Source organism: Ictalurus punctatus, chromosome 25 (assembly GCF_001660625.3).
Source record: "Ictalurus punctatus breed USDA103 chromosome 25, Coco_2.0, whole genome shotgun sequence".
Lineage (NCBI taxonomy): Eukaryota > Metazoa > Chordata > Actinopteri > Siluriformes > Ictaluridae > Ictalurus > Ictalurus punctatus.
Window position 1 is genome coordinate 10,853,653 of NC_030440.2, and position 66,145 is coordinate 10,919,797.

Here is a 66,145-nt window from a genome sequence, read left to right on the forward strand (position 1 = left end):
TCTGACACAGGCCACCCTTTCTGCATTATCAGTCATGGTTTAAGTCTTCCAACTGCATTCACAATCTTACTCTCTTTCTCTCACACACACCTGTGCAGTTGGCAAGCATTTGGCATCTTGTTGATAACATTAGATGTCGTCTAGTCTATACCCTAGACAACTACACATTCATATTCATAGAAGAGTAGAACTGTCCTAACTCCCTCCCTCTGTGTGCGTTTGAAAGAGCAATTAGATGGACATGGATGCTGAATTTTAGAGGTCAAAGTAGAGAGCTGGACGATATGATGACAAGTCTGCATCAGTGACAAAAAGAGATATGTCTGTGCTTAACAAAGCACTCAGTCACGTACACGCTCACTGTTTGACCCCACCCAAGCTAAGATTTGCAAAGAAATGAGGCTGGATATGAGGTAACAGGTGGGAACTAGGGGGTGGAGGACAGTCGGGATAAAAGGTCTAAGAGGTATGTTATGGAAAGAAGGGATCATGATAGTATGCCTAATCAGATACCTGTTAAAGAGAAGCTCAGGGCCTAAAATGGCACATGGCGCTAAGCTCTTAAAACCGACGGACAGATTTAGCAGCTTGCAAACAAACAGGGCCTCACAATGACAACCCAGCTCTCATACTTTCTTTCCAAGCAGGAAGGAGAGAGGATCAAAGGACAGAAAGAGGTGGACATACAGTACATGGTTGAGCTCTGTGTTCAAATGACATGCGTTTTCCCCTCAACCACTAGTATGTATTTTACATTTAAACGTGTCTTTGCGTTCACACAAGCAAGAAACAAGCTCTCACGTTGCTCCCAGTGTGCATAGTGACCACAAGTGTTCATTTCTGATCTGAGATGGTACTAGCCACGTGTCTTAACTAGTCTGATGTATAACTTCTATGCATAATAACTATATTACTCGTGTTTAATAAGTACTTTAATGTTGTAGGAAAACCCAGGAAAGTAGGTTTTCCTTCCATTTCTGCGTACCAAACACCAGTGAGTGAGACATAAATTCAGTTTGGAATTGAAGTGGAGAGAAAAAAGACATTAGAGACATTGGGGACATTGGGGTCACTGGGGACATTGGAGACATTGGGGACACTGGGGTCATTGGGGTCATTGGGCACATTGGGGACATCTGAGACATTGGGGACATTGGGGACATGGTACAGATGAGTACACCCATGGATGTTGAATGTGAATATGAAAAATGTACATCTATTTTACAATTGGTCTATAAGTTAACAGAATTCCAAAATGTTAACAAAATGAAACTCATCCATCCATCGATTCATTCCTGTATAATGCAGCAGTCTAACACAGGGCAAAATGCACACACACACACACACACACTAATACATTCATTCATACCTGGATAATTTATGCTGCATGAAACATACCTCAGAAGTGGGAAGTAGGAACTTGTAATTATTTTTGACCTCATGTGCTTTCGAGTTACAAAGACCACATGGATGCCTCCATGTTTGGCTTTTCTCTCTCTCTCTCTCTCTCTCTCTGTTGCTCTCTTTTAGTAACAAGCTAGTCAGCTAATTATGAGGAATTATGTATATTTTCCTCCTCAAAACAGCAAACTGGACAGATTTAAGAAGCAAATATGTCTGGATGCTGATCTAAAGCAATTAATTGTATATACAGAATATGTCATTTAAAGATGAGGTGCTACTCTATTTTTACTGTTCAGGCTGTTCTTGTTCATGTCGATTTGCTCAGGATTGAGGAAACTGTCCAGAGTTCCTGAGTTGAGCGGGGAATTTTTCTTTGGTTTTTCCTAGTCGGAGATCGGAAACAACTTGTTACAACCTTGGTCCCAGTATGAGAAACTCCGCACAGACCGTAACCTGAGCTGAGGATCAAACTGGGAGCTGTGAGGCAGCAACTCTACCCACTGCTGTGCCACCGGGAACATTCATGAAGATTGAGTTTCTTTTTTCTTGTTTATTTTCTTATTTATTAACATAGCTTAAGGCTGAGTCTTGCTAAAGCCACAGCATGCTGACTTAGTTTCGCAATTCCCTCATTTTACACACACGCACACGCAAACGCACACACACACACACACACACACACACACACTATTGCCATCAGGGTCACCTATGCAGGTATGTTCATGCTGCACTGGTTTCACTGTGTATAAGGCCTAGGGGTATAGTGCATACAAACTTACTGGCTTAGTGTGTCCTGACTGATCCAGTCAATCAAACAATCAACTGAATGATCAACCCACCCCCTGGGTATACTCTAGCCCCCCCCTTCACTAGCAGGTTAGTTTAACAGATTATCTAGTGCACTACTCCTTTTTTGTCCCTTTCTGGATGAATCATTCATATCAGCCCTCATTCCCTCCCTCATCTCATTGACCTGACAGAGGGACAGTCTGCCTGCCCTGTGATTCACTCCATCCCATCTCATTAAATCACTCTCTTAGCAAGAAGTGTGGAGGAGAGAGTGAATGTATATGAGCATTATTAACGTGTCATTAACTCAGTCCAGTCTTTCTCAGGCCTAGTTCACACGAACACTGCTAAATTTGACAATGCATCTTTTCTTATTCATTTTTGCCTTTCCTGCCAGACTAAAAACCAAAGCATTTTTGACCACCGGGAATGCGCTGATGTGTGATTGCAACATGATGTCTACAACTCCAAGGTGGTGGATGCTGGGTTTTTTTTTGTGCTTGTGTGTTAGGTAATTTAATTTCATGTTTGACTGCTTTGTATCGTATACAAGCGATGCTGGGGCGTTCATGTCAAAACAAATGAAAATCTTGGAAATGATGTAAAGGTCATTGGGCAGAAATCCAGTGTGCATGCCCATCATGTCATTTTCATTATCATTTTCACATTTCATTCTGGAATGATAAGCTTTTTGGAAATGAAAAAAATTAAACAAACAAACAAAAATCAATATTAGTGGGGACTAGGTTTCATTCTCTGTCTCACTCTGCCTGAGTTTTTCCCTATTCAGCCAGGCTGGGACATGTTCAAGCCCCTTACCGCTCTGTGATCATGTTTATATGCACACAGTGTCCGGGTTTAGGTCTATTATTACTAGTTATAAGCCCCAAAATACTCTTTAAAACTATTTGGAATGGGTAATGAACCCCAAGCAAAATACACTCTTTGTCACTTTTTCCCTTTCTTTATCATTAAAGATGCCATACTCCATCTGGTAAATATGTGGTCAGTATCCTTATCACCATCTCACTTATTAATCCTCCTGTTATGTGTCATCAGGGGTTACGGTAATCACTGTCGTCCTCGTCCAACACACCCCCATCACACCTGCATGCTGGGCTTGCTCAGGTCCCCGTTGCCATGGCTACTCCCAGCGTTGCGGATGGGCACGTTCTCATCATCCCCGCTGTCCACCTCCTCGCTCTTCCTCTTGCTGTAGCGTTCATAGAGCACCATGAGCACACCCATCACCCAAGCTGAAACGGTGCCTGCTGAGAAGATGACGAAGCCAATGGCAATGAAGAACAGGTAGTCCCAGTAGCCTAGGCCCTGGTGGCATTCAGAGCGCAGCTGCATGCCCACCTCAGCCAGGCGACGGCCGCGCATCTCCGCCGGACTCTGGCACACCGTTTGACCTTCATCTACAGGAGAGGTCATAAATAAAGGATCAATATTTTGAGCTTGCAAAAAGATACAAGTACTAAAATGTGCACTTAAATAAATTAAATAGGTGCAAATGTAAAACATGTGCGAATGACCTTGTGACAATATATTAAATACATTGAAATAATTTTTTGAAAATGAAATTGTAGAACTTTGCACAAATGATTTTTAATGATTTTCAATTTAAAACATAATTTTACAACATTTTTATAAAAAATAATAATATAACACTTTTATAACATTCGCTAAGTGCTTTTCAGTTGAGGTGTGAACACTTTTTTTTTTACAAGGTACCCGAAATTGCTTGACCTTCCCAGGAAGAATGATGGGAAAGCGGGTCTGAAGGCAGGGATCTCCGTCTTGGTGTGACTAATTTCTTAAAATCTGCTTTTTAGACTGAAATCTCTTAAGTGCTTTCCACTTAACAGATAAGAGACAAGAGAGACAACCTGCACAACTGTGTTTTTCTTCATCCTGCCAGACATTGCTTATATTGCTACTAAACAGATTACTGCATGTATTTGCCTCTTAATGCATTTCTGACTTCTTTTTCTCCTTTTTTCTTTCCTACACCCACCCACACATGCACACATGCACACACACACAAACACAAACGCATATACACACACTAAAGCCCTGTGCCCCTGCCCCAGAGGACTATACAGGTCAGTAACCATCATCCCTATCTCAGAGCCAGAGTGCAGCCCAGCAGTAGCCTGTCAACTCTACATTGCGCTTTGACAGAGAGATCCAGCGTGCACACACACACACACACACACACACACACACACACACACACACACACACACACACACATTAATATGCACTTTCTTTTTTTCTATTTTTCACATAGACATTAATGGATGATCTGCTCTGGTGATGACAGGGCCATCTCCTTGATGCATTACTATAATAAATTGTGCTAATCAAATGATGCTCACTTTGCAATAAAGCATAAAGAAATGAGAAAAAAAGAGAGAGGGACATTGCCAGTGTGACAGAGAGATATGGCTGATGAATAATCTATGGGTCACACTGTCTGGCCAGCCTTGAGGCTGAGGTAAGACTGTTATGTTATATGGGAATCATGTCTGAGGCTTTCTGCACCCTGCCACTGCAGCAGAATGAAACACAGTTTCTAAATACTGTTCTGATATTGAATTTTAATGTAATCTAAAAATAGATTAGACAACGCCTCAGCACTGAGGGCTAGTCAAGCCCCGGTGAATGCTCAGGTTGCATTACACAGTAAAGTGGATGTATACTTTGAGTATATTTATTACACTTAAAATGTTTTATATAGCAGAGTAAAATGTGTGAAGATGTCATTTTAATTTGGCTCCAGTTTAATGTGGGATTCACGATGAAGTGCATGATAGTGTGTTAGTTAAGAGCAAATGCCAGGGTCTTTATTTACAGTACACTCTGAAAGTATTGGAAGAGCAAGGCCAGTTCTGGTTTTTTGTGCTATACACTGAAGACATTCGGGTTTGAGATCAGACATTGAATATGAGACGATAGATCAAAATTTCAGCTTTCATTTCCTGTCATTTACATCTAGATGTGTTAAACAACTTAGAGCATGGAACCTTTGGAGGCAGACCACTCAACTTTTAGGTGAGCAAAAGTATAGGAACAGATAGTCTTAAAGTACATGTAACTAAATTACACTCAATGCATATCCAGCGCTTATAATAACTGTTTATTCATTGTTTGTTCATTATTTCTCCACACTTCAGGCCTTTCCATCACTTTGGTAGAGGTTAATCTTGGTTCCAGGACTTTTGTGGCTCTTCTCTGTATTTCTTTGCAAATTCCAGTCTGGCTTTCTTATGATGAGTGGTTTTCATCTGGTGGTTTTGGCCTATATAATTTTGCTCTCAAAGTCTTCTTCAAACTGTGGATTGTGAGACCTTCACCCCTGCCCTGTGGAGGTTTTTGGTGATGTCACTGACTGTTGTTTTTGTTTTTTTCTTCACAGCTCTCACAATGTTTCTGTCATCAACTGTTGTTGTTTTCCTTGGCTGACCTGTTCCATGTCTGGTTTTCAGGACATTCCAAATTATTGTATTGGTTATGCCCAATGTTTGTGCAATGCCTCTGATAGATTTTCCCTCTTTTCTCAGCTTCATAATGGCTTACTTTTCTCCCATAGACAGCTCTCTGGTCTTCATGTTGGTTTATCCTTTTTAACAACAAACGCTGTCTTCACAGGCAAAGCCCAGGGCTCAAACCAAGAGTGCTATTAATTTTCAAACAATTTTTGTTTAAATAATTTAACAGGACACACCTGGGTAACAAGAAACACCTGTCAGTCACATTCCAATATTTTTTATGACTTGAACAATGAGTGGGATCAAACAAAAGTTGCCATGTTCTAAGTTGTTTAACACACAAATAAATATCAGGAAATGAAAGCTGAAATGCTGAGCTATTTTATTCATATTCAACTTTTGATCTCAAACTCAAATGTCTTCAGTGTATAGTAAAAACAAAAGAATTTTCCTTGCCATTCCAATAATTTTGGAGGAGACTGTATATATCTGTTTATTGATTGATTTTACACTCCTTTAGTTTATTAAGATCTAAAATCACCCTCCACTTTATTAGAAACACCTGTACATCTGCACATTTATGCAGTTATCTAATCAGCCAATCATGTGGCGGCAGCACAATGCATAAAATCATACCGATCAAGAGCTTCAGTTCACATCAAACATCAGAATGAAAAACAAATGTGGTCTCTGTGACTTTAACTGTGGCATGGTGTTGGTACCACATAGGTTGGGTTTGAGTATTTCAGAAACTGCTGATCTCCTTGGAATTTCATACACAACAGTCTCTAGAGTTTACACAGAATGATGTGAAAAACAAAAAACAATGAGCAAGCGACAGTTCTGTGGGTGGAAACGCCTCGCTGATAAGAAAGGTCAGAGGAAAATGACCAGATTGGTTCGAGCTGCCAGGAAGGATATAATAACTCAAATAATCACTCTTTACAACAGTGGTGAGCAGAAACTCATCGGCACGTGCACAAATCATTGAACCTAGAGGTGGATGAGCTACAACAGCAGAAGACCAAATTGAACTCTACTCCTGTCAGCCAAGAACAGGACAGCTGTAGCTCAGGTGGTAGAGCGGGTTGTCGGTTTGATTCCCGGCCCACTTGACATCACATGCTGAAGTGACCTAGGGCAAGACACTGAACACTGAATACCTTGCGTGAGTGTGTGTGTGAATGAGAACCAGCATAAAGCATTTAGGAACCGCTAAGGTTAATATAGCGCTATAGAAGTGCAGACCATTTACCATGCAGACCAAGAATAAGAATCTGACGCTATCATGGGCATCTGCACTCACCCAAACTGGACAGTTGAAGATTAGATTAGAAGAAGAATGCCAGTTATTAATATAGACCACTCATTCCTAGAGACCACAACATGTTTTATTACAGCCAGCTTTAAGAGCAGGCTGGCTTTTAGGGGCTTGGTAGAGTATTAAATATTACATTAATATGCCAAAGGTTCAAGCCCAAGGCTTATGTGAACTCCCTTCCCAAACTATAAAAGGGGAGAAATTCATTTCCCCTCTTTCAGACTGCTCCACTTGTTCTGTGCCAGCATCAGTGCAATGATTTGAATGCACATTTTGCAATGGCGGGGTTTCAGATTATAAGTCTGCATGCATAGATGAAGTTTAGGGCTGAATCGTCTATGTGGAGTAACAGCACTGGCAGTGAGGATGGCTCTCAGTAGCAGGAGGTTCAACATCACTGAGCTCAGAAATACAGGAGGAAGCAGACACAAAGAGATTAGGAGATCACTGAAGGTGACCCTCAACAGCTAGGCTCTGAGAAAGAACACACACACACACACACACACACACACACACACACACACACACACACACACACACACACACACACACACACACAAATTTACCTGGGGTTGGTATTACCAGAATTATAATTAAAGTCCAAATGCAGTGTTACATATTGTAAAATTGTCACTCAGGTATTTGCATAATCTGAATAGTGCACCCAAAAAATTTACTTAAGCAGGCATGTAACCCATTTGTAAATATGTGTAACTTCCCTAGCATAAATATTGAAGTATGTCTTGGACTTAAGTCTGAATATGACCCATAATGTGCATTATACTTTCCTACTCATACTTTAGTAGTTAAGTAGTACGCATAGTATGCCATTTGGAACACAGATATGAACATCCCACAGTTTAAATAAACAATCGATTTTATGCTTTTAAGAAAATAATTATTCATGAAACCTCTCTAATGTTAAAGCTCAGCATTTAATGTTAAAGCTCTAACATCCACCAGCTCCGTGATGTCATCATGGAGGAGTGGAAGAGGACTCCAGTGGCAACCTGTGAAGCTCTGGTGAACTCCATGACCAAGAGGGTTAAGGCAGTGCTGGAAAATAATGGTGATCACACAAAATATTGACACTTTGGGCCCAATTTGGACATTTTCACTTAGGGGTGTACTCACTTTTGTTGCCAGCGGTTTAGACATTAATGGCTGTGTGTTGAGTTATTTTGAGAGGACAGCAAATTTACACTGTTACACAAGCTGTACACTCACTACTTTACATTATAGCAAAGTGTCATTTCTTCAGTGTTGTCACATGAAAAGATATAATCAAATATTTACAGAAATGTGAGGGGTGTACTCACTTTTGTGAGATACTGTATATGCAATGAAATGAGAAATATACTGAAAGATTTGTCAAACAATTTAACCAAAAGGAGTTCAAATTGAACTGAGGAGTTGAAGGTTAAGGTCCTAACCTGCCAATAAGCTGCCCAGTGCCTTACCCACCAAATGACTATTGCCCATACATATTCTTAGGAATGTTTAGTTTTGAAACTAAATACTTAATCAATTACTTAATTCATTCATTCACTCAATAACCACCTTATCCCGATATGTTTATGGGAGGTGGGAGGAAACTAGAGAATCTGGAGGAAACCCATGCACACAGAGGGTGAACATAGTGTCTTTAAAATAAACAAATAAATAAATAAATAAAAACGACTCTTACAAGGCTTTTCTCCCACATTTTACTACATTAACATCATCAAACCTGATCTCAAAACTAAGGTACAATGTAAAGTGCTTTTCAGTGCACTACACACAAATACAGGATTCAACAAGCTTCAAGTGTTTCATCTGCATCTCTCTCTCTCTCTCTCTCTCTCTCTCTCTCTCTCTCGCTCTCACACACACACACACACACACACCACTCAACAACCCACACACCATCTACTTCCCGAGGACACAGTATAACCAAAAGAAACATGGCCACTATAATGTGATGTTGCATATCACATTATTACAAAGCAGCCTACATCACATGCGCCAATAAAGTAACTCAGACAATACTCGAAATTAAATTTATGCTCGAGCTCCCACCAAGCAGTCTGACTACCACAGCTGCAATTATTTGCCAATACAATGTCATCTGAGGAGGTATCTTGTAAGAAATCTATGTAACAGAAAGTGCTGATGAAAGACATGTTTTTAACCATTGTGTGTCATTATGGACATTTCTGTCTTTTTCATTTCAATGCACACAGCATAAATTTTGTAAAAAGGTGTGTATTTTAATTGGAATTTTAATATTTCACCCTCATTTGCTTTCATAAATTTATTTTAAACTAGATACACAAAATAGTTCTACTCAGGACCATAAGGACAAAAATGTCTCCCTTGACACCCATTCAAACTGCAATATTTAATTCATGTGACATTTAAGCATAACATCATGCATTCGGTGTTAATAAGCTTATATTTTGTTGAAAAGGTTTCAAAACATTGAATTAATTTTTTTTTAAATTCTGAAATGTGTATTATTTTCCTCAGGTTTAGCCTCTGGGGAAAATCCACACTTTTCCTTTTTTCTGATTCTGCTGTATCATAGAGCACTGCAGACCAACTGAATAAATGACACAGCTATAATTGTGTGGGTGTGTTTGTATGGATATCAGAGTTGTGGTTTGCATGTGTGTACTGAAATGTATGTGTGTGTGTGTGTGTGTGTGTGTGTGTGTGTGTGTGTGTGTGTGAGAACACTATGTCACAATTTCAAGGTGGAGACGGATGCAAGTGCAGATTTACTTTAAATAAAGTTCAAAAGAAAACAAGATCTATGGAACTTGCTGCAAGGTACAAGGATAAAGAAAACAAAAACAAGCAAGAGCATAACATGGCAAAGAAAGACAAACGTAAGCCAAAGAGTAAACTGCAAACTGTGGCTATGTACACATGAGTGCTCGTTAACAAGAACATGATTCAGGTGCAGGTGGTCATGTGACTGTGATGCAGTGAGCTGCAGTGTCTGCTGGGAACTGTAGTTCAGAGTTCCTTCTCCGATATACATGGACATTGAAAGAAAGAAATGATATTGTACTGGAAATCACAAAATCCCACTCCATGTATACGAGTCAAAGAAGGTTACTGAGCTTTGAAGATTTTTGCATTAATGTAATGAAACCAGCGTTTAAAGGGTTAAAATTCTGAAAATAAATGAATGTTTGATAATTATGATCAGAACTGATGCTGGTGAAAAACTGAAGTCAGTGAAAATGGAAAAACTATTAATATATAAAAAAATCTTGGGACATGGCCATTTTTGTCCTCTATGGACCTATGTGTAATATTTTTAATTGACGCACAAGGGATTAAACTGACAGTGGAAATTAATCATGCACAAAACTTTGTGGAGGAGTCAGCACCATGTCAGCTTCATTTGGACAGATGTTTCAGGTACAAAACCAAAAACAGACAGGGGGGTCAAAACGTAACTTTCCAACTATTATGGTTAGGGATTCAAAATCTGTGTGGACCCTGGATGGAGATTCTTTTATACACTGTCCATGTTCTGATGCAAACAGATGAACCTAGATAGAAGGTGAACCGAGTTTAGCATGATGTCCTGCTTGGATTTTTTAACTACTGAAATTAAGAATTCACAGTGTGGGGTTGCTTCAGGCTACGCTGGCATTAACTTCAACATTAATGCCAACACTCCTGTGGGGTATGCCACCTTAAAATGTCCAGTCAGCTTACCTCAGCTTACCTGTGCACTGCCCCAGCCAGCAGAGTCGCGAAAACTATATGAGAGAACTATCACCATGTGAGAAACCCCCTGCTCGTATATTTTCCCTTATGCACACATGAAATTCTTATTTTGGCTCATATTTTCAGGTAAACAGCATATTTTTGCAACAACAACCTTCACAGTGTTGCAATGTTGAATTGAAGCCTTTTATTTAAAGCTACAGAGTGTAGGATTGAAAAAATAAGACGGTACAATAAGATATTCCTGCGGTGATGAGTCGTCCTAACAATCATATAATAATAAGTCCCGTTGGGTTTGTGATGAGGTGTTTGGGTGTTCCTCTCCTTTCTTCCTCGTGTCATCTCAAGTGGTTTTTCCTTTCCATTGTCACTTGTTCATTAGGGAGCTGAATATATCTGTACATTAGAATTCCTTTAAAGCTGCTTTGTGGTAATACCTATACTACTAATACTATTTGTGCTACACAAATAAAAGTAATGTCATTTGGGACACAATGTTGAAATTACTGCGCGTACTGGAGGAAGAACGCAGCACATTATGAGTAGCTTGCAGTTGCATTTGTTGCATTTGTTTTTACCTGAGAGAAATGATCATTACAATTTAACATACCAAATCAATTGCAATTTTGTTTTCTTAATGCTTCAGTACTTTCCAGCATATTCTTTATTGTATTGATAAAATAGAATTCAGTCTGCCTCACAGTTGCCTAAGTTTTCTTAAGAAGTAGTTCAGTCTGTACTTAGAGTAGGTCAATGTCTACTGCTATATTAATAGCATGAACTTTTAAAGTACAGTGTAACAACAGCACCAGGGTTGGATTTAGGGGGGTTGCTAGGTTGGGTTACACGCCCTGAAATTCTCCCTAACACTCACCTCAGGACTTTTTTTCACCCCATTATCAAGTACGTTAATTATTCACGTGTCAAGCTCAAGGCCTACGATCCAAATACGTTATTCGTTAATGAATAAATGCACTCAAAAAATTATTTTAAAAACCCAACTTTAATTAGTATAATAATCATCATCACGATTCCCACTGTGGCCTTGTGTGTGCAGAGTTTGCATGTTCTCCCCGTGCTGCGGGGGTTTCCTCCGCGTACTCCGGTTTCCTCCCCCAGTCCAAAGACATACATGGTAGGCTGATTGGCATGTCCAAAGTGTCCGTAGTGTATGAATGGGTGTGTGAGTGTGTATGTGTTTGTGCCCTGCGATGGATTGGCACCCTGTCATAGGCACCCTGGATAGGCTCCAGGTTTCCCCGTGACCCTGAAAAGGATAAAGCAGTATAGAAGGTGGATGGATGGATGGATAATCATCATCATCTAATAGTGAATATACAGTGAATAGAATTCTTTTAGTTCTTCTTTTCAGAGCCTAAGTTACTGATGTTAATTGATAGAACTTTAATAAGTTTTTTACATTTATTTTAAATCAACAAACAGCCTTAGATTATGGTACTTTGGAGTCTCACAAAAATGCTGATGTTGCTCAGGCAGAATTTGAGTTTGACACACATGGATGAAAATAAATAAATTAATTAATACATACATATGTACGTACATTTTCCATAGCGCTTATCCACAACAGGATCACGGGGAGTACCAGCGACCCCAGGGCACAATTCAGGGAAACCTGGACAGGGTACCAACCCATCGCAGGGAAAAATTGCACACACATTCACACACTATGCACAATTTGGAAATGCCATATACAACCTACAATGCATGTCTTTGGACTAGGGGAGGAAACCTCTGAAGTACAGGAAGAACATGCAAACTCTCACAGGGCAGATGTGGGAATCAACCCCCCGAACCCCAGAGTGTGGATAGCTGTGGATAGCTGTGCAGAAACAAAAAGTCAAATCAAATTTAAATAAAACAAAGGCAGAGAGTCTGCACTTCTCCATTATAATACAAATATATTTCATTGGAAAGCATGATTGTAAAAGATGCCCAGTGGATATTCTGACTGCAACCCCAATCAACATAGGATAAATCCGGACCTGAACACCACGATTATTAACATTTCTAACACGCACCGTGCTTGTCGTCAGTAAAATTATAGCTAATCCAGCTGGAATAGGGTTGGGGGCTGCAATACTCACTGCTGGCATGAATCGTACTCTGTAGCCTGATTAGAATGATGAGGAGTTGTAAATGGTTCATATTCTTCATGTTCTAAACAGAGCCGTGCATATCTCCCTATCATAAACCCATGCACACACAGACAGACAGTCACAACAAGCGATAAACAAAGCAAGTGTAGTCTACTTCATCCATCCTCCTTCATCCAGAGAACACAGTCCACAGATGGCTCACTGTCTAAGAAAGGCTCAATTCTGACAGATTTCTCTCTTTTTTCTATTTTTCCTATTTTCTTTCCTACACCACAACACCTGCTCCTAGAATAATCTAACATCTGACATCAAATCCTAATTATCCCGCAAACCATGTGCTGCTGTAGTTTTTCAATGACCTTATTTGAATCTTCTGTTACTACTATATCTCGGCAGTTTCATATTACAAAGAAGCTTGTCACAATATGGGTTTTGTAGCACTGACAGGTTTATACAATCCCACCTGGGCAGTTTAGTGGATTTCCACATGACTCAGGAGTAAAAGCCGTGTCTAATAGTGCTGTTGGGCAACATTGACCCTTGCTTCCATTTAAACACACTTCTCAAACTAAAACATTACGACAGGGAATATAACGGAACACAAAAAGCACTGCGATCTCCTTGCTTTTTTTTTCGATTACTTGGAACAATAAATTCTCTTTACAAATTAAACTACTCCTTTGTGCTTTGAAGCTGTTAAAAACAACTGTGCAAGCAGAAAATGTTAAATTACTCTTGGGGTAAATAGGGTAACCAACCCTGTAAACGAGTCTTTCCCAATTCAGCTTAAGTTCTGTAAACTCCGGGGTGAATAAGTGCCAGATGATTTAGGAAGCTGTTGTGTTTTCAGAATAGTATACATACACACACACACACACACACACACACACACACACACACACACACATACAGAGTGAAGTAGCCTAGGGGCTTGTATCAGTACTGCTGAGTTGGCAGTAGAGTGACTGCTCCATCACACTGTTAATGAACACAAATGCAGCTTTGCAGCAACCAACCTAAAGAATTTACGTTTAGGTCTTGCCTGGTCTTGTTTTTCATTTCTCTGGTTTTAATCTAAGGATCCTAAAGTTAAAAATGTCCCGTGCTATCTATGTCTGCTTGTGTTTTCACCCATTCCATGAACAGCTGCTCAGGGAAGCCTAAATAAGCAGAATATGAATGTGAAATGCATACATTCTTTACAACAACTCCTTCTAAATGTTAGACATCAGTGTGCATGAAGCCTGGAACCTATCCCACGGAACTCGGGGCACAAGCCAGGGGACACACTATACGGGGTGCTAACCCATCGCAGGGCACAGGTCTGACGTGTACATGGTGGGAAGAAGAAAGGAGGAACGATGGCCATATGATGACGGGATGCTCATAAGATCCCTTTGTGACTTCGTCTCGTCCTGCATGTGCATTCATGCCATACAGTAAGGAAGAGTGAAATAAAACTCCTAGTACAGCCTCCTGCCAATTTTCTGCTGCATTATTTGTCATAAACAGCCCCATCTATCCATCCATCTTATTCCTATAAACCCAAATCTCTCTCTCTCTGTCTCTCTGTGTGTGAAGCAATGTGTCTCATTTCCTTGCATTGTCTCTAATTTTAGTTGTTAACCCTCAGGGCTGAGACGAAACAGCAGGGCTACCAGCCTCCCTCTGAAGACTCTAATTATGTAATTTCTTATGTTCATTTTTAAGAAGATAAAAAGGTAAGAGTTGGGAGATTTCAGCTCTACTTCATCTCTGCATAACAATGAGAATGAAATGGGAGACAGACAGCAGCGCAGTGGAGAGAATTACTGCACAGGGCTTTTACGCTGAGCTCAGCTTGGTATGGTGAACTCTTCTATGCAGTGTCTCCCTTTCTGCAATCCATTTCAGTGGTTTACTGTACTCTCTGTACTTTCTGGCAGATCTACTGGAGGGGATGCATGTAGCAGCTGCCACCTCCTCCATGGTGCTTACCACCCTAACTACCAGCCCACTTCCATAACCCCTAAAATATGTGGCATATTTTATTAAAAACAAAATGACTATACTGCCAAAAATCCTCAAACGGAGATAAGAACTGTAAGAAAAATCCATTATTCATGTGCAGATTTAGCTTTCTGTCTAGTTAATGCTTTAGTTAGAATGTTTAAGACGGATGACTAATAATACTGAAGCAAAAAGGTACGAACTAAAAGCATGCTTCAACTCTTTCACATTCTTCTACCAGAGAGTGAACACAGACTCAATTATTGTCTGTCCTCCAAGCATGAATAATTCCATTTCAGTGCTGCAAGAGCTACAGTGAAGCTGCATTGATCCAATTGAAAAAAGTAACCTGCGACAACCCAAAATACAGTCCAGAGATCATTTTATTTATTAAAGGAGAAAAGTTATCCAAACCTAACCTACCCTATGTGAAAATGTAACTGCCCCCTCAGTGATTCAATCACCCATTAGGGTCTTAGACTAGACACTCCCAGGCTTGATTACTGCCAGCCCTGTTGGATCTAAACACCACTTAAATAGAACGTTTCCAGCAATGTAAAGTAAGCTAAAAGGTCTCAACATGCAGCACACTATGATGCAACCAAAGGGAAATCTGTAAGAGATGAGAAAGAACATAAAGAAAACTTAGAACAGTGGTGAATCTTCCCAGAAATGGCTGGTCTACCAAAATTCCTCCAAGAGCATGTTGTCTTCATAGTCACCAAAAAAAGTCATAAAAGAACCCAGACAAACAGGAACTGCAAACCTCGCTGGTCTAAGATAATCTCAGCGTTCATGATTCCACCATCCATCAGAAAGAGACTGGGTATAAAAATAGAATGCACGGGAGATTTGCAAGGTGATCGAGGCCGCTGCTAAAAGTTATAAAGGCTCGTCTTGCCCCCACCAGAAACACCTTGATGACACCTAAACCTCTTGGGATAATGTTCCGTGGACTGATGAGTCAAAAGTGGAATTTCAGGGCCTTAAATGACCTGTTAAATGACCTGTGTTTTGTGCTTCCCCGTATTCTCCTTGCTCTAAATGACATTTTGTATGAAGACTGGAAACCATTTAGTGTGACAAATGTGCAAAAGTAGAGAAAATCAGGATGGGGAAAACACTTTTTCATGGCACTGTATCTAATCAGCCAATCACGTGGCAGCAGGGGGGGGGGGGGGGGGGGGGCATCCAGTGAGTAGCAGATCTGCAGGCAGAAATGCCTCGTTGGTGTGTGAAGCCAGCGGAGAATGGCTAGTCTGGTTTAAGCTAAGAGGAAGTCTACAGTAATTCAAATAACCACTCTTTACAACCATGAGCATAAAAGCATCTCAGAATGTAAAACACATCAAACCTTAAAGTGGATGGGCTTCAACAGCAGAAAATGTTTCAATCCTGTCAGCCAAGAACCGGACTCTGATGCTACAGTGGGCACAAACAAAACTGACTGGACAGGTGAAGATTGGAAAAATGTTACCTGGTCTTTAAACCAGATGTCCTTAAACCAGCCCGTCCGACACCAACAACCATACCACATATAAACTAGCTGAGATCACATTTTCCCCTGTTCTGATGTTTGATGTGAACATCTTGACCTGTAGCTACATGATTTTATGCACTGCGCTGTTGCCACATGATTGGCTTATTGGATAACTAAATGAATGTACAGGTAATCCTAATAAACTGGCCAGTAAATGTAAATTCTTGATTAAAGTTTTTGTATACTGCTTTTTAGCAATGTGACTGGACTGCCGGACTGTGCCAGTGTATGTTATTGTATGCTATGTCATTAGCTGTGTCCTAATGTGTTGTACATACAAATATTTGAATATTTGAATAGCAGCCCATTCTTCTATTCAAATGGCCTGTGAGAAAGTGACCTTGCTCGGACCGCTTCTTTCCTCTTGTGTCCAGTGCCTACTAAATAATGAAATGCCACCAACAAAGCTCCAAAGAGAACGTTCGATCCCAAGGTTAGGGAATAAAACCAGAGGTCAACATGCAACTAAACATGCAACTAAAGAAACATCAAAAAGCAACCCAAAATGTGTCACCAAGTTAAAGAACTTTTTATTATATTGGAGGCAAAATCATGCTACATCTTAATGTTCTGGTCTGGTGACAAGTAAAAGTTATTACTACACAGATTACGGTTCCTCTGTGTCTGGTGACCTTCGTCTGGGTCTGCAGGCCATGAGCTGTTGCAGATTACACTCGGGTCATTACCAAACAGCATCTGAGACGCCCCAGACTGCAGTGATGAATGACTCTGTAGTGTTGAACCAAACTCTATTTGGTTTAACAAATAACTTGGCTCTGATGTGAATGCACATCTCAAATAGAGATTTCTTACTGGAAAACAGTCTGTGTCTAAGATATCTGTTTAGATTTTTTTCATTCTTACACAATCATGCTTTCTTTGTCCAACTACCAATTATGGATTCCTGGGCTGGCTAAACTAAACATGCTCTGAGGCTCTCCCTCTCTTCATGAATATTCAACCACAGCCCTGTGTCCACCCGCTGTTTGGCTCTATGCCTAGAAGCTCCATGCCATACCACTGCCTACCCATAGTGAGACATACAGTACAGTTACAGAACAAGAGCAATGTCATAGTTTGGCTGTAACACTGTTTTCATCTATTTCAGTCCCTCACTCTTACTCACTTTTGCTTTATTTTTTTAAACAGTACTTTGCTGGCGGGCACAACACTCAACACTTTAGATTCTATCTTCTATTCTATCGCTACTTCTGCCACACAACAGTTGCATACACACATTCTCACACACAGAGTCACACATACACACATCATTTGCTGCATCCCTTGGGAAGACAGTAACACTGAGTCAGTGACTGTTTCCCCACAGCTGACCCATAGATCCAAATAAACAGGGATGACCTGTAGGTCACAACATGATGTCCTCTACATATAGATCAAGATGTCTGACCAGATCACTGTCTTTCAATATTAACCGATTGACCCATATTCCTCACATAAAATGACATTTTGGTAATAGACAATCGGTGTAGGTAAGACAATCATCAATCATAGGAAACCTGACCATCACACCGACTATCACACCCATTCCAGGTTTAGTCCAGTTTGCTAATATAATAACCGCCACTCTTCTTTAGATTTTGGGGCGTGGCTGTGGGGATTTGTGTTCATTCATCTACAAGAGCATTAGTGAGGACAGGTACTGATGTGTGAAGAGATCTGGGGTACAGTCAGTGTTCCAGTTCATCCCAAAGGTGTTCAGTGTGGTTGAGGTCAGGACTCTGCAGGACACTCAAGATCTTCCACTTCATTGACCTCATTGTGTGCGTAGGGACAGTGTCATGCTGAAATAGATTTGGGCCTCCAGTGAAAAGAAATTGCAATGCTATAGCTTATAAAAACATTCTATTCAATTGTGTGCTTCCAACTTTGTGGCAACAGTTTGGGGAAGATCCACATATGGGTGTGATGTTCAGGTATCCACAAAGTTTTGGCTATATAGTATATAATATTATTATAGCGTATACACATTTTGCCCCTGAAAAATCTGAAAATAGACTGATATTGGGCATTCACTTCAGTTTCAGGAACTATATCTTGTGAAATAAGAGGTATTATGCAGAAAACCCGCACAAAACCAGGAGAGAATATTTTTTGCATTGCTATCTAAATGCCTTAGAGAGCCAAAGCCACAGCAGATCTCATTCTGACAGCTGGATGAAAACAGCTTCTTCTGGTGTTCGTGGCAGATGGACGTACCGGTGTCTATGTCTTTCTAGGTCTCAGACTTTCTCTCTCTCGAGTCTCTTTGCAACAGGCCAAAGCAATAAAGCAGGACAACAGTGCAGCTCTGGACTGCCAGTCTACATTTTATTTTAAGTGCTGACAGAACCTGCAAGGAGTCATCCGAACACCTCCAAACTAACCATGGCCAGACAGACAGCTAATGAAGTTAGAGAATTCATCAATGTTTGCAAATGTATACCAATCAGTGATAAAGTCAATTTATATGAAGATTAGTATTAGGGTTAGGTGCTAGATTTGTGTTCACACCTTTCTTTTATGAAACAGATACTGAATAAAATCATCCGCCTTGCTTGCTTGAGCTTGTTCTAATTGTTCCATGAAGTTCAGATAATTATAATTACTGTGGAACATGATAATCGATTTTTAAGGCGTAATTAGGACAAGCCGATCAATTCTCCAACCAAGCCTTTTGTTAAAAATAATTTCAAATCAGTGCTGGTATTCCAAATGTATTTGTTCTAATGAATGTTTTATTAATGTCCTGCAGTAATTCTACTGCTGTAATGAGTTATGTGACCTGCTGACTCTATCCACGTTAACTGATAAGCTGTTGATTCAAGCTGACAGACGACGTGCTTTTTATACTTGAGTGCCTGTCAGTCGGGCTGATGATGTGTACCGGGCAATAAATAGACTTGACGGATGAAAAGTATTCCATCTCAGCTTAGGAATCAAATGGAGTGGAATCTGATTGGTGCAACTCCATTCTGTGTCTGTCAGTTTGATTTGAATCCAAAGGACTAAAGCCAGTTTGGTGCAGGACTAACATTTATTTGGTGATGCAACATTTCCAGCCAATACCTTAGAAACAACTTGACAATAAAGCATTCAGGAGCAACCTATCACTACATCTTTGTGATTCAGTGTCCTAAATTTGCAATCACACCTCACCCTTACAGGTAATGACTCATCCGAAAGAACATGAGGGGAAAAGACAAGATGGGAACTCTCGACTCCACTACCGCAGCCGCAATTCAACAGGATATCTGGAGTGCTACATACAGTGGGCATAAAATTATTGTCCAAAGAGCAATTGATTTTTCTCTCTCATCTGACTCCTTGGATTTGCTTTCATCCTCTCAATATCCAAGGTTTTAAAGATAGGGGTCCTTAAATGAAAGCCATAAATATGAGACAAATCTACAAAAATGTCTACAAAAAACATATATGACGAATCCAAATATTATGTCATCCTTTCATGGATCCTGTAGCTTTAAAAAAAAAGAAGAAGAAAAAAAAAAGGAGAAGATGAACAAGTCGTTATTTCCAAATATTCCACAAGGACACTGAAGGTTGTTCTCAATGCCCTCGTCATGAGGCAGAGGCTGTCTAAATCAAACTCCATTAACCAGAGCATCTGGACCGTCCACATGACTCCCCCCTCCGCTCTGTATGCTCCAGCAAGGCTCTGCTATGTAGCATTCACCGCACCAGAGGTCATGAGATACATCATGCTTGTATTAAAATGCATAGCTGCACCTCGACAAGCAGGAAAAAAAAAAAAAAAAACCTTGAGGCATTTGTCATTGGGTGGATTACTGGTTTAACTATGTATGTAGATTATGTAGCATAGTTTCATATTAAGGACTGGTTATAGGTGACAATTTTAAAGGACACCATCACCTGCCCCAGAATATTCTATTATATATATATATATATATATATATATATATATATATATATATATATATATATATATATATATATATAAAATAAATATATATATATATATATTAAAAGTGTATTTGCCTGTGCTTAGTTCAGTTTTGAAATTTGTAAGTAAGAAAGAGATTTTCTTATGTGCCTGCCTTCATACATGAAACAAGCAAAGCTATGAAGAAGAATAAGAAGAAACCTTTAAAGCTCACATAAACATTACAGCACAGTGAAATTCTGAAAAAGAAAAATGATGAAAAGACGCCTCTGTGTTTATGATCACGTGCACACACATACCTTGAACACATCTCACGTCAATCTGTGTGCAAATCTGAAGACATAGCATCCTAATTCCAAGATGCTAAGAAAAGAAATGTAGGGGGTATCCAGCAAAAAAAGGCAAAATCACCCCAAAGCAAGAAGTTTTTCCATTACCCTCATGGCATAACTGACAGGTCATACAGAATAAGCTTGGCTAAGCAACTAGAACTGATAAAGACTATTTATATCACATTCAGAGATGCAACCTATTAAACTGAGATATTTTTTGACTATAAATATCTTGGAATACACTATTTGACACAATCTGGTTTATTCAAGATCATGAACAAAGAACTGTAAAAACATAATACACCAAATGCCATGTTACTGTAAATTATTTTTGTCTTTTTCCATATTCTTCATATATGCAAACTTTTGTGCTGAACTGTACAGATTGGCAGACAGACTGATGCAGGAAAAAAACACATCAGTATTTACCATACACACACTGATCAGCCATAACATTAAACCCACTGACAGGTGACGTGAATAACGTTGATTATCTCGTTACATTGGCACCTGTCAAGAATTGGGATATATTAGGTTGGGATATAACAGTCAGTTCTCAAAGTTGATGTGTTGGAAGCAGGTAAAAAATGGGCAAGCATAAGGATCTGAGTGACTTTGACAAGGACCAAATTGTGATGGTTAGACAACTGGGTCAGAGCATCTCCAAAACAGCAGGTGTTGTAGGGTGTTCCTGGTATGTAGTGGTTAGTACCTACCAAAAGTGGTCCAAGGAAGGAGAACTGGTGAACCGGCGACAGGGTCATGGGCTGTCACTTGTGGATGTTACTTTGGCATGTACCACCTACCTAATCATTATTACCAAGTACACCCCTTCATGGCAGCGGTATGCCCTAATATCAGTGTCCTCTGTCAGCAGGATAATTCTCCCTGTCACACTGCAAAAATTGTTCAGGAACGGTTTGAGGAACAAGACCAAGAGTTCAAGGTGTTGACTTGACTCCAAATTCCCCAGATCTCAATCCGATTGAGCATCCGTGGGATGTGCTGGACAAACAAGTCCGATCCTAAAAAAAATCTTTCCACTTAAAAATCGGCCAAGATGTTTTTGGTGCCTGACGTTGGCTGCTTCAGTTTTGCACTGGAGCTATAAAAAGAATGAAGCTAAAAAGTGAGGAAGTCTGTCTCACCCCTACAAGTTTTCCATAAATTACCCCCTTGCCATCAATTCACATTTAGTAATATCACAGAAGCATGCTGATGCGTTTAAGACAGCAGCTTTAGGGTAACCTTAAAGTAAGCTATTAAAACAAGTCATTATGTAGTGGACAACCAGAACGCTTTTTGTCCTCTAGTGCAGTTGGAAGAAATTAATTTCAATTCACAACACTGACACAGAAGTGCTAGACATGCGAGATCAATAAAGCAGAGCAAGTGCAATATTATGTAGAAAGTCGATAACATGTCTCTCCAGGAATTTGAGGTTGTTCTGTAAACTGTTTTACTGCAGGTAAGCATGACAGTACACAAACACGCACACATGTGAGGCTTTAGTGGGATGGTGTAGCAGATGAGGTCTGATTGGATTACATAATAGAATAGAAATTACACTCTTCATATCCACTTAAAAATGATATAATTAGACCACAGCTCCCCGCAGACACAGCAACACCAAAACGTCACAGCAGTTAATCATGGGAGAGACAGAGAGCGAGAGAGAGAGAGAGAGAGAGAGAGAGAGAGAGAGAGAGAGAGAGAGAGAGAGAATGATGAGCTGAGGAATAGACAAAAATGGACTGTTCTATGGTTTGCTTTCCAGTAATGACAGAATAGTCTGAAATGGTGCTAAATTTATGTCTGAAAACAACACATCACACAATCCAGATCTGGAGGTGCACAGCATTGTAAAGCCTATTATTCTACTTAAGAGATATTAATTGTCATCTAATTACCAAGGTCTTTGTGAGCTTAATTCAGTGTACATATGTGCAAGGCTGTCACCTTGTTCTGCAGCTGATCTGTAAATGTTCAGTAAACAATGGCATAAGGAGTAAAAATTGGCATGAGGTTTCTGCAAGATCATGGATGATGAGAAGTGAATATCCTCAGCCCTTGGGACTCCAGCTCCACTGAGAGTGATACTTGAGATCAAATTAGCCATCTGAATAATGTGATAAAGTGATCTGGGTGTGATAAGTCTGATAAACAGCCAGAGCCTCTCTCAACCCTAATGAGAATTCATTAGCTGATCTCACTTTCCTTGCAGGTATAAACACACACACACACACACACACACACACACACACACACACACACACACACACAGACAGAGGAAAATGACTTAACTGCTTGAGAATTCCATAGCTGACTCAGAGAAACTGGATATACAGGAAAAACTCCCAGTGTTACAGGAACACCTACAGTGTTAATGTATCTGTGTTCAACTGTACTTACATACATACAAACGCATTGCTGATAATTATGCATTCGTACACCACAGTAGACGCAAGACTATTCGTTTGTGGGATGCCTGGTTAGATTGGTAGAAAGGTAGACACAGTGTATCATTTCAGAGTCGCAGTATGCAGTTTGGGACGTAGCCCGAGCATAATACCCTACAAAGAGCATGTGCATTTGGGCTTAAATTATAAAGACCTGTTGATGTTATCAAATGAATTATTTCATGATATACTTTGAGTATGGTGAATATTGTCAGTACTTTTATAAGTACTGAACAGGTTGACATTTAACAAGCTGATTCCACTGAACATTTTTTTGTTTACCAGCTGCTTGATTTATGCTTGATATATTAGTGATTATTATACAGTATATTTGCCCTATCCTGCATCATTTAGTGTAATGTGCAGTTTGGGACAGATCCTAAGTGTAATATTTACAAAACATAGCATGCTGGTCTGGACATCGCTCTAGTAATGTAGGGTAATAGGCTACTGTTTTTTTTTTTGTTTTTTGTTTTTTACTATTAGTGCTTAATAAGTGTCCTGCTGAAACCAAATAATGACTATCATAGAATTTGTAATGGTTTTAATGGTTATAATGGGAATAGTATTGGTTTTAATGGAAACTGTAATGGTGCCTGTGGGTCTCTATATACTGGAAATTTATTGTCTTCTGTTGCTGGCATGTTATGTCTATTGGATTCCATTAAGGACCGATAATGGTAGTGGTTTAATGGTTAACAGCTGGTTTGTAATGGTATTGTAATTTGTAAAGCAGTACTATATAGTGCAAAACACAGAACGCTTGTTTGAGCGCATGTACACTGTAAAACAAATGTGAATTTAGTATTAGAAAAGTACTTTTGTAGTATTTTTACTAATAGTAGTTAGAAGAGTGGAGTGAAGTGAGGCAGAAGTGTATGCGTCTATCAGACTGCGCGCATCGCTCACCCTGAAACTTGAAGCCCTCGATGTGCACCCACAGGCAGAGGTCCTCAGTGTCGCAGTCGCAGCGCCATGGGTTTCCGCTGAGGCCGAGAGCGCGCAAAGCGGGAAGCGCCACCAGCGTGCTCACGTTGAGCGTCGTCAAGTTGTTGCGGCTCACGTCGAGCACCTGCAGCGCACTGTTTTCAGCGAATGCGTCCGCGTGGATCTCGGACAGGCCCGGGTTGTCCGTGAGGCGCAACATGACGAGGCTGGCGAGCGCGCCGAACGTGCGGTCCTCGATGCGCGCCAGCGCGTTGAACGACAGGTCCAAGTAGGCGAGCTTGCGCAGGTTGCCGAACGTCGACTCTGAGATCTCGGTCAGAGAGTTGTTGCTGCAGTCCAAGTACACCAGGTCGGACAGGTAGTTGAGTTGCAGCGGCGGGAGCTCGCCGATGCGGTTGTCGCTCAGGATGAGCTGGCGTGTAGCAAGCGGCAGGTCCACAGGGAAGACGCTCAGCCTCTGCCCGGCGCACTGCACCACCAGCTGCTCGTCGCACACGCAACGATCCGGGCAGCCGGCGCTCAGAGCCGGTGAGGGCGCCGCGCCCGCCGCCACCATCAGCAGGAAGGCGAGCCGCAGGCACTGAACGCTGGCCTCGGCCAACACACGCATGATAGCGCCGGCCGCCTCATCAAGCGCGTGTGCCCGAGCGCACGCGCATCCTTCATGGAGCCCGCCGGCACGAACGAGGGCACTTTGGGGATTTCACAAGATCAGGCGGGTTACTTTGTGTATTTCGCTACCAGTCCGAGTTCACACGAGCACCTTGTGTGCAGCATCAGCTGCTTAAATGTTGTGGTGTCGCGCGCGCACGCACAAGTCCGCCCTTAATTCCTGAAGTGACCGTGATCCCGAGTAATGTAGTCCGATTTGCTCAGTCGGATTCACTTGAAAGTCAGATGGCGTCCGCCCTCGCTGCGATGCAATGAGAGGTTTCCCCGAATTGTCTTCTGCGTCCTCGGCGATGTCTTCTGTTTCAGGGTCGGATATCCTCAGAGCAGCTCGTGTAGACCGCCACAGGTCAATTGCTCTGAAGTTGCGACTTGCCTCTTGTCTCTCTGTATCTGTGTGTGTGTGTTTGTGTACTATCCGTGTGTGTGTGTACTACCCATGCACTGTCAGTGTCAATGTCATGTCCCTTTTATCCGAGTGTATAAAGACCGAACTGGCGCTCTTTGGACACAGCGGACACCGATAGTCCTCCAGACTATACAACCAGGTCGTTCCCGATTATGACGCATTCAGGTGTTTGTGGCACGCGCTTCCTCATTCCAGACAAAAGTCCGTGACACGAGCGCCCCAGAAAGACCAGATCCAGTGCCAAATTCGAGTTTTTATTCACTTTTACCCTTCAAAAATTAAAAACAGAGTCCGTCTGTTGAGGAGCAGGAACCCATAGGCGGCTTTACCGTTCATCTACGCTGCATCGGCTGCTCTCGGTTATTTCATTCAGCAGCACGTGTGTCTGTCTGTCATCGCGCTACAGAGTGTGTGTCCCGTCATCTCAGTCACTGACGCTGCAAGAGAGAACAGAATAGAGAAAGGGAGACAGAAAACGGGAGAAAGGCAGAGAGAGAGAGAGAGAGAGAGAGAGAGAGAGAGAGAGAGAGAGAGGCTATTATCTCTTTAGCAATCTAATGTATGATTCTAATTCATGCCTCCCCTCCTTCAAACCTCCACACAAAAGCGTTGTATCACTGGTTGGTGCCATTACATAACACAAAATAGTGCAATCATAATCATATTCATACGTAGTCATAATTAGCCTATGACAAGTCGCCAAGTCACAGCAAAGTTGCATGGGAAATCCACAGAGAGACTCTAAGTGGCAGGTGATACTTAGCTCCTCTGTCATGGAAAAAATTATATTCAGGACCAGAGCAAAGTCCTATAATAACCATACCCTCATGCAGCTTTTTTTTCGTTGAAAGTCGAGTATAATTTTCAACCAAAAAGGATGTGGTGGTCTTCGAAATGTACAGTGGTGTCCAAAATTCTGAGACTACACAGAAGATTTTGGGGTTTTGTTTTTCCATTTAAAATTGGAAATAAACAGAAGGTTTTTAGAGTTTTTAAATATTGAAAACAAAGAAAGTAAATATCCAATACATTTAATGTAATTCTAGGTCGCTGTTAGTGGTATTGATCATGTTAACTACTTTGTACAAAAGGTCAGATTTTCCTCATGCCTAATGTCTTCTACTGTAGCACGTGCTCAGACGATACTGAGGATTTGATCTAAAATGGATCATCGGGTTTTGTACAAACTTGTGAAGTCTATGCCAGCTCAAGTACACGCTGTCACCAAAGCTAAAAGGGACATATTAAATATTAAGAAATTCATGTAAATATTTCAAAGATTCTACTTTTCACTGAAGTTGTTGTCAGTAGTATAATTCGTAATGAAAACTGTTGTATTAAATTAGAAAGCCACGCAAAATAGAAGCATCTTCACTAGTGCTCTCAGACTTTTGGACCTCATTGTAACTATGTGTGCAAGATGTATGAGATTCATCAAGTAATCAACAATACAAACCCTCAGTGTAACTCAAAATCCATGCTGAGATGTTCAGTTGGTTCAAAATATTCAACAAAACGTATATTCTAGCAATCAATGAAAACCATTTCCAATTTGTCCTTAAGGTTCATTTAAAACGTCAAATATGACAAGTAGATATTGCACAATTAATAGACTTCTAAAGCCAGAAAAGCATAAATTAATGCCACCATTAAATTAATTAATGCCTGCAATTAAAAAGTGCTTGGGGTCAGTGGTTTTAAACAGTCTGTACAGTGGTATTAGCCAGCATTCGTAGCAGCCATGGCAGCAGGTGGGTGGAATTCTCTGATCAATGTCAGTATACACTGTACGATTGAGCTCATTAGTGTAACTTTCATCCTTGGGTAGGTGCCAGGGGCTCAGCTTGCAGATGGAAGGGTGTCAGGTGAGGTGAGGAGAGAATCTTCATTATTATTTAATACAGGGGTCACCTGTCAGAGGACTTGTTGCACTGCCTGGAACAGGGAGTCCATCCACAGAACGAGACAAGGGGGTGGTTTCTGAGTGGAAAGACTTACACGATCTACCTCAATTTACTCATAGGCAAAGCTTACAAATTACACAATATAAATGATTGGAGAGCTGAATCGTAATATATTCCTACTCTGCCAGAGAATAAGGTAATAAATTATCGTATTGCCAGTCTTTTACAACACAGTGTGGAGTCAGAGCAGTCTGAGAGCAACCTGGATTTATGTCTAACATTACAAATAGAAAGCTAGTGCCTACTCAGAAGTGTTTTCGTGAGGACTCTGCAGCATTACTGAGATCAATGGTCCACAATTCTGCATAAGCAGCTCACAAATAATTTGTGAACATGACAGCAAATTCTTCCCCTTGTGCTTTAAAGCGCATCCTCCATCACTCAGACACATCAGACTGGCTCAGGAATGGAGCTTACAGTTTACAGCCTACTCCTTCACTGCTGTGCTCTGGTTGGGGTTTTATGATTTCAAGATTTTCTGTCAATTTTGTAATCTTGCAAACCAGAACTCTGGCTTTATAGATACCGATAAACATGCCTACTTTCACTGCAAACATCCAACTACCCATCCATTATTTTCCATACCACTTATCCTACACAGGGTTGTCAAGCTACAGCACATATCTTTGGACTGGGGAAGAAAACCAGTGTACCCAGATTAAACCCCTGAAGCATGGGGTGAAAACGCAGGCTCTGTGCACACAGGGCAGGGGCAGAATTCAAACCCGCAACCCCGGAGGTTCTAGGCAAACGTGCTAACCACTAAGCCACCATGCCCCCCTACAGCCAACCACAATTTCAAGCAAAACAAACAAACAAACAAAAACAAACAAACAAACAGTGGACTTCTTTCAGTCCAGTGGATATGTCTTACTATGAAAATCTCATCAAGATGTTCACATTCTTTATTTTTACACCCCGCCCCCCCTTCCCAACACATTTTAGAAGAATAAGAAAGTCATCAAAACTCTGGAATAACACAAATTGAACTATGGGAATTTTGTGATAACAAAAAATCTGAAATAAATCAAAATAATTTAATATTTTAGCATTTTCAAAGTAGACCCCCTTTTTCCTAGAATTTCCAGAAATGTATTCTTGTTATTTTCTCAACCAATTTCTTGAGGAATTCCCCTGAGATGCTTTTTAAACAGTATTAAAGGAGTTCCCACCTATGCTGGACATTTATTGGCTGCTTTTCTGAATATTTCACCAGTCATCCAGTTAAAAAATGTTTGTTTGTTTTTTTAAATAAAATGTTAGATTTCTAATGATAGAAATGAATATGTTGGCACAATCATATTTTTGTCTACAACACCAATTTCAAACATTTAATCATAGACCTTCAGATCAAAAGCTTTTTAAGATCATGAGTAACATTTCAGTCAAGTGTCCCCAAACTTTTGACTGGTAGTGTACATGCAGAGGAATAAACAGAGAGCTATGTAGATTACAGCCGTCAAGATTCAGAAGCTTGTGGCCAGATAAGTGAACCAAAGATTGTAGTGTCTCCTTGAGTCTGTGACTCAGAGTATAATTTTTGTACTAAGGTCAGTGTAGCATTTGTTCTTGGATAGTTGATGGTTTTTCAATTCCTAAAGGGGTTTTACTCGGAACCCACACTGACAGAGAAACACTCTATTCCCCAAGATGAATTGAAGAAACCTTATGGGTTATAGCTTTAATAACTGTTGCAGAACTACAGAGCTGCAAGATACTGTCCTGCTGGAAATAGTCATAAGTCACACCGTCCTCATTCTGTCTGAAATAATGTTCCAGCCATAAGTTTCAACTTGAATATACAATAGTGATTACATTTAACATATAAAATTTACACATTGCCCTCAAATGTTATGTACAGCTCATTTTCACTGTGTTACAACAATAGAGTACTGAGTGCAACATCAACAAAAAAAAAACCCCTAATGATTCCTGTTTAACAGTGTTTTCTTTGTGCGTCCATTTTTGACAGACACTGCTAGTTAGTTTCTTTTTTTTTTTTAAAGAAACGTGCAATATCATCAGGATACACATCAAGCATTGTTCAAACACCTTCATAGGATTATGATATTTTGAGACCCCTTAGGTTTTAGTCCCTACTTTTTATAAACTGGTTACACTGTTAAGTCCAATAATCAGCCAACACTTATTCATTCCTAATGAGATGACAATGGAATAGTGTAAAGAGGGTCATGTTGACAGCGCTCTCTCTCTCTTTCTTTCTCTCTCTCTTTCTCTCTTTCTCTCTCTTTCTTTTTCTCCTCAAAACAAAACTTTTTGGGAGAAAAGAAAAAAACATTTAATTTGCCAACACTTATTCATTCCTAATGAGATGACAATGGAATAGTGTAAAGAGGTTCATGTTGACAGCGCTCTCTCTCTCTCTCTTTCTTTCTTTCTCTCTCTCTTTCTCTCTCTTTCTTTCTTTCTCTCTCTCTTTCTTTTTCTCCTCAAAACAAAACTTTTTTTGGGAGAAAAGAAAAAAAACATTTAATTTGTTCACTGCCCTGGTCTGATTATAACAAGCTTCAAGCTCTAAAACATGTTAAGAGATTTATTCTCACACTGCAAATCTACCAAGACAACATAATAAACACATGATTAACAGTTATCCAAGTAATTCAAACAGGTTTTGCCTTTCAATCATTCATGTACAGTAACCACTTTATCCTCGTCAAGGTTACGGTGCATCCTGAACCTATCCCAGGAGTGCAAGGCAGGTTTGCACACTGCATGGGGCAATGGTCCATCATAATAATTCACACATAGGGGCAATTCAGAGGAGCTTTTCTATCTACTAGTGGATAATTAGAAAAAAAAAAAAACATGGGGAAAGCATATGAAACTCTGCACAGTAATCATACAGTAATCAAAGCTCAGGATTGAACCCTAGACCCTTTCCATGGTTTGTAATTTAATGGCACAATGGAAATAATAATGCATAAAAATATTTCTGAATTACTAAAAGTCTAAATAAAGTCTATAAGGGCAAAAAGAAAAAATTGGCTTTTTTGAAGGGTTATATGAATTGGGGGGGGGGGGGGGGGGGTCTTTTCAAATTCATCTAAATGTAAGTACAGGGCCATTAATATTTGTTTTTATCCAGACAGCATGCAGAAAGGACAAATGCTGAGGCGGAAGAGAAATATGTACCTATGGAAGAAAAAAAAAACATTACAAAAATTTTTTTAGATGAGTTGCTTAGGATGGTTGCCCGAGGTAGACATTGTCAAATTGCTACCTTAACAGAATCCGGAGTGCACTATATACTGTAGGTTATTAAATGATCAGGCCTGTCTATCTGTTGGCATCAGTGTCCCTTTTAACACTTGAAAAGCCATTTGAAGTTAAAGATTTTCCAGCTTTTGATCATGACAATGTCATAACATCATTATAAGTTGCCTTTAGTTGGATTATTTAAAAAAATACTCCTGATAAAACGATCCTCACATAAAACTTAATAAAAGCTTCAAATAAACTCAACACAACAACTCGAAACCCATCCAACTTGCTTTGATATTTGGGATGCATTCTAGCTTTGGAAATAAATAGCTTTAAGTTTATATACACGTTCCTTCGACCTTCACATTAATAAATGGGGATTTATAATTTATTGATGTGTCATTACCTACAAAACAAAAAAAATCCCATCAAATTCTCTGATGAATAATGCTGTCAAGCATTAATCCTTTCAATATACATTTAGCAGGATCCCTAGTTTGAGCCTGAGCTCGGTTTATTGTCTGTTTAGAGTTTTGCAGATTCTCCCTGTCTTTGCATGGGTTTCCTCAAGGTTCTAGGATTTCCTCCCACTGTCCAAAACACTTAGGTGGATGAATTGACTATGCTAAATTGTTCCTAGGTGTGAATGTGTGTGTGCATGATGCCCTGAGATGGACTGGCATCCCATGTGGTGTGAGTGAACGAGTGAGTGGATGAGAGGTTCCTTACCTTTAAGTCTCTCAGCTTAGACAGTGAACCACAAGCTTCTGCATCCCATAACAACACAAACTTTAAAACAAAACAAAACAAAAAAACAATTACAGCTCTACCTCACTCCCTTGTCCTCAGTAGCTACGACTACAAGTGCTATTTTTGAGCTGTTAGAACGTATTTAATCACACAGAGACAAAACTATATGAGTATACAGTGTTTTAAAATTTTTTTTTACGTAGAGTGCGCACTAATGGTTTTAATGGTTATAATAGGATTTGTATTGGTTTTAATGGAAACTGTAATGGTCCCTGTGGGTCTCCACTGGTAATCTGTTGTCTTCTATTTGTGGCATGTTATGTCTAGTTGATACCATTAAGGACCAATAATGCTAATGGTTTAATGGTTAACAGCTGGTTTGTAAAGGCATTTGTAGTGGAAACTTATTATTATATATTATATATTATGATTATAGCTTTTTTTTTTTTTTTTTTTTTTTTTTTTTTAATGAATCAGGGGGAAATGTTTTGACTGATAGCCCCTGGAATCCCATCATTCAATAATCATTTAATAATACATAAATACACAGTAACAAGAAAAATGTACACAGAAATCAGTCACGTGAGAAATACAAAGACAAACATAAAGACACATAAAATTGAATTAGACTAATATATAATATCTTATGTGTTTGAAATTTTTATTCCGACAAATCTGTTTTCCCCCTTTCTTCTTAAGCCCGAGAACTGCAGAAACACACAGCACCGCCAGCTGAAACCCGGAAGTAAATGTTGCCACCGAACGGGCTTCCCGTGATGCTTTGTGTGCACTAAACGCAAATAATTCGTTTTCTTTTACGTATTTTTTGTTTTTGTGTAAACGCAATTTGCCAGCATAGACTGGGGTAATATTTACATATTGTCATATTTTACTGTTTGTAAGTGTAAACCGTCATAATGACGCATTTACCATCGGGTGGAAATATATTGCTTGTGAGGTTGTGCTCCTCCCACAGAGCTTCCCGGTATTGAATTTCCCAGGATAAAGCGGGAAGATGAATGAATGAATAATTTTTGGAAGCCCCACTGCGTGGTGGGGCTGAGCATATAGTCTAAAAGCAATGTACGGACACGGTTGTGAAAAATTATTTCTAAATAAATTTCTATATTTATCTTCAAATATAGAGATAATACGAATTGTTACAGAAACCGAAAATCTTAATTATCTGAAGAGGTATAAGGTTTGAAAAAAACATTTTCTATTATCTATTAATGTTTATTTTAATTTCTGTCAGTGAAATGTAAGTATATATGCTATCTTTAACTCTTCAGAATTTGGAGTAGTGAAAAGTGAATTGCAGTTAAGAGAAATTTACATCATCTTCTATACCGCTTATCCTACTGGGTCGAGGGGAGCCTGGAGCCTATCCCAGGGAGCATGGGGCACAAAATGGGGTACACCCTGGACGGGGTGCCAATCCATTACAGGGCACAATCACTTACACACTCACACACCCATTCATACACTACGGACACCTTTTATTTATTACATTACATTATATTATATTATGCTTTCTTTCTTTATTTGATTATCTGCAAATGCACGGAAACTTGAATAAAGAGGAAAAACAAGGCTGATCTTCACTGAGTCTCCTGTGCTCCAAAACCAACTAACAAGAATTACATGATTAATCAAACATAGATAGATAGAGTAGCACGAGTCTGTCGCTCGGTAAATTGTGTAGTTTTATTAATTGACGTCTTTAGTCGTTTATTTGTTATTTTTATTTTATTTAGTGTCCCATACTATAGTGGATAAAATATCCAAATAAACAATAAACAAATAGTAAAACAAAATAAACAATGTCCGTTAAAGATTTTGAAACGCCCTCTTTAAAATGTTCTTGGGCACTCTTGGACATTTCGTACAGTAAGTTAATATATACCTTTTTTTTCTTTTTAGCACCTTTATAGGCTACAGTGAAAGATCCATAACCTATTTTTATTGCTCTAATAACGCAGAAACCCGCCCACTGCACGCGGAAACCCGGAAGTAAATGTTGCCGCTGAACGTTTTCCCATGATGCTTTGCGCGGTGTACATCTCATATCATTTGGGTTATTTCACGCTTTTATTTCGATTTTATAACATGACTTACCACTTAAGATTGCTGCAATAGATACTTTTTGTCATGTTATACGGTTTGTAACTATAAACCGTCATAATTGTTCACTTACCATCGAGTGGAAATATATTTCCTGTGAGGCTCTGCTCTTCCCTCCGTAAAGTTCGGCATTGAATTACGTAGGATAAGCGGTATAATGTATGGATGAACAATTTTTGGAAGCTCCGCCGCGAGGTGGGGCTGTTATTTATGTTCGAAAAGAGAGTGATTCTAATATATTGTGTTACGTGTCATAGGGAGGGTACTCCACTGGCTGATTTGTTTTGACATGTGGGTGTAGTTTATATCACCTTTTCATCGGCAGTGTTTAGTAGCTCCAAATATAGTTCTGGTTCCTTAACGATTTTATTTTCTGTGGAATTCTGACCCCACTAATGTGAATATAGTCACTGGGACTAAACGGCTTTAGCTGTGCAAATGAAACTCAACCGAACATCTTATTAACGAATACTTCACTGTCGGTCATTTCTTTTAATTTACCACATGAACGCACTATAAATAGAGTATCATTTCAAAAGTCGCTACTGCGTTATAGTCCTAGTGATTCCATGTTAGTATAGTGGACAGTAGCGCCACCTATTTTCCCGCGCAGAAGACCGGGGTTCGAGTCCCAGACCGGAAGACTCAAATATTTTTTTTCACATCTTACTCTATTAAAGATTTATTCATCAGCAGGATCATACTCCATCCATCCATCTTCTATACCGCTTATCCATTTCAGGGTCGCGGAGAACCTGGAGTCTATCCCAGGGAGCATGGGGCACAAGGTGGGGTACACCCTGAATCGGTGCCAATCCATCACAGGGCACAATCACTTACACACTCTCACACACATTCATACACTACGGACAACTTATATTATATTACATTATGCTTTATTTATTTATTTAATTATCTGCAAATGCACGGAAACTTGAATAAAGAGGACAAACAAGGCTGATCTTCATTGAGTCTCCTGTGCTCCAAAACCAACCTACAAAAATTACATGATTAATCAAACATAGATAGATAGATAGATAGAGTAGCACGAGTCTGTTGCTCGGTAAATTGTGTAGTTTTATTAATTGACGTCTTTAGTCGTTTATTTGTTATTTTTATTTTATTTACTGTTACATACTATAGTGGATAAAATACTGCCTAACATTGCTGTGTTCTTGGCAGTTGCTTTTCTATTTAAAAGGACACGTAAAACAAAATAAACAATTTCCGTTAAAGATTTTGAAACACCCTTTTTAAAATGTTCTTGGGCACTCTTGGACATTTCGTACAGTAAGTTAATATATACATTTTTCTTTTTAGCACCTTTATAGGCTACAGTGAAAGATCCATAACCTATTTTTACTGCTCTAATAACGCAGAAACCCGCCCACTGCACGCGGAAACCCGGAAGTAAATGTTGCCGCTGAACGTTTTCCCCATGATGCTTTTCGCGGTGTAAAGCTCGTATCATTTGGGTTATTTCACGCTTTTGTTTCGATTTTATAACATGACTTATCACTAAAGATTGCTACAATACATACTTTTTGTCATGTTATACTGTTTGTAACTATAAACCGTCATAATTGTTCACTTACCGTCGAGTGGAAATATATTTCTTGTGAGGCTCTGCTCTTCCCACCGTAATGTTCGGCATTGAATAACAAAGGATAAGCGGTAAAATGTATGGATGAACAATTTTTGGAAGCCCCACTGCGAGGTGGGGCTGTTACTTATGTTCAAAAAGAGAACAATTCCAATATATTGTGTGTTTGGATTTATCGAGAATATACTCTACTATCTGTTTCGTTTTGGGTTTTTTTCATGTGTGTGTGTAGTTTATATCACCTTTTCTTCGGTAGTGTTTAGTAGCTCCAAAATATAGTTCTGGTTCCTTAACGATTTTATTTTCTGTGGAATTCTGACCCCACTGATGTGAATATAGTCACTGGGACTAAACGGCTTCAGCTGTGCAAATAAAACTCAACCGAACATCATATTAACTTCACTGTCGGCGTTGTATTTGCCGGTGGTTCCTTGTTAGTGTAGTAGACAGTACCTCTGCCTGGTTTCCCGCGCGGAAGATGGGGTTCGATTCCCAGACCGCGAGACACCATTATTTTTTTTCACATCTTACTCTGTTAAAAATGTATTCATCGGCAGGATCATACTCCAAATACACAATATATGGCCAAATATAGTGCAGACCCCTGACCTTTTTGTTTTTCTTAAAAAATAAAAAAAAATAAAAAATAAATTATCTTTTTTTTTTTTTTTTTTTTTAAAGACCCACCTCTTCCATGAACACTTAACTAACTTTGCTTGTATATCCTCATTTGTAAGTCGCTTTGGATAAAAGCGTTTGTTGAATAAATGTAAATGTAAGCACACAATTGTATAGAATGTCTTTGTTTGCTGTAGCTTTACAATTTCCCTTCACTGGAACTAAGAGGCTCAAACCTGGTCCAGCAAAACAGAAGGTTAGTTTGGAAGAACTCGAGTGACCTTAACCCCACTGAACACCTTTGGGAAGATCTGGAACTCTGCTGCATCTCAGACCTCCTCACCCAGTGCCTGACCTCACTAATGCTCTTGTGGCTGAATGAACACAAATCCCACACTCCAAAATCTACTGGGAAGCCTTCCCAGAAGAGTGGAGGTTATAACTTTTGGGCAAATAGTGTATATTATACTATTGTATGAGCCTAGTCCTACATGTGCAATATAGTATGTGCTATCAGGTGACAAAGTGATGTCAACAAAAGAATAGGGAAACCCATCACAGAAGTAAAGAACAAGAGCTTCAGTAAGTGCATTTACATGCATGGCAACAATAAGTGCATGTATATGCACACTAATCATTTTATCATTATTAGATTTTAGCCGTTGTCTGATTTTTCAAGAGATTTTTGCTTGTTCTTAGCTGTTTTAGACATACCTTTTTCAACTATGTCTTCAACCTTTCCAGGCAAATTGCATCTCAAAATCTTAAATCAAAATAATGTGGTTATGATATTTCATGGAATTTGATAGTTACTTGGACTTTAGACTAGTAATTGAATTACTCAGCACATATACAGCTTGTTGTTGATTTTGTAAAACAAGAAAGACATAATGGATTAAAATATGGATTGTGCATGTTACGAAAATGAAAGGATGTAGTGTTTACCAATACAGCACAGCTACCCAGTCAATATGTGTTTCATGCTTTACAATCTTGGCTGAATCCTAAATGTCATTCATTGGAGCTTGGTTTCCGGTCCTCTTCACCTAGTTTGGCTTGTCTGTAAACTCACTGTTTGAATCAAGAGAGTTGGGAACTTCATACACTAGCATTGATGTTGCTGAAAGAGAGTGAGTGAGTCATGTCTCTGATTTCCCTTTATCAATATAATGAAGACAAATTATCACAATCAGCCAAAATATCACAACCAGTGCAGTCAAAGGTGCTGGTAATAAACCACTATTCAAGTTTTCTAACTGCTACTCAACAGTAATGGAAGTGCTGCAGCAGAAAATGAGGAAAGGTTGATGGTTTGTTTTCAGGAGTTCCTGGATTTTGCAGCATGTACTCAGCATGAGCATTATTTTTGCACTGTGAATTCTTCACTGTGTTTATCTGTTGAAATACATGTCCATCCTGTAATCTGAGAGATGATGCACCTCTCTGTCTTGGCTGTAGCATAGGTCGGCCTTTGTTATCTGATAAAAAAAGGTATTTGAAGTCGCCTCATGCTCTAGTTGTCCTATTTGAAAGACCCAAATGTGGCTTGCTGTACTCTTCACAGTACGTCCTGTACACCAGACATAATAAGGGCTTGTTTGCTGCACATTTAGCTCACCATAGACCAATTTTTCAAAACATTAGATCATTCAACCCAATTCTAAGTCTTATATAACTGAGACATACAGCTCTCTTTATGCTTCATTGGTAGAAAGTCTGTTCTATGTCATGTTTTCTTAGGGCAGACTGTGTGTGTAGCCAGCACATCTTGACTATCGCTCCGATTCCAGGTTACAGAATGTCACAGGTTACAGAGGTATCAAAGCGTCACATTCTCACTGATCCTGCGGTGTCACTTGGGGTGTTTGGTATCACACGCTCCCCATTTCATCTCTTTGAACTGGAGCAGGTAGTGTGTGTCAGTCCCTGTCCTTGAGGATCAGTGTCGGTTCTGTTTGCAGTTCACCTTAGCCCTCTTACCCCAGCTGCCCTGCCATCACCTCAGCTGTCGCTCACCTTACCCATGTGCGACAGGATAACATAGGGGGTGAGAGATAGCCTCGACATACCCAAAGTAACGGACCTGTGTCAAGTGATATAAAGCTCTTTTTCCACCCTTTGTGTCTTCAGTGTCATCTGAACTTGAGTAATCCAAAGTGATGAGTATGGTTCTGCTTGCCCCAGGCCAGACATATGAGTTTAGTTAGTAGAGTGTGTGGAACAGGAATGAGGATTAAGATTAGACACTGAGCACAACATTTTTGAAGGAAGCAACCCTAATCTATTATTATCTACCTTTTTACTTTTTTGATGCTCCATTTAAATCTATCCATAGATTAATTCTAGCGGTGGCCCATTCACAGGGGCAAGTGGGGCATTTACACACACAGAGCACTTTATTAGGAACACTAAACTAATACTGGGCCTCTCTTTGTTCTCTATACAGCCTCAATTCAACAGAAATCGAGATTCATAAGACCAGGCTACATTTTTCCAATCTGAAAAATGATTGGAATGAAAATGTCCAATTTTCGAGAGTCTGTGCCCACTGCCCACTCAGCTTTCTGTTCTTGACTTACAGAAATGAAACCTGACGTGGTTTTCTGCTGTTGTAGCCCATCTGCCTCAAGGTTCAATGTGTTGTGTATTCTGAGATGCTTTTCTCCCTCCAGCCATCCATCTTCTATACCGCTTATCCTTCCTTCAGGGTGAGATGCTTTTCTGCTCACCACAATTGTACAGAGGGGTTATCTGAGTTACTGTAGCTTTTCTATCAGCTCAAACCAGTCTGGCCATTCTCCATTGACCTGTCTCATCAACAATAAGGCATTTCTGTGTGCAGTACTGCCACTCACTGATTTTTTTTTCTTTGCACCATTGCACCATTCTGAGTAAATCAGACTTGTGTGTGAAAATCCCAGATCATCAGCTGTTAGAGAAATACTCAAACCAGCCCGTCTGGCACCAACAATCATACCACAGTCAAAATCACGAGATCACATTTTAACCCCATTCTGATGGTTTATGTAAACATTACCTGAAGCCACTGGCCCATATCTGCTTGATTTTATGCATTGCACTGCTGCCACAGGATTGGCTGATTAGATAATTGCATGAATCGGTAGGTGTACAGGCGTTCCTAATAAAATGCTCAGGGAGTATATCTTTTCTGTTGATTTGCTCTCCTCTCTAGATACTGCACACTTGCTTCCATAGAGTTCTTATTACACCTAGTGGTCAAAAACAGGAACTGTAACAAGTGCTAACAGAGTCCTGTTTGGGTTGGAATCACTCTGCCTCATACTTGGGGGAGGACAGAACAGTTAATGATAGGGTTAACAAATTGGGCTGATTTTAAATTAGTCCAGAGCAAACAATCGGAATTAAATCTAATAAACTGCAGACAGTGTGTCCAAATCCAGATTTACCAAACAATTTTTATTTTAAGGTATATTAGAAAGTCTGGGGTACTCCCTTCTTTCAGCGGGAGCTGGAGGCCTCTAAGCAGAAGGGGGCAGAGAGGAAGAGGGTGATTGAAGAGAGAGGCAAGAGGAAATCATTAGTGGACCATCCTCTGGTCGTCTGTGCAGGTTCTGCCACCAGCCACTAAAACAAGAACCCAATAGCCCTCATATCCATACTGGTCTCCCCTGGAGTGGCAGACAAAATTTACTGTCCTGCTAAAGTGCTCTTCCTGTATCAGGCACAGGGAATGAATGCAGAGACGACATGTGCAGAGTTTCAGCAGTCCCCATTCTATGAGGCTGAGAGGCAGAGGTGGATTGTTGAAAAGAGAAAATAACTTTGTTGTGAAACACATCATTTAATGTTTTTTTTGTTGGGTTCGTCTGACCCACTTCCAGGATTTTCCTCGTTTTCTATTGGCTAGCCAGGGCTCTACACCTACGTGACAGGCGGAGATACTGTCCACTATACTAATGAGGAACTTATAAGTTTTCAAAATTACCGCAGATTTTCATGTGAAATCATCGCAATGGGCCCACGTCATCAGAACGAACATTCAGTCAATGCCCCTTTCGATTCACGTGCATCGAACATGAGTACAGCTAAAAGTTCTCATTTACCAACAAACACCATTGTGAAAGAGCATGAGAAAAAATTTAGTGCAATTGTGATTTCACCTATTCAATTAGTTTTCTGAAAAAAAAAAAGAAAAAAAAAAAAAGTTCTGCAAATTTAATTGCAAATTTTGAAAAAAGCCACAGCAAAATCAAGCATTTTTTTGCCACAACAATCACACAAAAAAAACCTCAGCGAAATCCTGTGTGGACTGCTTTTACCTGACTGTTTCAGCAGGACAATGATGGCAGACAATGATGGCAGTTGACGATGGCAGTGACGGCAGTTGACTGCGGTTGTCTGGGGGTGGGGAATGGTGGAATTCAAATAAAAATACACCAATTACAACAGAAAATCAAATTAAAAAAACACAAACAACACATGATAATGTTAAAGGGGAAGCTAACACAAGATTAGAGGGACTGCTAATCAACTTTAGCTGGACTGTTAATCCGGGGCTGAGCCCAAATTCTTCTCCATCAAAAATGTACTTCTAAATAAACCTTTTCCATGCATTTTTGTTTCTCCCATGTGTGACGGTGTCGCTTTGGTTGTCTGTGGTGAATATTGGGTATTGTGGGGCAGAAAATAAATCGGTCCCACAGCATGTCCCATTAAATCTGCTGTCTTTAATAAAGTCCATTTTCCTTTCAATCTTTTGGTCATGTGATCGTATTTTAAATAGAAGCTTTTGACAGAAAAGGCATCCTGCATATTTGATGCTGAATAAAATTTGGAATTAGACTTCAGTTTGTACTATAAAATATAACATCACCTGTGAAATATGAGCTTACAAGTGTTTAAGGTTCTTTTCCTTTTAGATCAGTCCAAACAAAGACAAATCTAGTGGAAATATCCCCAACTAGCGGTGAACTCGGCAATAGCACCCATCACATACTTGTTTGTATGTTAATTAAACAAGCATATAGTAATTAAACATCAAAACACATGAAAACAATATAAATTTGTAACATTACCTGTACAATGGAGAACGAGTGGTGAGTATTGGGTATTGTCGAGGGAATCAGAGTGATGCTAACTTCTGGGGTGGCCTAAAAAAAAAAACCGTCATCCCTGCAGGAGTGACGACTTCCACATTAATGTCCTGAGAAGGGGGACACCCTTCTCTCTTAATGCCGAGATAACGTCCATCTCTATAGCGAGAAAATATTACATTTATGATGGCGAAGATGCCAACGTGCATGTAACACCAGTCCCATTCAAGTGCGAGATTTTCTCACAATTAAATTATATCGTGAGAAAAAGATGTCAAGATCACGAGAAAACAACAGAAAAAAAGGAATAATGCATGGCTGTTCAGGGCTTCCGTGACTATAGGATCAATTTCCCGTCAAAAGTATTGCAGTCACGGATCGAAAAATAAGCGTGAATCAAACATTTAAAAACACACGCAGAATTATATTGCACAAAACTGAAACATGAATTAAAAGTTTTTTGAATCGCGCACAAAATCGTTTTCCTTGGTTATATTACTGTTTTTTGTGCTCTCTGACATTTTCTGCTCACGTTTTCCTTTTTTGAACGCTTGCGCTGTTTTTCCCTTCGCGTTTGTTTCCACATTCTCAGCTTACTTTTCCAAAAGCTGCAGATCGAGTTTCATGTAAATGAGGGCGGGCTTTAGTGTCATCATTGGTCCACTATAGCTCCTCCCCTAGCCAATCAATCGAATATGGGAGTTGACGTCACTGCCCTACGACTAGTGCATCGAAATCACTATCAAGGGAATTAGTCACCACATCGATAAAGCTTTTCTGGTTCACCCTCACCAATCTATGCTCAGTGCCCTATTTATGATGAAGAGATAATAGTTTTGAACATTTAAAGGACAAATAGGATGTTCTTGAGTTGAAGTGTAATAGCAAAGGGCCTGCCTTAAATACTTATATCGATGTGGTATTTCAGTTTTTATTTTTAATGTGTACAAGAATGTATGTTGTCATAGTGGTCCGAGTGTACATTGTGGAATGAAAAAATACATTTTACCATAAGATGACGTCATCATAAAAAGTGAATGAATACATTCTGAATGCACAACGGGGTTTTTGTTTCTCAATATACTTGCATGACTCTTAATGTAAAATTTTATTACTCAGACAGAGTACTAATCAATATCATGCTATTTGTGCAGATAACATAAATAATCCAGGTCTAGAGCCAAGCACTGCATGGCTTCCTGTAGTCGTGATAAAAGCCTCTCTAAAAGCAGCCTTAGTACTGCCTGTGAATATACACAAAATATTCTGAAATCATCAAAACAGTTTAAAGCCATCATTTAATTCCTCGCACCTAAGCCAACATCCACAAAACAGACATGTCTTCTGTCACCCACTAACTATATATTTATGTTAAAATGTTGTAATTGTCCGGTATTTGCTGCCTGAAAGTAATTCATCTTTCTTCACCGGTCAACACAACAGCCATGAGTCGCAGTGGAGTCACGTCAACTCCCCTCTTCGATTGATTGGCTAGAGGAGGAACTGTAGTGGACCAATGGACGGCCCTCGTTTTTTGTGCAATATATTTCTGCATGTTTTTAAATGTTTGATTCTTGCTTATTATTTTTCGATCCGTGACCGCAATGCTTTTGACAGGAAATTGATCCAATAGGACTGGCTATTGTAAATTGAGCCTAGTTGTAAATGAGTGTCCAGAGCCTTGTGTCCAGTGTTTTCAGCATAGGCCAACACTCACCAGGAAAAAGCAGTTACTGAAGGTAAATAAATTAATTCATTTATAATGGACGAATGAATGAATGATTGAATCATCTCTTGACTATAAAAAGAGTTGGATATGAACTGTTGGGAGCTGCCATATTACTGCCAGCCTCACGTGCAAACACAATCTCAGTTTACCATGATCCTTAATAAATCCCATCACAACCTGCATTCATTAATAACAAGAGCGCCATTTCCCCAAGTCCATCCCCTGATTACTAATCATACACACCTGTTACCAATCACACTAATCCCTCAAATAATGAAGTCTTGCTATTGTGTTCTGGCAGTGATGAGTCCAAGCCTTTTGTTCGGGTTGACATTCTGCTTTTGTCTTATTGTATAAAGTTTGAGTTTGTCCTAGTACCTACGCTTCACTCTGAGTTGGCTACATGCTTCGGTTTTCTTTTTTAATAAACCTGAATTTGCATTCAAACCCTGTGCAAACTTCTGGTTGATGTTTTGGACCACTATTACACAGAGAAGACATTCAATAGCATTTCATTGAGGACCAGATTTATCTAATCAAAAAAGAATTGAAAATGATTATATCCATCAGTCATTGTACCTATACACTCACATGCACCTACCATGTAGGTCATTTTGTAAGTATAAAAAGGTGAAGTAAAACATAACTTTCCTCTCCAGCCCACTTGTTAAATGCTTTTTCACCATATAATGAAATGGCTAATGATGAAACATGGTCCTACATGTTACCACAGTACACTTTTAGAGCCTTTGTGACACAAGGGGTCCTACACAATATTAGGCAGGTGGTTTTAATGTTTTAGCTGATCTGTCTATCTATCTATAGAGTCCTTTAATATTACAATATTATGGGGCCCCCTTTGTATGAAAATGAGCAAAAATGCAGAAAGAGAATAGCACAAGCAATTATTGTCCCATCTGACAGTACTGGAACAGCAAGGCCAATTCTTTACACTTAAGACATTTGGCTAGAAATGGCTTTTTAAGTGCAAATTTGATATCACGAATTAACTAAACTGTGCAATTTTTGAAAACTTTGGGTTCTTCTTTGCCTTGCTGTCCATCTTCCTTACTGTGTGTGTTGGAAATATGCTCTTGCACACTCTTCCCTGCATTGCAAAGTGTTAACCGTTCCAGACTTAAAATGTTTTATTATAGCCATAATCATGTATTTGAGAACAAATTTTGCTGTTTGTTTATGTATTTTTTATATCCTATCAGGTCAACAACCATCTGTTCCTTTTAAAATTGATTTCCCTTTTAAAAAAGAATGCATAAAGACAGGTATTTAATATGGAACCATCTGGAATACTGATTAGTGACGTCTCAAAAAATTCAATAAAAAAACATGCAAAATAAACTCTTTTTGTGTGGGTGTGTTTATTTCTTGTGTAGAAAACAAAGTTTTAGGTATTCATAGATTATTATAGCCATTATTTCTCTTTATTAAGCCTTATGATTGACAAAAACACTCAGTAATGAAGTATACAACCTTACAAGCCTACCTCTTTTAACATGTTACATAAGTATCTGTATTTAATATTCAAAACAATTATATTTCCCAGTAAAGGATAAAAGTCCTATATTCAACATAATTCAGATAGAAAGCAAATTTGAGATTAAGTCTTTATTTAAGAAACTAAATCATTAAGAATGTAAACTGAACCAAAACAGTATTTCCCAACCCAGTGTTGAGCGACATGCACAGGCTACATTTTTGCACTTAACCAGGTGTTTGTGATTGCTGGGAGCAAAATGTGAACCATCTGGGTTGGGGAACACTGGCTAAATATTTTCCAACAAAAACTAATCACCTTTGTACCATACAACCCCAAATTATTCTGACCCTCTGACATACAGTCTTTCTAAATCTATACTGCAGCAACGGATAATTTATTGGTCACGAATGGTTACTATAAATAAATGCCAGTTGGCAAAAAAGAAAGCGATCAGATAAAAGGTCACAGCATTGCACCCTACAATAGGACGATTGGGCTGGGACGCCATGGCCATGCGCTGGTGATTTAATCCTGATATCTGATAATTTTGTACATTAAAGCCAGGTAAAATATTCAAGAGGCAAAAAGGTTCTGCATGCAAGAGTCCAATCACAGTCAAATTCTGTATTAAATAAGTTACATTATTACGGATATTAAATTATACAGACAGCTTGTTCTAGTTGATTAAAGACTGGCTGTAGCACCTAGATTTAATTTTTTGTGATTGGTAATTGTTTAATTTTTGTATTCAATTATAAGAAAAGTAGTCATTTTGTAGTAGAAAAAAAAAAGAGCATTTGGTGTCCAGCACCATATATGCGTTTTTCCTGATGCTTTATACTCATCGTTCATTGTAGCTGATTTTGTGAACATGCATGGAAGCTGAGAGTTTAATTGAAATGTCAATAAACATGTCTGTATATGTGTCAGGGCAATAGTAGTATTCATACTTATATATAATAGTACACATTACCTGACTGCATAGAGTACTACTGGAAGTTCAGCTTAGCCTTCATCATGCATCCTAAACCCATACCAAGGACGATATCATGATACATCTTTCTCTGAATTTGTCTTTCACAACTGTCATATGACAAAATGTTGATATAATACAGATATCAAACCAGTAATACAGTTGTTGCAGCTTGTCTTGTGTAACTAATTGCAAAGGCTGTAGTCTGTAGTGTGCATGATAAATAAGTGTGTAATAGTTTGTAAAACTGAGTTACTGTGCTCGAGTGCATATTATTTTTGTAACGTGTTAAACCCTAGCTCGATTGCTTGAGTGTGTGAGATATATATATATATATATATATATATATATATATATATATATATATATATATATATATATATATATATATATATATATATATATATATATATACACACACACACACACACACACACACACACACACGTATACATACACACACACACACGTATGTACATGTGTGAGGCTCCTAAGTGCTAACGTTCACATTATGGCATGGTTGTCCCTTTATTTAGGAGTTCAAGGTGTTTAAGGTCACTTAAGTGTGCATTTGAGAAAAGGGAAAACTAGGTGTCATGTGGTGTCGAGTCATCACTTGGAGGAGCTGGCAGGCACGTTGATTGACATGGTGCGTCGTGCGTTGGTCACCTGACGTTGCTGGGCCAGGAAGGACTGGCCAGGCGGCACCAGCGAGTTAGAGCACCCACTCAGACGAGACTCAATCGCCAGCTTATGAAAATTCAGGCTCTGCGCAGCAAGTGTGCATGTGTGTTAGAGAGAAAGACATTCATTTACTGAAGAATATGAATATATTTTCCATATTTACATAGACCTTGTACTTAAAGCCTGGAAAAAGGTCCTCTTTACCTTATTGTACCATGCAGTCACAATCAGTTTCTCCTCATACTCTCTCAGCTTAGCCTGCTCACACTCTCTCTGTGGAAGACAAAGGAACAAAAGAGATGTTATACAGGGAGAGAGGAAAATATTTGTTTTGTTGTTTTTTTTTTAATTAAGGGATAAAACATGACAGGGTGTACTGTTACAGGGAAATGATCAATGACAACATCCTGCCTTTATTTACTTATTAATTAAAATCATACTTTTTTATCCATTTATAGTTCCTTCCCTCATCCCAACATTATAGTACCTATAAAGAACTGTTCCCACACTTTCTCTTAAAGTTAAAACAAAAAAAAATCCTGCTTTACCATGGTGAAAAACTTAAAGAAACAGCTTTACCTCTGACTGTGACAAAGTGCTGTCACTGGAGACTCAATCCATAAATTTGAAATAAACACCTTTTTTACAATTAGCCGTTTTAAATAGTTTTAATATTAGAAATGGATAATGACACGCATCTACCCTACAGGTGCCTGTGAATTAGTTGTTACTATAGAAATCATGTGCTGTTATAGAAAATTAATCAAAACCTTCTGACTACTCAGAATCGATAATCGATTTTTTTTTTTAATTAAGCAAGATTTAGACCTCTAGAGCAATTATTCTCTTCTCCTTCTCTGACAGCTGGAGCTTCAGGGACTGGATCTCAGCTGAGGCTGGGTTCAATTTTGGGTCCAGTGCTCGGATCACCTGTCAAACAGGCATACACAAAACACAGACACACGCTATTAAGCAGAATCAGTTAAACGGTGTTGTTCTCTCATTGGAAAATGAATAATGACCCACCATCAGTATACATCAATGCTGCCTCATAGCTTCAGGTTTGATCCTGAGCTCTGGATACTGTCTGTGTGGCGCTCTGCATGTTCTCCCCTTGTCCGTGTAGGTTTACTCCCACTTAGCAAAAACGAAATGCTAAATTTTCCCTAGGTCTGAATGAGCATGCTGATGCTATTTGTTTCTCATTTCCTTAATTACAGTTATTTAGTGTTCAGGCCAAATGAGTACAGGAGGAAACTGGATGTTGTCAGAAACTACTGGACAATCATATGCAGTCATACAATAAAAAAAGATGAAGAGAAAAGAAAAAAAAAAAAAACAACACACTGTAGAAATTTGTGTTTCTCTACATGAGTGAGTATATACACAGTAGTAATCACTTGTATGTAGCTGTATGTAATTACATTGCGCGCTTTCTCCAGATACATTTTGTATCGGTCCTCCATCGCCCGCATGTCATCGTCCTTCTTCTTCAGAGCAGCCATCAGTTCATCCACCTTCAGTGCTGCTGGATAAGCAAATCAACATCAAGTACTGTGAGGTTATTTCAGAGCAACTGGAGTTAGGTTTTTAAATTGACTAAAATATGTAATTAGGCCTATGCAATTAATTCAATATGAATAACAGATTAATTTAAAAACTACAAAAACAGTAATTTTAAGATTAGAACATTATTTTCTTAAAATTACAAGCAGTTAAATGTAGAGATGGTACGATACCACTTTTTGTTTTCCGATACAGATATCAATACTGAAACTTTACTTAATATACACTGAGTATTTGCCGATACTGAAAGTCGTCTGATATTGTTCTCTTTAAAAACGACTAAACTTTAAAACGTATTTTCCCCAACTGAATCGCTTAATCAATTACATTATAAAGTATGAAATATAAATATAATAAAATCAAGTATCTTTTAAACCTTTACAGAATTTCTTTTCCAAATATCCAGTCGTGGAAATTGTTGGCTTTTTTAAAATATATTTGGACAAGCAAACATTTGATCCTCTTTGAAACTGTGTTCCCTTTGCTATTGAGGTGTGTGGTGTCATCATGCCAAGATCTAAAGAGTTCTGTAAGGCCTTCAGAAAAAAGTTTGTGGATGCCTATGAGTCTGGAAAGGGATTTAAACAGATCTACAAATCATCTGAAATACATCATTCCACTTTAAGGAAAATAATCTACAAATGGCGCAGATTTCAAACAACTGGCCATCCTAGCAAATTCAAGCCAAGAGCAGAACATCTGATGAAAAAAGTCTCCAAGAAACCCAAAATTTCATCACAGGATCTGCTATCAAGTCTTGCAGCTGTTGGTCTCAAAGTGCATGCTTCTGCAATCAGAAAGAGATTGCACAAATTTGACCTGCATGGGAGGCATGCCAGGAAAAAGCCTTTGCAAGACTACAGTTTGTCAATGAGCATACAGGCAAAGACCAGGCCTTTTGGAATAATGTGCTCTGGACAGACGAATCAAAGATAGAGTTGTTTGGTCACAGTACAAGCAGACGTATTTGGCGCAGTCCAAAGACAGCTTTTCAGGAGAAGCACCTCATACCATCTGTGAAGCACAGTGGTGGAAATGTTATGGTTTGGGTTGCTTGGCTGCCTCAGGGACTGGACTGATAGCGATATATATGCTGTGTATTGGATCGGTGCCATTTCTATTTAATATATAAATGCCTTAATATGTATACTGTACATACTTTAGCTTGGTTTGTTTTGTTCAGTCTCACCTAGACCTCATTGTTTTACAATGAACCCAATGGACCAGTAAAATTGACATCATCATGTTAATTATTGTCCTAAATTACTACCTGTTCATTCATCACAACCACACAAAAATCATAACTTCTGATTATTGCCTTTGATATTATAATTGTGACAATTCCTAGAATGATAAATCACAACAGCTTTTCTTCCCTACTAACAGCAAAACAGTGCTAATACTATAGTTCCCTGTACTAAAGTGTGAGCTGAAATGTGAGCAATGTTAATCTCAGAGATCAGGATTTAACTGCAGGCTCACAGGTTTGAGACACATCTGGCTGTAGGTCCTCCAGTAGCTCCTTTTTCTTCATGATCTCATCTTGTGCTTCATTTAGTTGCACCCTGACAGAACGAGCAGAAACAAAACCATGTTGGAATCAGTGTTAGATTCTGCATTATAAGAGCTCTCAGTGAATGCTTTTTACATTAGGAAGTTTACATTTCACACACATAATAACCCAATTCACTTTCCTGACATGATTTCAATACATGTGGCCTGAAACTAACTTGCACAGCTACACCGATTGCCAATTTGATGTCTTTGTGTAAGAATGGTTAGAAACTCAGTCCGTAGTATGACGTACATCGAAGACGTTGAACACCTACAGTTTAGGTCCCAAGTTTACATACGCCTTGCAAAATGTTAATAACTAAAAAAAATTAAATAAGCGGGAGCATAAAAATTGTGTTTGTGTTTAGTTTTTCATTTAATCCTGCCCTGAATATGCTATTTCACATACCAGATGTTTATATATAGTCCATGAGACACAATAATAACTAAATTTACCAAATGAACCAGTTCAAAAGTTTACATACGCTCGATTCTTAATACTGTGGGTCCTTACCTGGAGGATCAACGACATGATGTTTTTATGTTTTGTGATAGTTAAACTATAGTTAAACTGCCCTCTGTTCTTCAGAAAAATCCTCCAGGTCCTGCACATTCTCTGCTTTTCCGGCATCTTCTGCATATTTAAATTATTAACGTTTCGCAGATTCTTCAAGGCTTATGTAAACCTACAACCTCAACCGTACCTACAGGGCAGCTGGTATAAATGGCAGGGCTAAGCCCCTCTGTTTTCAAAAATAAAAAAAGACATCAATATAAGGTTTCATTTTTGTCATCACCATCAGGTTATTTGCTGTTAAAATGTTCTTTTGGGTTATTTTGAGACTTTTGTGGAACTATGCACAACAGCACCACCAACTGTTGTATGAAAAATACACAGAATGGAATAAAGAAGTGAGGCTGTGGCAGATTCTTTTTAGCCCAGGCTATAGATTCATGCACCATGATTGAAACGCCTCCTAGAGTTCAGCCACATTTCATCACGTCATCATCAGTAGTGAGAAGGGGCCTGTGAAATTCAGTCGCAGATTTAATGAACTCAAACAAAGTGGATTATTTACCACCACCCCACCCCCCCAAAATGGAGAAGAAACTAAAAATAGATTCACTATGCACACATAGTCCAAGACAAATTACACAAAAGGACAGACAGCAGACTGTTTAATCACAGCATGAACTCAGTAGGGCATTATGGACTTTAAAACACTGTGTGTGTGAGTGAGAGAGATAGTTTGCCCCACATAATTCTTATTATGCAATCAATGAATTGAGCTATTGATAGATACTGTGTTAGATTGTAGCCTTCCCGACTTATATCATATACCAACCGTCACGTCCACCAAGGTTACAGCTTGTGGTGATGTTCAGAATCCTTTATTGGCACAGCCCTCAGAAACTTCCTGACAATTGCAGTGATTTCTGAATGCTAATATAATACACTACAAACTGCAGTGCAAAATGAAATTCAAATAACTAACTTACATATGAGCATCCAGCTTCCTCTTCAAGTTAGACTAGAAAAAAAAAAAAGATTCAGAAGTTTGTCATTACATACTGTGTGTACGTAAAGTAGAGACATGAAGTATAGACTGTACTGCGAGTTATACAAACAGTGTGTTATAACAGTACACTCACATCATCAGGTTTGGCTCCCTGGGTCTGTAGGGCTTTCTGCAAATCTTCAACCTGCTGCTGCAGCTCACTGATGCGCTCTCTGTTCAACCTATGAGAACACATTCCCAAGCATATTTACAGCTAAAATCACATTTACCATATAACTACATCTGTGCTCATTTATTATAATTATCACATACATTCATAAGGCAATGTGACAGTCCCATTGGTCTTGGAAACGGGGCAGTTAAGTAAATGTGTCACAGAGCATTCATTAACAAGCTATGAGCTTGGAAACCAATGCTCATGATGATAGCTAACTTGCTAATATACAGTATTTTGAACTTACTATTAGCTAATAAGTCTGAGTCTTTGAGTGAATATAAGCAGCTTCTGAGAAAATCTACACAGTCCATGTTCAGTATAGTCCTTTCAAAAATCACCTTGTCTAAGGTAGAAACTGAAGTGTGTGTATATACAGGGTTTTACAGGAACCAACAGGCACTGCTTCTATTTTAGTTTTGAGTAGAAATGTTTACAGTAGAAAACACTCTTCTATTCTATTCTATTTTCTGCAACCTCTGCACTTATTGGTTAGCATGGAACCCCGTATATGCACACTCCAGTTCGTACCTCAGTGGGCTTGACCGTTATGTTTGAACACATTTGTGCCGTGTTTGATCATTAGCATTAAAATTATTTGCAAAGTGTTACATTTGATGCTTTGGTGTATGCCTGTTTAGTCTTTTATTCTCTTTCAGGATGAAAATGTGTCCTTCAGCCAAAAAACTGCAATTTCTTTTGCCCATTTTCACCTGAAATGTTTCAGTGAAATCCCTAATAAGCACAGTTAACTACATTGTGTAATATTAGCTAACTCAAACACACTTTGATAGAATATTATTTCACATTAATTGACTCAAAAACATGCTCCATTTCTTGAGTGTATCTATGAGAATGAATAAAATAAATAAATGGAACATGCCATCTGTTCAATAGTACAATTCTGCAGAAAAAACCCCCACACATTGAAACACTAACACTCAAGAAGTTGAACGCATCTTATTTGCAACCCTATGTGTACTCACTCAGGGATTTCTAGAATTTTCACTATGTCAGTAAAAGCAAAGTATGTGAGTGTAGTCGACGTCAGATGTATAAGAGTTGCAGTGTGGTACCTGTTCTCAGTGTCTAGCTCACTGCGTGAACGCTGTGCCTCCTCCAGCTGCATCTGGAGCTCAGTGATACGCTCATTCTCGGAGTCGTCCTGCTGCACTCGCAGCATCTTATTCTCATGCTGCAAACGAATGAACTTCTCCCTTTACACAAACACACACAGAGATAAAGCAGATATCAAACCTATCAATCCTGGCAGAACATACATCATGAATCATAAACCAATGACTACAGCATAATGAAAAACACCCCACAATACCTGTACTCGATGGGCAACATCTCAGCTGCCAAGTTGTCCCGGCTCGGACTCCCGGTCTTATACATTTCTATAGTTTGAAAAACATACACAAGTTTAACTTAATTCCTTAATTCCAGGCAACAGGAAGCTGAATGAATTTCTGTGCTTTGATTTATAAGGTGTTTCTCAGCACCAGTCCTAAAGACTCACCAGCCTTCAGAGGTTCAGGTTTTCCTGCTCCAAACACACCTGATTCAGCTCATGCTGAATTAATCAAGCCCACATTAATCAATCCCACATTTGGATCTGGTGTGTTTGGGAACAGAGAATACTTGGGGTTCTAGGACTGGAATTAACACTGCCTTCAAGTCCTGTCGGAAATACCGTAATTACGAGGTACCACACTTGCCGTACACCACCACGACATCATAATTACAACTCTGGAATTTCTACATTTTTATTTGACCCCCACTTTCCGAATTCGTGAGTGTGTCAATAATAAAAAAAAAAAGTCACGGCAGCTACCAATATGAATGTGTTGACGGCAGACGGTAAGATTTAATTTATTGTAGATGTTACATTTCACCGTATCTAAACAACCAATAAACAACGTTTTGAGAACAGTGATGATTCCATGAGGAAAAATGCAGTGCTTTTCTAGTGATATTTTGCCACACAATCTTTATGAAATACTTCTAATAACATACCTGCTTGCAGAAGCTGGTCTTGTTGAGCTTGTGTACAACGAAGTTCCTCATTGGTCTCTCTTAGAGAGTCTCGCTCAATGATGATCCTCTGGTAGATTTGGTATAAAAACAGAGTACAGTCAAATACAGACAGAAAGTATGTGCTCTATATTCTGTAAATCTATAACTTATACACATTTATACCTCTTTCTCCTTCAGTAAGGCTTCATGCGTTTCTTCAAACTTTTTCATCTCGAAGGCCAGATTATCAGCTCTGCGAGTCTCTTCAGACAACTTCCTGTGAAGCTCCTGGACCTGATTTAAATATATGAAAATGTCTTGTTCATTTCCAACTGCACATTTGGGTTTGTGTATACCTGTAGCCTTTCAGAATAAACTTCAGTGTCTGGTTAGGATTTTCCTTATTATTTACATATCCAAGGACAAAAAAAAAAAGATCCAGTTTAAGTCTTTCAAGACACATGTCATTCATAGGATCATTCTTAAAGAATGAAAGTGCATCCCCTTCCCCGTTTATTCAAACTGTCAGTAGTTAAACAATTCCATGTACAAAAACACAGGTACTACTGGGAGTCAATTTTCTGCGGCTGAATTTGAAATGATGTTCTATTGGACCACTGAGGTTCTCAAATGGTATGACTTTGCATACTAAGTAGTATAGTAAACAGGACACCACCTGGAATTCAGCTGAACTGTGTGCAATTAAGGCTTAAAAGAACTATATCTGTTGATGAGCTACAGCCTTCTGGTTACCTGTCTCTTGTACGTTTCTAGCTGGGCACGAGCAGCATTGGCCTTGCGCAGCTCCTCCTCGAGACTGACAGTGTTGTGCATGTAAGTCATGTTCTTCTCTTCCAGAGCCTTCATCTGTCTTCTTAGGTCACCAAGATCCTCCAGCTTCTTCCTGTATGTCTCCACAGAGGCTTCAAGCTTCACTGCCCTGTCAGAGCAGCTCCTACACACACATTCACATGTCAGAATGCTAAGCTGGATTATAAGTACAATGAAATACTGTATGTGTATTCAATGAAATATGGATATGCCATTCCCTCCAAATGTAAGGTTATATTTCTCCCAGAACATGGCTACCTACAGCTGACCAATACATGGTATAAAACAAAATACAAACGAGAAGCTGTGTTTCTGTCTGTGAATTCAGAAAGTATTTGGAGCAAGTGATCTGAACACATTAAACCCACGAATTCACATTTTTTGCTAAAAATAAATAAATAAAAATAAACTTCTCAGTGAGTGCATTAGAATAATTTATTTTGCCAAAAGCAGCCAAATTATTAACACAGCCAAGATAAATGTCTCTCAGTGACACACCTCAGTATGTCGAGCTCGTCCTTCAGTGAGCGAGACTCCTCGGCCAGGCTGGTGAGTTCATCATTACGATGCTGAAGCTCCACCAGCTGCTTCTCCAGCTCCTCACAGTGAATACGGTAGTCATCTTTAGCCGCCTCCAGTCTTCCAATCACATACAAAGACACATAGAAAGCAGAAACAATTTCACCACCTTACGTGTATTATCAGCTTGTACTGTCCAGTACATACACCGACTATACTTCAGCATTTCTGTTTAAATTACAATGTTTTAAATACTCTAAAGTTTGAAAATCTAATCAAGGAATTGGTATAAGTCAATGGTTCGTGGAGAGATCTGAAGTGGGGCGCAAATTGTTTTCAAGAAATAAACACAGACAGGGCATCATTTGTGTTCTCGGTGCATTTTATTACTTTTCAAATAGAATGTGCATAAATGAAAAACCCCGCATTCCCCCTCCCTCTGTATTTTCTTTTTGCTGGGGAGAGGCAGAGCTTACCCACCTTTTATCTCGCTGTCAGTGCAGACCAGTGTTACCAACTTAGCGACTTTTCGGACCCCTTTAGCGACTTTAAAAAAAAAAAAAAAAAAAAAAAAGGGCCTAGCGACAAATCCAGCAACTTTTTGGACAAACCTTAGTGACTTTCCAAATGTCGCCAGTACTGTCCTGCAAGCGTGAGGTCTTGCTTTCCTGCTGCACTCACACCTCTCTCTGCGTCTGCTCTGATCAGTGAAGGGCTGAGAGCCAGAGATTTAACAATGTCACGGATAACGAGACGCGCCCTTCCTCCCAATTTACATCATTTGTATGCGAATGTTTTTACAATGCAAGACGAATGGAATGCAACATGTTTTACATGTAAAATAGTCCACGTTATTGCAGCCAAGTTCTCTTGTTCAAAGTAGTTACAGTGTTCAGAAACCTTTTTGATCATTCATGTTCCACACCTGTCCGTTATATAGTTTTTAAAAAATCATAAAACTTATTTTTCATAAAAATCATATTTTATTTACATAAATCAATATATTTTTTAAAAATCATAAACGTTATGAAAAGTGATTTAAAAAAAGTACAAAAACACAAAAGAAAAAAAAAATCTATCTAAAACAGATTATACACACACACACACACACACACACACACACACACATTATATATATATATATATATATGAGTGTGTGTGTGTGTGCCACATGATAGGGGAGGCGGAGGGGGCTTTAAAGTTAATCTCTGGTATAAGTGGACCAAATGACGTTAGAAATGCATCAGAAATTTCTTTATTTATCTTTATTTTATTTAGATCTATTCTACTCAGAAAAGGTCAAAATATCTAAAATCACTCTAATTACGCACTTTTCCATGACATAATTATGTTTTATACTTAATTTTTATACTTTATCTCAATTTTATATTATATTTGAAGTCTTTTATATAAGGAGTTAACTGATTTATTTAGAGATATATTAGGATCTGAGTGGGACCAGGTAATAAATTCCACAAGGATTCCTTATTTAAGTGCTATTCTGCATAATTTTTCTATGGTCTGGGACAATAACTGTGATTAAGTAAGAAATAAAACATAGCGAGGCATGCTGTGATAAGAACATTATCAACAACAAGGTGGTATGATGGGCCCTGATGCGAAACAACTTTTCCAATAGCTGAGCATCTCGAAGTGTTTTATTCCTCTTCAGCAATCTGCCATGCTAACTTTATTTAAATTGGAATTACAAATACATTTGATCTGTTTAAAGTTTCATTTAATGTTGTGGACCATCTGCAAAATAAGTTCCTGTTAACACTTACAGTATAACAGATATAAAGTGTTGCTGCCTCACAAGTTATGAGAGAAAAAAAATGCAGCTTGGAAAACAGCAAAGCCCTCTTAGCAAAGACTTTCTCATGTCAGAAAGAAAAAAAGAAAGAAAAAACAAACAAACAAAAAAAAACATACAACCGCAGCTTTGCTTCTTATTGTTACAAAGCACTGACACTGGAGACTCCTTCTCAAAATATTAAATGAACATCTCCTCACAGAAATTTCAGCATATCAACAGTTTTTAAAAAATCTGTTTACATGGAGCATCTGCTAAACAAGTCCATGTATAAGTTGTTACTATAAAAAATGATTAAATTTTAGGATGAGTGCATTCAACTAAACGTGTGATTTGACTTGCAGCCGGCATAACTACCAGAGCTGAAAATGAGTCAACACCTTCAACACTTTCTGACCAATCATAATTGACTATAATTGTGTGATATAAACTGGAACATATAAAAATGAGTTATCTGAACTGTAATTTTCAGATGGAAAAGCTAGTATAGTTGTGCTTCATCAGTCTCACATGGTGTTAATGTATGGGTGGGCTCTATGGTTGACCAGTACCTGAAGTTCTCCTCTTGGAATTGTTCTAGTTGCAGCTGGAGCTGACTGTGTTTCTTCCCTGATGGAGTGCTGGGATCATCAAGGGAATCCAACTGACTGGCTCGATCTGTCAGTACATCGTTCTCCGCTAGGAGGCTATTCCGCTCTTCCTGCAGAATTGCCACCTGTTTACAGGGGTTACATGGGTTGTGTAAATAATTGCGCATTAAAGGATCTTGCTATTAGACATTGCTGTTATTGGCATGAGGAGTCATTGTTGTATTCTTTATCAAGACCCCTATTCATGAGTGTTACTTGTAACCTAAACAGCAATAATGTTCCTTAATCAAGGTGGAAAACTGCAATGTTGTATTATCGTAAGGCCACAATCAGAGACCCACTCATCCCACCACCTGATGGAGCCTTCTCCTGAATATTGATTCCCCTGCACTCCTTCCACAGCCACTTCCTGTGTGCAAGTTTATAAGCCATGTGCTTCGTTAGACTCACTGCAAAGTATTGCCAGTTTACCTGTCTTACCGAACATTTGTCGAGTTGATTCAAGTATTGCTTCCTGTTATGACCTTTTGCCTGTGTTTTTGGATTTACGTGTTTGGGTTATCCTACTGCTTTGTTTGCCTGTTGGACTGTTTTCCCGTTACTGAACCCTGCCTGTTTTATTGACCACTGTCAAGCCTTGTGTTTTCGGATTTATCGAATAAACGCTTCTGCAGCATGGATTCTAACCTATCTCCCAGTTGAATGTGTTACAATTATTCAGATAAATGGGTGCATCCCATGCAAAGTATACTCAAAAAAGGCAGAATTCCATCTTTACTGCTCTCACTTTTGGAAAATTATTAATCAATACAAAACACCACTGAGAAGGTTTTAAAGCAGTAAAATTATTATATAAACTTTGTCACAACAGGGTCAGTAGAATATAAAAATAGACAAAAAGTGCATGGAGATTAGCTGATGTTAACGACAGAATGAGTCTTAATGTTTAACGTCAGGATTTATTTTTTGTGAAAACAGCAAAAACACAGCTGCAGCTCAGGTTTTGTGAGTATTTCCCCAGAGTTAGGTTGTTAGGTTGGTTAGGGCAAGGCTTTAGTAAGGCTTTAGTTAGGCTCTAGAGCCATGCATTTGGACTTACCTCAGTCTCAGGACACGTTTATACTCAATCTGTCAAAAATCAGTGTCAGCAGTGGATCAGTTTACAACAGTGTGTGCGAAGGCAAGATTACAGTGATACTGTGCACCAAGTTGATTTCTAAACAGATGAAGCCTCAAATGTGGCCTCGTTTAGCAACTCTTTAGCCAAGTAGCTACCTACAGGAGCACTTAATCAAACAAAACCTGATGTGCTAGAACAGTATTTACTGGATGTACTGTATATTCCACAAGTAACATCCTGCTGAGTAATATAAACATTGTATGAATGAACCTATAGTGTTTTCATCTTTCAGGCACTCAGTTTTTAAGATGCTTCACGTCAGAGAGAAACAACCATCACCGTCAGGACTCTACAGCAAAACTTCCTCATCCATGAAGGAGAGGGTTAAAAATCATCATGGCTCATGGATTCTGTTTCTAAAAGTGCTGGCCTTAAAAACAGTCAGTCTGCTTCCAAATGACAAAGGAGGCACAAACAAGATCAGGCTTTGTTAAGGTATTTCATCATGGTCTGTACATCTGTTGGGGATCACCACCAAGGGTTTGTCTTCTGCAAGAACTTAGCAAACTGTAAATAAAACTTAATACCTTAGCTGAACCTACTATAGGCAGAATATTTGAGTTTTCGATATTACTAAAGGATCAAAACTGGCTCTATACTCTCCAACATACATTTACAGATACTACAAGAAGTTAGGGGGCTTAGAGAACCTTTTCTTCTATTAAAAAACAAAAAACAAACAAACAGAAAAAAAACAGCCAGGGCCATGATATGTGTATTTCTTCATAGCAGTGCCTGTACTCAAATTTCTTACTTGGATATCGAGCTCTTGGCAGCGTTGAGCTAGCTCATCTTTCTCTGCCATCAGCTCGGTCAAGTCCTGCAGAGCTTTCTTCAGCTGCTAGTAAACACAAGCATTTCATAATCTTATAAAATACATTTCAAGCAAAGAATTTTTCACCATATAAATCAGTCACTCAAATCTTTTACCTGCTGTTCTACATCCCCCTGTGGCTCTGTCCCAAACTGGGCCATGGACTCTTTGCTCATTAGCTGCAAAATATGCGTGATTTACCATCAATTGCAATTAGACACAGGACAAGCAGATTTTGACTTTAGTTGTAGTTGCTTGGTGGAGAAGTATTAAAAAAATTAATAAATAAATAAAAACCTACTTCCTATTGACTTTTGCAACAATTTCTTCCTTTGGTATGCATGTTTAAACATAATGCACTACACAGTGTGAGGAAAACGTGGTGTTTGAAAACACTGAGGAAAACCAAGCAAAAAAAAGTGTAGCACAAAGTTGCTATATAACTTTCCTAGCACACCATGGAGTCAGAACCCAGTTAAACATGTCAAGAGAAAATAAAGATGCTATATGGCCTAAGATGTTTTTACTTGCAATGTGAGGAGAAGAAGCTCATAGCCAAAAGCTTTGCCAACTACTTGGTGACTTTTTTGTCAAAGGCACTAACACAATGTGCTACATCGTAAACTTTATCAGGGTCAGGTAAGTGCTATGGACACTCAGTCATCCCTTCCTCAAGAATACATTTCTATTAGTCTGTATTAATGCGCATATTAATGCAACTGGCTAACTAGCTAACTATGTCCGCTACCATTTTTTAGCCTAAGAAATTAAATGACTGGTGGCAAAAATATGGGACTGGGTATGCATGCATGCATGCATGCATGTATTTTGGAGCTTTCACTTGTTAATAAATTTATGATTTGTCCAGCCCTGCATCTATAAAAAATACTTATTAAAAATAGAAACTAAAAAAAAAATAAGCCAGCCTGACCTCCTGAATGGCTGTCATGACTACATGCTGCACAGATTCCTCCAGGGTCATTATGATCTGGATATAATCTAGAGAAACAGAGTTACTGTCAAAAGCTTATAACCATCACTATCATGGCCAAGCACATACAGTACAACTGCAGGGGTAATATATCAGTTGCAGTTAAATAAAGTGCTGATTTACAGAACTACATACTAGATTATTACATAATCGTATACACTATGGGATTATAGGATTAGCCCAGTGAGTAGAACAGGTACCTTGTTTCCTCTCACATTTGACCGCACAGCCGAGGATGAGTTGCAAGAGGCGTCCGAGCTCCACGTGGTCAGAGAGTTCGGCCACACGCACCACATCAGGCAGGGGGAAGCCTGACATCTGCTGATTCAGGACCTACCACAAAGATGCACAAACAAAACAAGCAAATGAGATATATGGAGGAGGTTAATAACATTGAAGGAGGCAAGGGGGATATAGAAACGGATAGAGAGAGAAAGAGAGGTAGATGTGGTGTATCAGCAAAAACTTGGCAGAGTATAGTTAATTAAAAAATAATAATAAAGAAAACGCTTGCTGCTATCTGGATGGAAATTCTTTATGTACGAAAGGACTGCTGTGTAGACACAATAAATGTTCCTGAGAAGATATCTACTATATATCTGTTTTAAAAAAACTAATATTATAATCCTCCATTTTTTATTAGTTCTTAAGCAGTTTAAAAACTTACCTCATTATAGTAATCAACAATCATCTGCAAGATCTTTTTAAGGTTGTTCAACTGCAGAAAAACATAAATGGGAAAAAAAAAGAAAACATGAAAAAAAAAAAAAAAATGCACAAATGGTTATATCAAAAAGGTGTGGACTCAAAGTGGATAAACTACACAGCAGAAGGTACAGTAGTTTACCTTGAGTCTCAGGTTATCTCCAACATCTTCCTTAATACGTATCAGCCAGCTATCATTGAACCAGGACGGATCTCTAAACAAGAACAGGTTAATAGAGTGATATAATGTTAATGTTAAAGTGAACATATTCAACTCTTGGCATAGAGATGCACTGTTAAAAAAAAAAAAAAAAAAATTCTTCTTTTTTTTCTCCAATTTCTTTATTTCGATCCTTTATTTTAGATCTACTGTCTTACTCTTTAAATGCATCTACTGGCTTGCTCCAAATGACATGTCTTTGTACCTGAACATTAACAATAAAAAGGTATCATTTCTATCTTATCTTATCTTATCTTAACTGCAAAGCAATGTAAATATTAGACAAGCCTGTTTTCTATTAAGACTGAACTGTATCTGAGACACATAAGTAATATGGTCATGAAAGCAGTTTAGTCCTTCTTTTTACCAACTTGTATGCCTCAAATACCCTTAACATACAGTATAGATATGCTGTTTTTGGTGACTTCTCGATGAATATTCACTGTATGTACAGCATATAGTTCAGGCACATTCTATACTGGGGTCCATATATAGTCTATTTAGCAACCTTAAACTTTAAGCAATCTCTTGGTTCAAGAGAAGAACCAAAGTCTGACATAGCCAGACTTCAACTTCCTGAACATGAACATGTAAGTAACATCTCTAACCCTAACCCTAACCCTAACCCTAACTATTTCAGACATGATGACCTTGCTGTGACCTTGATCCTGTTCGGATCGATTCCAAACCCTAATCAGTACATTTGCTGGTTACAATGATAATTTCCACATAAATCTTACAAACATTCAGCCAGTCATTCTCGAGATATATCGCTAACGAGGATCTCAGACGGACACACGGACAACCCCAAAACATAATGCCTCCAGCACCTAATGGGAGAGGCATAAAAACGTTTCTTAGACCGAGCATATCTATATCCATGCTCAAGTAATACAACCCTGCAGGATACCCACAATTCAGTGAGCATTGTGAAATATTCAGGAAGGGAAATGCTGAAATTAAAATGGGTGAGTCAGGCATGAATAAATGGAGAGGAGTGAAATACTTACATCTGATGCAGAGCTTGTGCCATGGCAGCACCTGTGGTCAGATCCTCCACTGTCGTACATGGTGCTGCAGTGTTAAAGGTTCGCAACTGAAGGCATATCCAAAAAAAAAAAAAAAAAACCCAAATATACCACTTTATTATTTTTCACTAAGAAAGGAAATCCTATAGTGCATGCAGAATCTACTCTCACAGCCTGCTACAGTCAAGTAAAAAGGTTTGCTTCACATTAAGCCAAAAATTACAAGAGAGAAATGCACACATACACACACAAACACACACACACACACACACACACGTCTTCACAACAAATGAGAATGTTGAATGTAATAAGAAAGTTAAGCTTGTGGCAGTGTGAAGAGTAGAAACATTGTATAGGCTGTTGTAAAGGGTTTGTGTAAGTAAAAGAATGCATAGATTGAATACTGCTGTAGTACAGCCTGTGCTCTACTGTGTCAGTGCTGAGTTATAACACACATTCAACAAAACCCACTGATCTGTAGTACTTAATATAAGCCCTGCACATGGTTCTACCTATAGATCAACATCAACAAGATAGCATTCCCACAAAATTTCACAACTGGAGCTGTGAATCGATGCATTTGTACCAAACTGCACATATTTAAACAAACTGTATGCACCAAGGTAAAGGTTTTTGTTTGTTGTTTAGATTATATATATTATATATCATTATAGCCAATACAGCCACACATATTTGCAACACAGGATCCCAGAGAATGGTGTGCATCTTCTCTGTGACATTTAATATACAACTCGTGTTAATAGTGAAAAGTATAGTAGGGATGGGTGATATCTTATCGTTTGCAATATACCGGTAGAGACGGCATGCGACCCGTTCGCAACTCACATGCAGAGTGAAAACACGTACGGCGGAAGGCGGACATGAAGCTGAGAAGGAGTTTATCGCTAAACGAGGAGCTACCTCTGCAATCTGGAACTGGTTCGGTTACAGAAAGTCAGTTTAATTTTTAGATCGGTGTTTGTGTTTCTGAGGCTCTCAAGACTGCATGCAGGGGTCACTTGTAGCTAAAAACAGCAGTGCATGGTACTATATTAATATAGTCACTGATATCGTTATTGGAATAAATACCAAAAACCTATATCAGGATATAGTTTTAAGTCCATATTGCCCATCCCTACAGAATAAACCACTTTCCTATTGAAACCAAATGTATTTCTTACAAAAGCACGCGTAGGTCACTGCACACACGTTTCCATTTAAGTGGGTCAAATAAATTTAAAATAATATAGTGATATCCAGATAAACAAAAGAAACAACTATGCATAACCACTGTGTGTAAAACCATATTTTTTACCTTGAGTTATGGAAACGGCATTGTACACCCCTGCTGAAAAAACCCCAACAGAACAGTCCGTACAGGATTTCGCAGAGTTTCTTTTTGTGATCGTTGCGGCCAAAAATGCTCGATTTTGCTGTGGCTTTTTTCAAAACTTGCGATGCAATCTGAGCAATTTTTTGTGCTTTTTTGCAGAAAACTTGAATTACTTTTGCAGAAATACTTGAATTGGCGAAACTGTTTTGCACGGCGTTTTCGCAACGATGTTTGTTGGTAAATGAGACCTTTTAGCCGTACTCACGTTCGACGCACGTGAAATGAAGAGGGCTTTCACTGAATGAGCGTTGTGATGACGTCACACAGTGTGTCTTGGCCTAAGTCTGCGGTAATTCGGAAAAATTGCACCGTTTGCTTGATTTTGTGTTCAATTCGGCGATAACAAACACGTCTGCGAAAATGCCATAGATAGAAACCCTCAGTTGTATTGGTTGTAATGGAAACTGTAATGGTCCCTGTGTAATCTGGTAATCTGTTGCTTTCTATTGCTGGTATGATATGTCTACTAGTAACCATTAAGAACTAATAATGGTAATGATAATAATTTTAATGGTTAGCTGATGGTTTGTAATGGAATTTCTTGTTGTTATTGTTGTTGTTTTTTCAGCAGGGACCAATTTAATTTGATAAAGGACAATTTATCGACAAGTTGCTAACTTGTTATTTTTACATCATCATTGCAATAACAAAAAAGAACGCACTAATTTTACAGCCAAAGGTTTGTGGACACTCGATCATCACACCGATATGTTCTTGTTGAATATCCCAATCCGGATTTATTCCCACTTTACTGTTATAATAACCTCCATTCTTCTGGGAAGGCTTCCCACTAGATTTTGGAGCGTGGCTGTGGGGATTTGTGTTTGTTCAGCCACTGATGTTGGGTGAGGAGTAACGGTCAGTGTTCATGTTCATCCAAAAAAAAAAAGTGTTCTCAGTGGGTTTGAGGTCAAGGCTCCTGAGATCTTCCACCCCATGTCTTCATGGAGCTCACTTTGAACACATTCTTGTGCTGGAAGAGGTTTGGGCCTCTTGGTTCTAGTGAAGGGAAACTGTAACGCTACAGCATATAAAGACATTCTATACAATTATATTCCATTCAACTGTGTGCTTTGTGGCAACAGTTTGAAAAGAACCACATTTGGATATGAACGTCAGGTGTCCACATACTTTTGGACATATTTTGGAGTGCATGCTGTTTACACCTGCAACACTTAGCAGTTTGGCTAGCTATCTGTCCATACAACATGAGCTATAATATAAATATGGTTGTACAGTAAACCATACAGCAGTAGTGTATCGTGTATGTCAATGTCTTCATTAAACTATAACTGTGTTATCATATTTGCTACATTTACTGCAATAAACACGGTCCACGACATCCGACTACCTGCGACAGGTAGTGCCATGGTCACTGATGTAAGGCTACATAAATAACCCTAGAACCGGAGGACGCTCGCGGGATCAGGAGTAATAAATGACACCGAATTTAAACTTACCCAAATAATCAGGCTCTCACATAACACCGTTTTGTTCAAATCCATCTCTCCCACCGTCGCACGTCTAACATATACATATATTTATATATATATTTTTTTGTTTGGTTTTTTTTTTTTTTTTTTTTCCTCCGTCCACCTGTCAACAATGCTCTTCCCTGTTCCGCTGCGTTTGACCTCACCTGGAGGCGGATGTTACCGTCAGCGCGTTCCACAGCCGAGTGCGCTGAGAGTGCGCAGCGTTTCCGCCGTAAATGGTTCGTGAATCGGAGCGGCGCAGCACTCGCGTGCTCTGCTGATGCGGATTGGGGGATTGACGGGATCAAAGCTCAGGACTGAGGAGTGAAAAGCCAATTATGCATTGAGTTCCAAAGCAGAGAACAGCCAATCAGAACGAAGCACTGGAAAAGCCTGACAGCTGAGGTCATAAATTAAATAAATATCTCGTTACTTTGGGTAAAATAAATTTAGGTAAACTAAATGGCATTGGCATTTCCAGTATTACTAGCCTAGTAAAATACTATACTAATAAGTTATAAGAGATAAATTCAAAGTAAAAGTAAATTCGAATAAAAGGAATATAACTCAAGGTGTGTAAAAATATTATAAAATGCAATAAAATAGTAAAGCAGGTCATAGCAAATATATATATATAATTATATAAAACACACATTCCCCCTATTTTATTGCATTTTATAATATTTTTCCACTTTCCATATTTCATTTCTTACATCACAAACAATCTGCAATGTGTGGACTTAAAAAGAAGAAAAATTATATATATATATATATATATATATATATATATATATATATATATATATATATATATATATATATATATATTATAATTTTATTTAAAAAAAAATTACAGTTGCCATGTTTAAGTACAGTGCCCTACACTAATATTGGCACCCTTGGTAAATATGAGCAAAGAAGGCTGTAAAAAATTGTCTTTATTGTTTAACCTTTTGATCTTTTGTTCAAATAATTCACAAAAATACTCTGCTCTCATAGATATTAAACAATTGCAAACAAAACACAGGCTTATCAAAAATATATTTGTTAACTATAGGTGTGCAACTATTGGCACCTCATGAATTCATATAGAAAAAAAAAATGAAGCATATTCCCATTGATATTTTAAAAACATTTTAGTACACCTGGGTGACTAGGAACAGGAAATCTCTTCCCCAGGTAAGCCGCACACGCACCCAGTCGTCCACATGATGTAAAAGAAACCGTGATTCTTCAGACGAGGCCACATTCTTCCATTTCTCCATGTCCAGTTCTGATGCTCACGTGCCCACTGTAGGTGCTTTTGGCGGACAGGGGTCAGTATGGGCACTCCGACCAGTCTTCAGCTATGCAGCCCCATACGCAGTGAGCTGTGATGCACTGTGAGTACTGACACCTTTCCATCAGAGTCAGCATTAACTTTTTCAGCAATTTGTGCTACAGTAGCTCTTTTGGGGGATCGGAACAGAAGAGCTAGCCTTCGCTCCCTACTATCATCAATGAGCCTTGGGAGCCCCTGACCCTGTCGCTGGTTCACTGGTTGTCCTTCATTGGACCACTTTTGGTAGGTACTAACCACTACATACCAAAAACACCCCACAAGACCTGCTGTTTTGGAAATGTTCTGACCCAGTTGTCTAGCCATCACCATTTGGCCTTTGTCAGAGTCACTCAGATCCTTACACTTGCCCATATTTCCTGCTTCCAACACATCAACTTCGAGAACTGACTGTTTACTTCCTGCCTAATATACCCCAACTCTTGACAGGTGCCAGCGTATCGAGATAATTAATGCTATTCACTTCACCTGTAAGTGTTAGTAACGTTATAGCTGATCAGTGTATATCTAAGCTCAGGTCAGTAGTTGCTGAAAATAACCTGTAAACTTAAAATGGACTTGGCATTTACAGCAGCTTATGAAATGTGGAGCAGACCTGTGACACTCATTCCCAAAGAACGTTAACCCTGGACTTTTGCCATATTCGGCCCTGCATAAAAGTAAAATGTGGCAAGTTGTTTATTCGCAAGTCGATAACCTACATGCAGCCAAGGTCTTGTTGGATCAATACCTGCTATTTTTAGCTGACATGACCTTCTAGATTTTGGCAAGTAATGTGAAAGGTAAATATTAAACATGGAAAAGTTTTGTTAAGAGGCCCCACAAAAGTTATGGAATGGGTGGATGCAAAACCATTAAAACTCTAGCTTTAAACAAGTATACTTAAACTTTTGTCCAGTAGTATATATTTGTTATGGAAAGCATGTACACTGTTCAGCCATAACATTAGATCCACCTGCCTAATATCGTGTAGGTCCACTTGTGCCACAGCTCTGACCCATTGAGGCATGGACTC

At 38.9% G+C, this 66,145-nt stretch overlaps 2 protein-coding genes across 5 annotated transcripts; both read right to left on the reverse strand.

The window, feature by feature from the left end:
* Positions 1–914: 914 nt before the first annotated feature.
* On the reverse strand, positions 915–31,171 carry LOC108258072 (leucine-rich repeat-containing protein 52). The gene is made up of 3 exons (XM_017456359.3): positions 31,035–31,171; positions 24,003–25,556; positions 915–3,614 (listed from the first exon to the last, which is right to left on the reverse strand). The coding sequence occupies exons 2-3, from the start codon at positions 24,649–24,651 to the stop codon at positions 3,295–3,297; spliced, it is 969 nt and encodes a 322-aa protein (XP_017311848.1). The 5' UTR covers positions 24,652–25,556; positions 31,035–31,171; the 3' UTR covers positions 915–3,294.
* A 13,890-nt stretch (positions 31,172–45,061) lies between these two features.
* On the reverse strand, positions 45,062–64,007 carry hook1 (hook microtubule-tethering protein 1). Of its 4 annotated transcripts, none has more exons than XM_017456357.3 (22): positions 63,777–64,007; positions 60,906–60,991; positions 59,818–59,890; positions 59,638–59,688; positions 59,171–59,303; positions 58,911–58,978; positions 58,096–58,158; positions 57,920–58,003; positions 55,947–56,110; positions 53,562–53,702; positions 52,986–53,187; positions 52,416–52,526; positions 52,233–52,320; positions 51,547–51,613; positions 51,290–51,430; positions 50,133–50,220; positions 49,980–50,011; positions 48,408–48,490; positions 46,784–46,884; positions 46,188–46,289; positions 45,564–45,632; positions 45,062–45,443 (listed from the first exon to the last, which is right to left on the reverse strand). In XM_017456357.3, exons 1-22 carry the CDS (start codon positions 63,819–63,821, stop codon positions 45,288–45,290), a joined length of 2,148 nt encoding a protein of 715 aa, XP_017311846.1. In that variant the 5' UTR covers positions 63,822–64,007; the 3' UTR covers positions 45,062–45,287. The 4 variants fall into 4 exon arrangements, with proteins under 4 accessions (XP_017311846.1, XP_017311844.1, XP_017311845.1 ...); XM_017456355.3 differs by having other exon boundaries at positions 45,063–45,443; positions 46,784–46,887; positions 63,777–64,006; XM_017456356.3 differs by having other exon boundaries at positions 45,063–45,443; positions 57,920–58,006; positions 63,777–64,006.
* Between the last annotated feature and the right edge of the window lie 2,138 nt (positions 64,008–66,145).

Coding starts and splice junctions, on each gene's coding strand:
- LOC108258072 (XM_017456359.3), bottom strand. CDS start 24,651: ATGCGTGTGTTGGCCGAGGCCAGCGTTCAGTGCCTGCGGCTCGCCTTC. Junction 3,615..24,002: donor CGAGGGCTTCAAGTTTCAGG/GTGAGCGATGCG, acceptor CCTCTCCTGTAG/ATGAAGGTCAAACGGTGTGC.
- hook1 (XM_017456354.3), bottom strand. CDS start 63,821: ATGGATTTGAACAAAACGGTGTTATGTGAGAGCCTGATTATTTGG. Junction 58,159..58,910: donor TCATGACAGCCATTCAGGAG/GTCAGGCTGGCT, acceptor CATATTTTGCAG/CTAATGAGCAAAGAGTCCAT. Junction 50,012..50,132: donor AGGGAGCCAAACCTGATGAT/GTGAGTGTACTG, acceptor TTTTTTTTCTAG/TCTAACTTGAAGAGGAAGCT.